The 53,000-nt window shown below is 44.3% G+C and overlaps 3 protein-coding genes across 9 annotated transcripts; all 3 read left to right on the top strand.

Annotated features, from left to right (window-relative positions):
- The first annotated feature begins 29,629 nt into the window (after window positions 1-29,629).
- On the top strand, window positions 29,630-33,406 carry LOC311078509 (uncharacterized protein). 3 transcript variants are annotated; one of them, XM_084139127.1, is made up of 7 exons: window positions 29,630-29,768; window positions 30,013-30,191; window positions 30,285-30,357; window positions 31,930-31,969; window positions 32,111-32,192; window positions 32,720-32,789; window positions 33,290-33,406. In XM_084139127.1, exons 2-7 carry the CDS (start codon window positions 30,022-30,024, stop codon window positions 33,377-33,379), a joined length of 525 nt encoding a protein of 174 aa, XP_083995253.1. In that variant the 5' UTR covers window positions 29,630-29,768; window positions 30,013-30,021; the 3' UTR covers window positions 33,380-33,406. The 3 variants fall into 3 exon arrangements, with proteins under 3 accessions (XP_083995253.1, XP_083995252.1, XP_083995254.1); XM_084139126.1 differs by having other exon boundaries at window positions 31,930-31,984; XM_084139128.1 differs by lacking the exons at window positions 29,630-29,768; window positions 30,013-30,191; window positions 30,285-30,357; window positions 31,930-31,969 and adding an exon at window positions 31,303-31,552.
- Window positions 33,407-37,530: 4,124 nt separating this feature from the next.
- Window positions 37,531-41,307, top strand: LOC311078510 (uncharacterized protein). Of its 3 annotated transcripts, none has more exons than XM_084139130.1 (7): window positions 37,531-37,669; window positions 37,914-38,092; window positions 38,186-38,258; window positions 39,831-39,870; window positions 40,012-40,093; window positions 40,621-40,690; window positions 41,191-41,307. In XM_084139130.1, the coding sequence occupies exons 2-7, from the start codon at window positions 37,923-37,925 to the stop codon at window positions 41,278-41,280; spliced, it is 525 nt and encodes a 174-aa protein (XP_083995256.1). In that variant the 5' UTR covers window positions 37,531-37,669; window positions 37,914-37,922; the 3' UTR covers window positions 41,281-41,307. The 3 variants fall into 3 exon arrangements, with proteins under 3 accessions (XP_083995256.1, XP_083995255.1, XP_083995257.1); XM_084139129.1 differs by having other exon boundaries at window positions 39,831-39,885; XM_084139131.1 differs by lacking the exons at window positions 37,531-37,669; window positions 37,914-38,092; window positions 38,186-38,258; window positions 39,831-39,870 and adding an exon at window positions 39,204-39,453.
- Window positions 41,308-45,431: 4,124 nt separating this feature from the next.
- LOC311078512 (uncharacterized protein) lies at window positions 45,432-49,208 on the top strand. 3 transcript variants are annotated; one of them, XM_084139133.1, is made up of 7 exons: window positions 45,432-45,570; window positions 45,815-45,993; window positions 46,087-46,159; window positions 47,732-47,771; window positions 47,913-47,994; window positions 48,522-48,591; window positions 49,092-49,208. In XM_084139133.1, the coding sequence occupies exons 2-7, from the start codon at window positions 45,824-45,826 to the stop codon at window positions 49,179-49,181; spliced, it is 525 nt and encodes a 174-aa protein (XP_083995259.1). In that variant the 5' UTR covers window positions 45,432-45,570; window positions 45,815-45,823; the 3' UTR covers window positions 49,182-49,208. The 3 variants fall into 3 exon arrangements, with proteins under 3 accessions (XP_083995259.1, XP_083995258.1, XP_083995260.1); XM_084139132.1 differs by having other exon boundaries at window positions 47,732-47,786; XM_084139134.1 differs by lacking the exons at window positions 45,432-45,570; window positions 45,815-45,993; window positions 46,087-46,159; window positions 47,732-47,771 and adding an exon at window positions 47,105-47,354.
- The last annotated feature ends 3,792 nt before the right edge of the window (window positions 49,209-53,000 follow it).

The following is a 53,000-nucleotide window of genomic DNA, read 5'->3' as shown; positions in this document are numbered from 1 at the left end:
CTAAAATCGCCAGGGTTCAAATCAAACGGGCTATATTGCCGTGGTTTATACCAACAAGGGTTGAATTTAATAAAAAAACTCATGGTAGGTTTTAGTTAGATGTGGTGAGGGGCATATAACTCACGTCTGTATGGACATGAGGAGACGCTCGACGTCACAGTGGACGGAGAAAAAATTATGTGGCTCTGCAACATCACCCACAACAATGATGGCGGCCATTTTAACCAACTCGACGCCTGTATGGGCGAAGAGAAAATTTTCCAAAGCTCTGCTACATCACCCACCTTCAAAATGATGGCAGCTGTACTCATTTTTACGGTTTTGTGTCATTCAGGCACTCTCGCGACGCGTTTCGAACTTTCCCAAGGTTCTCATCAGGCGAATTGAAATGACAACTGTCTCTGTTCCCTCTGCAACTACAGAGTGCTTGAGGGCGTGGTCCCTCTGGACTTTATAGTGGTAGAGGGCGGGGTGCCCCTCCCACTACTAAATACCTTTCAGCACTGTATGGTGCTTCATAAATAGTTTTTTCACTATCAATAAATTTGTTTTTAATTTTAATATTCAATAATCATACACATACACTCACAGACATCACACACAATCCAATCCAGACGAAGGGCAATCCAAAAGCTCAGAGGCGGTGGCACGGGCTTGGTTAGGGGAATGAAAAATCCAAGATCTAGGGCCCGAAGGCCCCAGAAATGGCTGTGCACTGGCCTACTTTCTACTGACCACTAAAGGACACCACAGGCCCAGAAAGGAGAATGGTCACACCCTAGAGAGATACATATATAATTATTAAATAAAAAAATAGAGGGCTAAAATCGCCAGGGTTCAAATCAAACGGGCTATATTGCCGTGGTTTATACCAACAAGGGTTGAATTTAATAAAAAAACTCATGGTAGGTTTTAGTTAGATGTGGTGAGGGGCATATAACTCACGTCTGTATGGACATGAGGAGACGCTCGACGTCACAGTGGACGGAGAAAAAATTATGTGGCTCTGCAACATCACCCACAACAATGATGGCGGCCATTTTAACCAACTCGACGCCTGTATGGGCGAAGAGAAAATTTTCCAAAGCTCTGCTACATCACCCACCTTCAAAATGATGGCAGCTGTACTCATTTTTACGGTTTTGTGTCATTCAGGCACTCTCGCGACGCGTTTCGAACTTTCCCAAGGTTCTCATCAGGCGAATTGAAATGACAACTGTCTCTGTTCCCTCTGCAACTACAGAGTGCTTGAGGGCGTGGTCCCTCTGGACTTTATAGTGGTAGAGGGCGGGGTGCCCCTCCCACTACTAAATACCTTTCAGCACTGTATGGTGCTTCATAAATAGTTTTTTCACTATCAATAAATTTGTTTTTAATTTTAATATTCAATAATCATACACATACACTCACAGACATCACACACAATCCAATCCAGACGAAGGGCAATCCAAAAGCTCAGAGGCGGTGGCACGGGCTTGGTTAGGGGAATGAAAAATCCAAGATCTAGGGCCCGAAGGCCCCAGAAATGGCTGTGCACTGGCCTACTTTCTACTGACCACTAAAGGACACCACAGGCCCAGAAAGGAGAATGGTCACACCCTAGAGAGATACATATATAATTATTAAATAAAAAAATAGAGGGCTAAAATCGCCAGGGTTCAAATCAAACGGGCTATATTGCCGTGGTTTATACCAACAAGGGTTGAATTTAATAAAAAAACTCATGGTAGGTTTTAGTTAGATGTGGTGAGGGGCATATAACTCACGTCTGTATGGACATGAGGAGACGCTCGACGTCACAGTGGACGGAGAAAAAATTATGTGGCTCTGCAACATCACCCACAACAATGATGGCGGCCATTTTAACCAACTCGACGCCTGTATGGGCGAAGAGAAAATTTTCCAAAGCTCTGCTACATCACCCACCTTCAAAATGATGGCAGCTGTACTCATTTTTACGGTTTTGTGTCATTCAGGCACTCTCGCGACGCGTTTCGAACTTTCCCAAGGTTCTCATCAGGCGAATTGAAATGACAACTGTCTCTGTTCCCTCTGCAACTACAGAGTGCTTGAGGGCGTGGTCCCTCTGGACTTTATAGTGGTAGAGGGCGGGGTGCCCCTCCCACTACTAAATACCTTTCAGCACTGTATGGTGCTTCATAAATAGTTTTTTCACTATCAATAAATTTGTTTTTAATTTTAATATTCAATAATCATACACATACACTCACAGACATCACACACAATCCAATCCAGACGAAGGGCAATCCAAAAGCTCAGAGGCGGTGGCACGGGCTTGGTTAGGGGAATGAAAAATCCAAGATCTAGGGCCCGAAGGCCCCAGAAATGGCTGTGCACTGGCCTACTTTCTACTGACCACTAAAGGACACCACAGGCCCAGAAAGGAGAATGGTCACACCCTAGAGAGATACATATATAATTATTAAATAAAAAAATAGAGGGCTAAAATCGCCAGGGTTCAAATCAAACGGGCTATATTGCCGTGGTTTATACCAACAAGGGTTGAATTTAATAAAAAAACTCATGGTAGGTTTTAGTTAGATGTGGTGAGGGGCATATAACTCACGTCTGTATGGACATGAGGAGACGCTCGACGTCACAGTGGACGGAGAAAAAATTATGTGGCTCTGCAACATCACCCACAACAATGATGGCGGCCATTTTAACCAACTCGACGCCTGTATGGGCGAAGAGAAAATTTTCCAAAGCTCTGCTACATCACCCACCTTCAAAATGATGGCAGCTGTACTCATTTTTACGGTTTTGTGTCATTCAGGCACTCTCGCGACGCGTTTCGAACTTTCCCAAGGTTCTCATCAGGCGAATTGAAATGACAACTGTCTCTGTTCCCTCTGCAACTACAGAGTGCTTGAGGGCGTGGTCCCTCTGGACTTTATAGTGGTAGAGGGCGGGGTGCCCCTCCCACTACTAAATACCTTTCAGCACTGTATGGTGCTTCATAAATAGTTTTTTCACTATCAATAAATTTGTTTTTAATTTTAATATTCAATAATCATACACATACACTCACAGACATCACACACAATCCAATCCAGACGAAGGGCAATCCAAAAGCTCAGAGGCGGTGGCACGGGCTTGGTTAGGGGAATGAAAAATCCAAGATCTAGGGCCCGAAGGCCCCAGAAATGGCTGTGCACTGGCCTACTTTCTACTGACCACTAAAGGACACCACAGGCCCAGAAAGGAGAATGGTCACACCCTAGAGAGATACATATATAATTATTAAATAAAAAAATAGAGGGCTAAAATCGCCAGGGTTCAAATCAAACGGGCTATATTGCCGTGGTTTATACCAACAAGGGTTGAATTTAATAAAAAAACTCATGGTAGGTTTTAGTTAGATGTGGTGAGGGGCATATAACTCACGTCTGTATGGACATGAGGAGACGCTCGACGTCACAGTGGACGGAGAAAAAATTATGTGGCTCTGCAACATCACCCACAACAATGATGGCGGCCATTTTAACCAACTCGACGCCTGTATGGGCGAAGAGAAAATTTTCCAAAGCTCTGCTACATCACCCACCTTCAAAATGATGGCAGCTGTACTCATTTTTACGGTTTTGTGTCATTCAGGCACTCTCGCGACGCGTTTCGAACTTTCCCAAGGTTCTCATCAGGCGAATTGAAATGACAACTGTCTCTGTTCCCTCTGCAACTACAGAGTGCTTGAGGGCGTGGTCCCTCTGGACTTTATAGTGGTAGAGGGCGGGGTGCCCCTCCCACTACTAAATACCTTTCAGCACTGTATGGTGCTTCATAAATAGTTTTTTCACTATCAATAAATTTGTTTTTAATTTTAATATTCAATAATCATACACATACACTCACAGACATCACACACAATCCAATCCAGACGAAGGGCAATCCAAAAGCTCAGAGGCGGTGGCACGGGCTTGGTTAGGGGAATGAAAAATCCAAGATCTAGGGCCCGAAGGCCCCAGAAATGGCTGTGCACTGGCCTACTTTCTACTGACCACTAAAGGACACCACAGGCCCAGAAAGGAGAATGGTCACACCCTAGAGAGATACATATATAATTATTAAATAAAAAAATAGAGGGCTAAAATCGCCAGGGTTCAAATCAAACGGGCTATATTGCCGTGGTTTATACCAACAAGGGTTGAATTTAATAAAAAAACTCATGGTAGGTTTTAGTTAGATGTGGTGAGGGGCATATAACTCACGTCTGTATGGACATGAGGAGACGCTCGACGTCACAGTGGACGGAGAAAAAATTATGTGGCTCTGCAACATCACCCACAACAATGATGGCGGCCATTTTAACCAACTCGACGCCTGTATGGGCGAAGAGAAAATTTTCCAAAGCTCTGCTACATCACCCACCTTCAAAATGATGGCAGCTGTACTCATTTTTACGGTTTTGTGTCATTCAGGCACTCTCGCGACGCGTTTCGAACTTTCCCAAGGTTCTCATCAGGCGAATTGAAATGACAACTGTCTCTGTTCCCTCTGCAACTACAGAGTGCTTGAGGGCGTGGTCCCTCTGGACTTTATAGTGGTAGAGGGCGGGGTGCCCCTCCCACTACTAAATACCTTTCAGCACTGTATGGTGCTTCATAAATAGTTTTTTCACTATCAATAAATTTGTTTTTAATTTTAATATTCAATAATCATACACATACACTCACAGACATCACACACAATCCAATCCAGACGAAGGGCAATCCAAAAGCTCAGAGGCGGTGGCACGGGCTTGGTTAGGGGAATGAAAAATCCAAGATCTAGGGCCCGAAGGCCCCAGAAATGGCTGTGCACTGGCCTACTTTCTACTGACCACTAAAGGACACCACAGGCCCAGAAAGGAGAATGGTCACACCCTAGAGAGATACATATATAATTATTAAATAAAAAAATAGAGGGCTAAAATCGCCAGGGTTCAAATCAAACGGGCTATATTGCCGTGGTTTATACCAACAAGGGTTGAATTTAATAAAAAAACTCATGGTAGGTTTTAGTTAGATGTGGTGAGGGGCATATAACTCACGTCTGTATGGACATGAGGAGACGCTCGACGTCACAGTGGACGGAGAAAAAATTATGTGGCTCTGCAACATCACCCACAACAATGATGGCGGCCATTTTAACCAACTCGACGCCTGTATGGGCGAAGAGAAAATTTTCCAAAGCTCTGCTACATCACCCACCTTCAAAATGATGGCAGCTGTACTCATTTTTACGGTTTTGTGTCATTCAGGCACTCTCGCGACGCGTTTCGAACTTTCCCAAGGTTCTCATCAGGCGAATTGAAATGACAACTGTCTCTGTTCCCTCTGCAACTACAGAGTGCTTGAGGGCGTGGTCCCTCTGGACTTTATAGTGGTAGAGGGCGGGGTGCCCCTCCCACTACTAAATACCTTTCAGCACTGTATGGTGCTTCATAAATAGTTTTTTCACTATCAATAAATTTGTTTTTAATTTTAATATTCAATAATCATACACATACACTCACAGACATCACACACAATCCAATCCAGACGAAGGGCAATCCAAAAGCTCAGAGGCGGTGGCACGGGCTTGGTTAGGGGAATGAAAAATCCAAGATCTAGGGCCCGAAGGCCCCAGAAATGGCTGTGCACTGGCCTACTTTCTACTGACCACTAAAGGACACCACAGGCCCAGAAAGGAGAATGGTCACACCCTAGAGAGATACATATATAATTATTAAATAAAAAAATAGAGGGCTAAAATCGCCAGGGTTCAAATCAAACGGGCTATATTGCCGTGGTTTATACCAACAAGGGTTGAATTTAATAAAAAAACTCATGGTAGGTTTTAGTTAGATGTGGTGAGGGGCATATAACTCACGTCTGTATGGACATGAGGAGACGCTCGACGTCACAGTGGACGGAGAAAAAATTATGTGGCTCTGCAACATCACCCACAACAATGATGGCGGCCATTTTAACCAACTCGACGCCTGTATGGGCGAAGAGAAAATTTTCCAAAGCTCTGCTACATCACCCACCTTCAAAATGATGGCAGCTGTACTCATTTTTACGGTTTTGTGTCATTCAGGCACTCTCGCGACGCGTTTCGAACTTTCCCAAGGTTCTCATCAGGCGAATTGAAATGACAACTGTCTCTGTTCCCTCTGCAACTACAGAGTGCTTGAGGGCGTGGTCCCTCTGGACTTTATAGTGGTAGAGGGCGGGGTGCCCCTCCCACTACTAAATACCTTTCAGCACTGTATGGTGCTTCATAAATAGTTTTTTCACTATCAATAAATTTGTTTTTAATTTTAATATTCAATAATCATACACATACACTCACAGACATCACACACAATCCAATCCAGACGAAGGGCAATCCAAAAGCTCAGAGGCGGTGGCACGGGCTTGGTTAGGGGAATGAAAAATCCAAGATCTAGGGCCCGAAGGCCCCAGAAATGGCTGTGCACTGGCCTACTTTCTACTGACCACTAAAGGACACCACAGGCCCAGAAAGGAGAATGGTCACACCCTAGAGAGATACATATATAATTATTAAATAAAAAAATAGAGGGCTAAAATCGCCAGGGTTCAAATCAAACGGGCTATATTGCCGTGGTTTATACCAACAAGGGTTGAATTTAATAAAAAAACTCATGGTAGGTTTTAGTTAGATGTGGTGAGGGGCATATAACTCACGTCTGTATGGACATGAGGAGACGCTCGACGTCACAGTGGACGGAGAAAAAATTATGTGGCTCTGCAACATCACCCACAACAATGATGGCGGCCATTTTAACCAACTCGACGCCTGTATGGGCGAAGAGAAAATTTTCCAAAGCTCTGCTACATCACCCACCTTCAAAATGATGGCAGCTGTACTCATTTTTACGGTTTTGTGTCATTCAGGCACTCTCGCGACGCGTTTCGAACTTTCCCAAGGTTCTCATCAGGCGAATTGAAATGACAACTGTCTCTGTTCCCTCTGCAACTACAGAGTGCTTGAGGGCGTGGTCCCTCTGGACTTTATAGTGGTAGAGGGCGGGGTGCCCCTCCCACTACTAAATACCTTTCAGCACTGTATGGTGCTTCATAAATAGTTTTTTCACTATCAATAAATTTGTTTTTAATTTTAATATTCAATAATCATACACATACACTCACAGACATCACACACAATCCAATCCAGACGAAGGGCAATCCAAAAGCTCAGAGGCGGTGGCACGGGCTTGGTTAGGGGAATGAAAAATCCAAGATCTAGGGCCCGAAGGCCCCAGAAATGGCTGTGCACTGGCCTACTTTCTACTGACCACTAAAGGACACCACAGGCCCAGAAAGGAGAATGGTCACACCCTAGAGAGATACATATATAATTATTAAATAAAAAAATAGAGGGCTAAAATCGCCAGGGTTCAAATCAAACGGGCTATATTGCCGTGGTTTATACCAACAAGGGTTGAATTTAATAAAAAAACTCATGGTAGGTTTTAGTTAGATGTGGTGAGGGGCATATAACTCACGTCTGTATGGACATGAGGAGACGCTCGACGTCACAGTGGACGGAGAAAAAATTATGTGGCTCTGCAACATCACCCACAACAATGATGGCGGCCATTTTAACCAACTCGACGCCTGTATGGGCGAAGAGAAAATTTTCCAAAGCTCTGCTACATCACCCACCTTCAAAATGATGGCAGCTGTACTCATTTTTACGGTTTTGTGTCATTCAGGCACTCTCGCGACGCGTTTCGAACTTTCCCAAGGTTCTCATCAGGCGAATTGAAATGACAACTGTCTCTGTTCCCTCTGCAACTACAGAGTGCTTGAGGGCGTGGTCCCTCTGGACTTTATAGTGGTAGAGGGCGGGGTGCCCCTCCCACTACTAAATACCTTTCAGCACTGTATGGTGCTTCATAAATAGTTTTTTCACTATCAATAAATTTGTTTTTAATTTTAATATTCAATAATCATACACATACACTCACAGACATCACACACAATCCAATCCAGACGAAGGGCAATCCAAAAGCTCAGAGGCGGTGGCACGGGCTTGGTTAGGGGAATGAAAAATCCAAGATCTAGGGCCCGAAGGCCCCAGAAATGGCTGTGCACTGGCCTACTTTCTACTGACCACTAAAGGACACCACAGGCCCAGAAAGGAGAATGGTCACACCCTAGAGAGATACATATATAATTATTAAATAAAAAAATAGAGGGCTAAAATCGCCAGGGTTCAAATCAAACGGGCTATATTGCCGTGGTTTATACCAACAAGGGTTGAATTTAATAAAAAAACTCATGGTAGGTTTTAGTTAGATGTGGTGAGGGGCATATAACTCACGTCTGTATGGACATGAGGAGACGCTCGACGTCACAGTGGACGGAGAAAAAATTATGTGGCTCTGCAACATCACCCACAACAATGATGGCGGCCATTTTAACCAACTCGACGCCTGTATGGGCGAAGAGAAAATTTTCCAAAGCTCTGCTACATCACCCACCTTCAAAATGATGGCAGCTGTACTCATTTTTACGGTTTTGTGTCATTCAGGCACTCTCGCGACGCGTTTCGAACTTTCCCAAGGTTCTCATCAGGCGAATTGAAATGACAACTGTCTCTGTTCCCTCTGCAACTACAGAGTGCTTGAGGGCGTGGTCCCTCTGGACTTTATAGTGGTAGAGGGCGGGGTGCCCCTCCCACTACTAAATACCTTTCAGCACTGTATGGTGCTTCATAAATAGTTTTTTCACTATCAATAAATTTGTTTTTAATTTTAATATTCAATAATCATACACATACACTCACAGACATCACACACAATCCAATCCAGACGAAGGGCAATCCAAAAGCTCAGAGGCGGTGGCACGGGCTTGGTTAGGGGAATGAAAAATCCAAGATCTAGGGCCCGAAGGCCCCAGAAATGGCTGTGCACTGGCCTACTTTCTACTGACCACTAAAGGACACCACAGGCCCAGAAAGGAGAATGGTCACACCCTAGAGAGATACATATATAATTATTAAATAAAAAAATAGAGGGCTAAAATCGCCAGGGTTCAAATCAAACGGGCTATATTGCCGTGGTTTATACCAACAAGGGTTGAATTTAATAAAAAAACTCATGGTAGGTTTTAGTTAGATGTGGTGAGGGGCATATAACTCACGTCTGTATGGACATGAGGAGACGCTCGACGTCACAGTGGACGGAGAAAAAATTATGTGGCTCTGCAACATCACCCACAACAATGATGGCGGCCATTTTAACCAACTCGACGCCTGTATGGGCGAAGAGAAAATTTTCCAAAGCTCTGCTACATCACCCACCTTCAAAATGATGGCAGCTGTACTCATTTTTACGGTTTTGTGTCATTCAGGCACTCTCGCGACGCGTTTCGAACTTTCCCAAGGTTCTCATCAGGCGAATTGAAATGACAACTGTCTCTGTTCCCTCTGCAACTACAGAGTGCTTGAGGGCGTGGTCCCTCTGGACTTTATAGTGGTAGAGGGCGGGGTGCCCCTCCCACTACTAAATACCTTTCAGCACTGTATGGTGCTTCATAAATAGTTTTTTCACTATCAATAAATTTGTTTTTAATTTTAATATTCAATAATCATACACATACACTCACAGACATCACACACAATCCAATCCAGACGAAGGGCAATCCAAAAGCTCAGAGGCGGTGGCACGGGCTTGGTTAGGGGAATGAAAAATCCAAGATCTAGGGCCCGAAGGCCCCAGAAATGGCTGTGCACTGGCCTACTTTCTACTGACCACTAAAGGACACCACAGGCCCAGAAAGGAGAATGGTCACACCCTAGAGAGATACATATATAATTATTAAATAAAAAAATAGAGGGCTAAAATCGCCAGGGTTCAAATCAAACGGGCTATATTGCCGTGGTTTATACCAACAAGGGTTGAATTTAATAAAAAAACTCATGGTAGGTTTTAGTTAGATGTGGTGAGGGGCATATAACTCACGTCTGTATGGACATGAGGAGACGCTCGACGTCACAGTGGACGGAGAAAAAATTATGTGGCTCTGCAACATCACCCACAACAATGATGGCGGCCATTTTAACCAACTCGACGCCTGTATGGGCGAAGAGAAAATTTTCCAAAGCTCTGCTACATCACCCACCTTCAAAATGATGGCAGCTGTACTCATTTTTACGGTTTTGTGTCATTCAGGCACTCTCGCGACGCGTTTCGAACTTTCCCAAGGTTCTCATCAGGCGAATTGAAATGACAACTGTCTCTGTTCCCTCTGCAACTACAGAGTGCTTGAGGGCGTGGTCCCTCTGGACTTTATAGTGGTAGAGGGCGGGGTGCCCCTCCCACTACTAAATACCTTTCAGCACTGTATGGTGCTTCATAAATAGTTTTTTCACTATCAATAAATTTGTTTTTAATTTTAATATTCAATAATCATACACATACACTCACAGACATCACACACAATCCAATCCAGACGAAGGGCAATCCAAAAGCTCAGAGGCGGTGGCACGGGCTTGGTTAGGGGAATGAAAAATCCAAGATCTAGGGCCCGAAGGCCCCAGAAATGGCTGTGCACTGGCCTACTTTCTACTGACCACTAAAGGACACCACAGGCCCAGAAAGGAGAATGGTCACACCCTAGAGAGATACATATATAATTATTAAATAAAAAAATAGAGGGCTAAAATCGCCAGGGTTCAAATCAAACGGGCTATATTGCCGTGGTTTATACCAACAAGGGTTGAATTTAATAAAAAAACTCATGGTAGGTTTTAGTTAGATGTGGTGAGGGGCATATAACTCACGTCTGTATGGACATGAGGAGACGCTCGACGTCACAGTGGACGGAGAAAAAATTATGTGGCTCTGCAACATCACCCACAACAATGATGGCGGCCATTTTAACCAACTCGACGCCTGTATGGGCGAAGAGAAAATTTTCCAAAGCTCTGCTACATCACCCACCTTCAAAATGATGGCAGCTGTACTCATTTTTACGGTTTTGTGTCATTCAGGCACTCTCGCGACGCGTTTCGAACTTTCCCAAGGTTCTCATCAGGCGAATTGAAATGACAACTGTCTCTGTTCCCTCTGCAACTACAGAGTGCTTGAGGGCGTGGTCCCTCTGGACTTTATAGTGGTAGAGGGCGGGGTGCCCCTCCCACTACTAAATACCTTTCAGCACTGTATGGTGCTTCATAAATAGTTTTTTCACTATCAATAAATTTGTTTTTAATTTTAATATTCAATAATCATACACATACACTCACAGACATCACACACAATCCAATCCAGACGAAGGGCAATCCAAAAGCTCAGAGGCGGTGGCACGGGCTTGGTTAGGGGAATGAAAAATCCAAGATCTAGGGCCCGAAGGCCCCAGAAATGGCTGTGCACTGGCCTACTTTCTACTGACCACTAAAGGACACCACAGGCCCAGAAAGGAGAATGGTCACACCCTAGAGAGATACATATATAATTATTAAATAAAAAAATAGAGGGCTAAAATCGCCAGGGTTCAAATCAAACGGGCTATATTGCCGTGGTTTATACCAACAAGGGTTGAATTTAATAAAAAAACTCATGGTAGGTTTTAGTTAGATGTGGTGAGGGGCATATAACTCACGTCTGTATGGACATGAGGAGACGCTCGACGTCACAGTGGACGGAGAAAAAATTATGTGGCTCTGCAACATCACCCACAACAATGATGGCGGCCATTTTAACCAACTCGACGCCTGTATGGGCGAAGAGAAAATTTTCCAAAGCTCTGCTACATCACCCACCTTCAAAATGATGGCAGCTGTACTCATTTTTACGGTTTTGTGTCATTCAGGCACTCTCGCGACGCGTTTCGAACTTTCCCAAGGTTCTCATCAGGCGAATTGAAATGACAACTGTCTCTGTTCCCTCTGCAACTACAGAGTGCTTGAGGGCGTGGTCCCTCTGGACTTTATAGTGGTAGAGGGCGGGGTGCCCCTCCCACTACTAAATACCTTTCAGCACTGTATGGTGCTTCATAAATAGTTTTTTCACTATCAATAAATTTGTTTTTAATTTTAATATTCAATAATCATACACATACACTCACAGACATCACACACAATCCAATCCAGACGAAGGGCAATCCAAAAGCTCAGAGGCGGTGGCACGGGCTTGGTTAGGGGAATGAAAAATCCAAGATCTAGGGCCCGAAGGCCCCAGAAATGGCTGTGCACTGGCCTACTTTCTACTGACCACTAAAGGACACCACAGGCCCAGAAAGGAGAATGGTCACACCCTAGAGAGATACATATATAATTATTAAATAAAAAAATAGAGGGCTAAAATCGCCAGGGTTCAAATCAAACGGGCTATATTGCCGTGGTTTATACCAACAAGGGTTGAATTTAATAAAAAAACTCATGGTAGGTTTTAGTTAGATGTGGTGAGGGGCATATAACTCACGTCTGTATGGACATGAGGAGACGCTCGACGTCACAGTGGACGGAGAAAAAATTATGTGGCTCTGCAACATCACCCACAACAATGATGGCGGCCATTTTAACCAACTCGACGCCTGTATGGGCGAAGAGAAAATTTTCCAAAGCTCTGCTACATCACCCACCTTCAAAATGATGGCAGCTGTACTCATTTTTACGGTTTTGTGTCATTCAGGCACTCTCGCGACGCGTTTCGAACTTTCCCAAGGTTCTCATCAGGCGAATTGAAATGACAACTGTCTCTGTTCCCTCTGCAACTACAGAGTGCTTGAGGGCGTGGTCCCTCTGGACTTTATAGTGGTAGAGGGCGGGGTGCCCCTCCCACTACTAAATACCTTTCAGCACTGTATGGTGCTTCATAAATAGTTTTTTCACTATCAATAAATTTGTTTTTAATTTTAATATTCAATAATCATACACATACACTCACAGACATCACACACAATCCAATCCAGACGAAGGGCAATCCAAAAGCTCAGAGGCGGTGGCACGGGCTTGGTTAGGGGAATGAAAAATCCAAGATCTAGGGCCCGAAGGCCCCAGAAATGGCTGTGCACTGGCCTACTTTCTACTGACCACTAAAGGACACCACAGGCCCAGAAAGGAGAATGGTCACACCCTAGAGAGATACATATATAATTATTAAATAAAAAAATAGAGGGCTAAAATCGCCAGGGTTCAAATCAAACGGGCTATATTGCCGTGGTTTATACCAACAAGGGTTGAATTTAATAAAAAAACTCATGGTAGGTTTTAGTTAGATGTGGTGAGGGGCATATAACTCACGTCTGTATGGACATGAGGAGACGCTCGACGTCACAGTGGACGGAGAAAAAATTATGTGGCTCTGCAACATCACCCACAACAATGATGGCGGCCATTTTAACCAACTCGACGCCTGTATGGGCGAAGAGAAAATTTTCCAAAGCTCTGCTACATCACCCACCTTCAAAATGATGGCAGCTGTACTCATTTTTACGGTTTTGTGTCATTCAGGCACTCTCGCGACGCGTTTCGAACTTTCCCAAGGTTCTCATCAGGCGAATTGAAATGACAACTGTCTCTGTTCCCTCTGCAACTACAGAGTGCTTGAGGGCGTGGTCCCTCTGGACTTTATAGTGGTAGAGGGCGGGGTGCCCCTCCCACTACTAAATACCTTTCAGCACTGTATGGTGCTTCATAAATAGTTTTTTCACTATCAATAAATTTGTTTTTAATTTTAATATTCAATAATCATACACATACACTCACAGACATCACACACAATCCAATCCAGACGAAGGGCAATCCAAAAGCTCAGAGGCGGTGGCACGGGCTTGGTTAGGGGAATGAAAAATCCAAGATCTAGGGCCCGAAGGCCCCAGAAATGGCTGTGCACTGGCCTACTTTCTACTGACCACTAAAGGACACCACAGGCCCAGAAAGGAGAATGGTCACACCCTAGAGAGATACATATATAATTATTAAATAAAAAAATAGAGGGCTAAAATCGCCAGGGTTCAAATCAAACGGGCTATATTGCCGTGGTTTATACCAACAAGGGTTGAATTTAATAAAAAAACTCATGGTAGGTTTTAGTTAGATGTGGTGAGGGGCATATAACTCACGTCTGTATGGACATGAGGAGACGCTCGACGTCACAGTGGACGGAGAAAAAATTATGTGGCTCTGCAACATCACCCACAACAATGATGGCGGCCATTTTAACCAACTCGACGCCTGTATGGGCGAAGAGAAAATTTTCCAAAGCTCTGCTACATCACCCACCTTCAAAATGATGGCAGCTGTACTCATTTTTACGGTTTTGTGTCATTCAGGCACTCTCGCGACGCGTTTCGAACTTTCCCAAGGTTCTCATCAGGCGAATTGAAATGACAACTGTCTCTGTTCCCTCTGCAACTACAGAGTGCTTGAGGGCGTGGTCCCTCTGGACTTTATAGTGGTAGAGGGCGGGGTGCCCCTCCCACTACTAAATACCTTTCAGCACTGTATGGTGCTTCATAAATAGTTTTTTCACTATCAATAAATTTGTTTTTAATTTTAATATTCAATAATCATACACATACACTCACAGACATCACACACAATCCAATCCAGACGAAGGGCAATCCAAAAGCTCAGAGGCGGTGGCACGGGCTTGGTTAGGGGAATGAAAAATCCAAGATCTAGGGCCCGAAGGCCCCAGAAATGGCTGTGCACTGGCCTACTTTCTACTGACCACTAAAGGACACCACAGGCCCAGAAAGGAGAATGGTCACACCCTAGAGAGATACATATATAATTATTAAATAAAAAAATAGAGGGCTAAAATCGCCAGGGTTCAAATCAAACGGGCTATATTGCCGTGGTTTATACCAACAAGGGTTGAATTTAATAAAAAAACTCATGGTAGGTTTTAGTTAGATGTGGTGAGGGGCATATAACTCACGTCTGTATGGACATGAGGAGACGCTCGACGTCACAGTGGACGGAGAAAAAATTATGTGGCTCTGCAACATCACCCACAACAATGATGGCGGCCATTTTAACCAACTCGACGCCTGTATGGGCGAAGAGAAAATTTTCCAAAGCTCTGCTACATCACCCACCTTCAAAATGATGGCAGCTGTACTCATTTTTACGGTTTTGTGTCATTCAGGCACTCTCGCGACGCGTTTCGAACTTTCCCAAGGTTCTCATCAGGCGAATTGAAATGACAACTGTCTCTGTTCCCTCTGCAACTACAGAGTGCTTGAGGGCGTGGTCCCTCTGGACTTTATAGTGGTAGAGGGCGGGGTGCCCCTCCCACTACTAAATACCTTTCAGCACTGTATGGTGCTTCATAAATAGTTTTTTCACTATCAATAAATTTGTTTTTAATTTTAATATTCAATAATCATACACATACACTCACAGACATCACACACAATCCAATCCAGACGAAGGGCAATCCAAAAGCTCAGAGGCGGTGGCACGGGCTTGGTTAGGGGAATGAAAAATCCAAGATCTAGGGCCCGAAGGCCCCAGAAATGGCTGTGCACTGGCCTACTTTCTACTGACCACTAAAGGACACCACAGGCCCAGAAAGGAGAATGGTCACACCCTAGAGAGATACATATATAATTATTAAATAAAAAAATAGAGGGCTAAAATCGCCAGGGTTCAAATCAAACGGGCTATATTGCCGTGGTTTATACCAACAAGGGTTGAATTTAATAAAAAAACTCATGGTAGGTTTTAGTTAGATGTGGTGAGGGGCATATAACTCACGTCTGTATGGACATGAGGAGACGCTCGACGTCACAGTGGACGGAGAAAAAATTATGTGGCTCTGCAACATCACCCACAACAATGATGGCGGCCATTTTAACCAACTCGACGCCTGTATGGGCGAAGAGAAAATTTTCCAAAGCTCTGCTACATCACCCACCTTCAAAATGATGGCAGCTGTACTCATTTTTACGGTTTTGTGTCATTCAGGCACTCTCGCGACGCGTTTCGAACTTTCCCAAGGTTCTCATCAGGCGAATTGAAATGACAACTGTCTCTGTTCCCTCTGCAACTACAGAGTGCTTGAGGGCGTGGTCCCTCTGGACTTTATAGTGGTAGAGGGCGGGGTGCCCCTCCCACTACTAAATACCTTTCAGCACTGTATGGTGCTTCATAAATAGTTTTTTCACTATCAATAAATTTGTTTTTAATTTTAATATTCAATAATCATACACATACACTCACAGACATCACACACAATCCAATCCAGACGAAGGGCAATCCAAAAGCTCAGAGGCGGTGGCACGGGCTTGGTTAGGGGAATGAAAAATCCAAGATCTAGGGCCCGAAGGCCCCAGAAATGGCTGTGCACTGGCCTACTTTCTACTGACCACTAAAGGACACCACAGGCCCAGAAAGGAGAATGGTCACACCCTAGAGAGATACATATATAATTATTAAATAAAAAAATAGAGGGCTAAAATCGCCAGGGTTCAAATCAAACGGGCTATATTGCCGTGGTTTATACCAACAAGGGTTGAATTTAATAAAAAAACTCATGGTAGGTTTTAGTTAGATGTGGTGAGGGGCATATAACTCACGTCTGTATGGACATGAGGAGACGCTCGACGTCACAGTGGACGGAGAAAAAATTATGTGGCTCTGCAACATCACCCACAACAATGATGGCGGCCATTTTAACCAACTCGACGCCTGTATGGGCGAAGAGAAAATTTTCCAAAGCTCTGCTACATCACCCACCTTCAAAATGATGGCAGCTGTACTCATTTTTACGGTTTTGTGTCATTCAGGCACTCTCGCGACGCGTTTCGAACTTTCCCAAGGTTCTCATCAGGCGAATTGAAATGACAACTGTCTCTGTTCCCTCTGCAACTACAGAGTGCTTGAGGGCGTGGTCCCTCTGGACTTTATAGTGGTAGAGGGCGGGGTGCCCCTCCCACTACTAAATACCTTTCAGCACTGTATGGTGCTTCATAAATAGTTTTTTCACTATCAATAAATTTGTTTTTAATTTTAATATTCAATAATCATACACATACACTCACAGACATCACACACAATCCAATCCAGACGAAGGGCAATCCAAAAGCTCAGAGGCGGTGGCACGGGCTTGGTTAGGGGAATGAAAAATCCAAGATCTAGGGCCCGAAGGCCCCAGAAATGGCTGTGCACTGGCCTACTTTCTACTGACCACTAAAGGACACCACAGGCCCAGAAAGGAGAATGGTCACACCCTAGAGAGATACATATATAATTATTAAATAAAAAAATAGAGGGCTAAAATCGCCAGGGTTCAAATCAAACGGGCTATATTGCCGTGGTTTATACCAACAAGGGTTGAATTTAATAAAAAAACTCATGGTAGGTTTTAGTTAGATGTGGTGAGGGGCATATAACTCACGTCTGTATGGACATGAGGAGACGCTCGACGTCACAGTGGACGGAGAAAAAATTATGTGGCTCTGCAACATCACCCACAACAATGATGGCGGCCATTTTAACCAACTCGACGCCTGTATGGGCGAAGAGAAAATTTTCCAAAGCTCTGCTACATCACCCACCTTCAAAATGATGGCAGCTGTACTCATTTTTACGGTTTTGTGTCATTCAGGCACTCTCGCGACGCGTTTCGAACTTTCCCAAGGTTCTCATCAGGCGAATTGAAATGACAACTGTCTCTGTTCCCTCTGCAACTACAGAGTGCTTGAGGGCGTGGTCCCTCTGGACTTTATAGTGGTAGAGGGCGGGGTGCCCCTCCCACTACTAAATACCTTTCAGCACTGTATGGTGCTTCATAAATAGTTTTTTCACTATCAATAAATTTGTTTTTAATTTTAATATTCAATAATCATACACATACACTCACAGACATCACACACAATCCAATCCAGACGAAGGGCAATCCAAAAGCTCAGAGGCGGTGGCACGGGCTTGGTTAGGGGAATGAAAAATCCAAGATCTAGGGCCCGAAGGCCCCAGAAATGGCTGTGCACTGGCCTACTTTCTACTGACCACTAAAGGACACCACAGGCCCAGAAAGGAGAATGGTCACACCCTAGAGAGATACATATATAATTATTAAATAAAAAAATAGAGGGCTAAAATCGCCAGGGTTCAAATCAAACGGGCTATATTGCCGTGGTTTATACCAACAAGGGTTGAATTTAATAAAAAAACTCATGGTAGGTTTTAGTTAGATGTGGTGAGGGGCATATAACTCACGTCTGTATGGACATGAGGAGACGCTCGACGTCACAGTGGACGGAGAAAAAATTATGTGGCTCTGCAACATCACCCACAACAATGATGGCGGCCATTTTAACCAACTCGACGCCTGTATGGGCGAAGAGAAAATTTTCCAAAGCTCTGCTACATCACCCACCTTCAAAATGATGGCAGCTGTACTCATTTTTACGGTTTTGTGTCATTCAGGCACTCTCGCGACGCGTTTCGAACTTTCCCAAGGTTCTCATCAGGCGAATTGAAATGACAACTGTCTCTGTTCCCTCTGCAACTACAGAGTGCTTGAGGGCGTGGTCCCTCTGGACTTTATAGTGGTAGAGGGCGGGGTGCCCCTCCCACTACTAAATACCTTTCAGCACTGTATGGTGCTTCATAAATAGTTTTTTCACTATCAATAAATTTGTTTTTAATTTTAATATTCAATAATCATACACATACACTCACAGACATCACACACAATCCAATCCAGACGAAGGGCAATCCAAAAGCTCAGAGGCGGTGGCACGGGCTTGGTTAGGGGAATGAAAAATCCAAGATCTAGGGCCCGAAGGCCCCAGAAATGGCTGTGCACTGGCCTACTTTCTACTGACCACTAAAGGACACCACAGGCCCAGAAAGGAGAATGGTCACACCCTAGAGAGATACATATATAATTATTAAATAAAAAAATAGAGGGCTAAAATCGCCAGGGTTCAAATCAAACGGGCTATATTGCCGTGGTTTATACCAACAAGGGTTGAATTTAATAAAAAAACTCATGGTAGGTTTTAGTTAGATGTGGTGAGGGGCATATAACTCACGTCTGTATGGACATGAGGAGACGCTCGACGTCACAGTGGACGGAGAAAAAATTATGTGGCTCTGCAACATCACCCACAACAATGATGGCGGCCATTTTAACCAACTCGACGCCTGTATGGGCGAAGAGAAAATTTTCCAAAGCTCTGCTACATCACCCACCTTCAAAATGATGGCAGCTGTACTCATTTTTACGGTTTTGTGTCATTCAGGCACTCTCGCGACGCGTTTCGAACTTTCCCAAGGTTCTCATCAGGCGAATTGAAATGACAACTGTCTCTGTTCCCTCTGCAACTACAGAGTGCTTGAGGGCGTGGTCCCTCTGGACTTTATAGTGGTAGAGGGCGGGGTGCCCCTCCCACTACTAAATACCTTTCAGCACTGTATGGTGCTTCATAAATAGTTTTTTCACTATCAATAAATTTGTTTTTAATTTTAATATTCAATAATCATACACATACACTCACAGACATCACACACAATCCAATCCAGACGAAGGGCAATCCAAAAGCTCAGAGGCGGTGGCACGGGCTTGGTTAGGGGAATGAAAAATCCAAGATCTAGGGCCCGAAGGCCCCAGAAATGGCTGTGCACTGGCCTACTTTCTACTGACCACTAAAGGACACCACAGGCCCAGAAAGGAGAATGGTCACACCCTAGAGAGATACATATATAATTATTAAATAAAAAAATAGAGGGCTAAAATCGCCAGGGTTCAAATCAAACGGGCTATATTGCCGTGGTTTATACCAACAAGGGTTGAATTTAATAAAAAAACTCATGGTAGGTTTTAGTTAGATGTGGTGAGGGGCATATAACTCACGTCTGTATGGACATGAGGAGACGCTCGACGTCACAGTGGACGGAGAAAAAATTATGTGGCTCTGCAACATCACCCACAACAATGATGGCGGCCATTTTAACCAACTCGACGCCTGTATGGGCGAAGAGAAAATTTTCCAAAGCTCTGCTACATCACCCACCTTCAAAATGATGGCAGCTGTACTCATTTTTACGGTTTTGTGTCATTCAGGCACTCTCGCGACGCGTTTCGAACTTTCCCAAGGTTCTCATCAGGCGAATTGAAATGACAACTGTCTCTGTTCCCTCTGCAACTACAGAGTGCTTGAGGGCGTGGTCCCTCTGGACTTTATAGTGGTAGAGGGCGGGGTGCCCCTCCCACTACTAAATACCTTTCAGCACTGTATGGTGCTTCATAAATAGTTTTTTCACTATCAATAAATTTGTTTTTAATTTTAATATTCAATAATCATACACATACACTCACAGACATCACACACAATCCAATCCAGACGAAGGGCAATCCAAAAGCTCAGAGGCGGTGGCACGGGCTTGGTTAGGGGAATGAAAAATCCAAGATCTAGGGCCCGAAGGCCCCAGAAATGGCTGTGCACTGGCCTACTTTCTACTGACCACTAAAGGACACCACAGGCCCAGAAAGGAGAATGGTCACACCCTAGAGAGATACATATATAATTATTAAATAAAAAAATAGAGGGCTAAAATCGCCAGGGTTCAAATCAAACGGGCTATATTGCCGTGGTTTATACCAACAAGGGTTGAATTTAATAAAAAAACTCATGGTAGGTTTTAGTTAGATGTGGTGAGGGGCATATAACTCACGTCTGTATGGACATGAGGAGACGCTCGACGTCACAGTGGACGGAGAAAAAATTATGTGGCTCTGCAACATCACCCACAACAATGATGGCGGCCATTTTAACCAACTCGACGCCTGTATGGGCGAAGAGAAAATTTTCCAAAGCTCTGCTACATCACCCACCTTCAAAATGATGGCAGCTGTACTCATTTTTACGGTTTTGTGTCATTCAGGCACTCTCGCGACGCGTTTCGAACTTTCCCAAGGTTCTCATCAGGCGAATTGAAATGACAACTGTCTCTGTTCCCTCTGCAACTACAGAGTGCTTGAGGGCGTGGTCCCTCTGGACTTTATAGTGGTAGAGGGCGGGGTGCCCCTCCCACTACTAAATACCTTTCAGCACTGTATGGTGCTTCATAAATAGTTTTTTCACTATCAATAAATTTGTTTTTAATTTTAATATTCAATAATCATACACATACACTCACAGACATCACACACAATCCAATCCAGACGAAGGGCAATCCAAAAGCTCAGAGGCGGTGGCACGGGCTTGGTTAGGGGAATGAAAAATCCAAGATCTAGGGCCCGAAGGCCCCAGAAATGGCTGTGCACTGGCCTACTTTCTACTGACCACTAAAGGACACCACAGGCCCAGAAAGGAGAATGGTCACACCCTAGAGAGATACATATATAATTATTAAATAAAAAAATAGAGGGCTAAAATCGCCAGGGTTCAAATCAAACGGGCTATATTGCCGTGGTTTATACCAACAAGGGTTGAATTTAATAAAAAAACTCATGGTAGGTTTTAGTTAGATGTGGTGAGGGGCATATAACTCACGTCTGTATGGACATGAGGAGACGCTCGACGTCACAGTGGACGGAGAAAAAATTATGTGGCTCTGCAACATCACCCACAACAATGATGGCGGCCATTTTAACCAACTCGACGCCTGTATGGGCGAAGAGAAAATTTTCCAAAGCTCTGCTACATCACCCACCTTCAAAATGATGGCAGCTGTACTCATTTTTACGGTTTTGTGTCATTCAGGCACTCTCGCGACGCGTTTCGAACTTTCCCAAGGTTCTCATCAGGCGAATTGAAATGACAACTGTCTCTGTTCCCTCTGCAACTACAGAGTGCTTGAGGGCGTGGTCCCTCTGGACTTTATAGTGGTAGAGGGCGGGGTGCCCCTCCCACTACTAAATACCTTTCAGCACTGTATGGTGCTTCATAAATAGTTTTTTCACTATCAATAAATTTGTTTTTAATTTTAATATTCAATAATCATACACATACACTCACAGACATCACACACAATCCAATCCAGACGAAGGGCAATCCAAAAGCTCAGAGGCGGTGGCACGGGCTTGGTTAGGGGAATGAAAAATCCAAGATCTAGGGCCCGAAGGCCCCAGAAATGGCTGTGCACTGGCCTACTTTCTACTGACCACTAAAGGACACCACAGGCCCAGAAAGGAGAATGGTCACACCCTAGAGAGATACATATATAATTATTAAATAAAAAAATAGAGGGCTAAAATCGCCAGGGTTCAAATCAAACGGGCTATATTGCCGTGGTTTATACCAACAAGGGTTGAATTTAATAAAAAAACTCATGGTAGGTTTTAGTTAGATGTGGTGAGGGGCATATAACTCACGTCTGTATGGACATGAGGAGACGCTCGACGTCACAGTGGACGGAGAAAAAATTATGTGGCTCTGCAACATCACCCACAACAATGATGGCGGCCATTTTAACCAACTCGACGCCTGTATGGGCGAAGAGAAAATTTTCCAAAGCTCTGCTACATCACCCACCTTCAAAATGATGGCAGCTGTACTCATTTTTACGGTTTTGTGTCATTCAGGCACTCTCGCGACGCGTTTCGAACTTTCCCAAGGTTCTCATCAGGCGAATTGAAATGACAACTGTCTCTGTTCCCTCTGCAACTACAGAGTGCTTGAGGGCGTGGTCCCTCTGGACTTTATAGTGGTAGAGGGCGGGGTGCCCCTCCCACTACTAAATACCTTTCAGCACTGTATGGTGCTTCATAAATAGTTTTTTCACTATCAATAAATTTGTTTTTAATTTTAATATTCAATAATCATACACATACACTCACAGACATCACACACAATCCAATCCAGACGAAGGGCAATCCAAAAGCTCAGAGGCGGTGGCACGGGCTTGGTTAGGGGAATGAAAAATCCAAGATCTAGGGCCCGAAGGCCCCAGAAATGGCTGTGCACTGGCCTACTTTCTACTGACCACTAAAGGACACCACAGGCCCAGAAAGGAGAATGGTCACACCCTAGAGAGATACATATATAATTATTAAATAAAAAAATAGAGGGCTAAAATCGCCAGGGTTCAAATCAAACGGGCTATATTGCCGTGGTTTATACCAACAAGGGTTGAATTTAATAAAAAAACTCATGGTAGGTTTTAGTTAGATGTGGTGAGGGGCATATAACTCACGTCTGTATGGACATGAGGAGACGCTCGACGTCACAGTGGACGGAGAAAAAATTATGTGGCTCTGCAACATCACCCACAACAATGATGGCGGCCATTTTAACCAACTCGACGCCTGTATGGGCGAAGAGAAAATTTTCCAAAGCTCTGCTACATCACCCACCTTCAAAATGATGGCAGCTGTACTCATTTTTACGGTTTTGTGTCATTCAGGCACTCTCGCGACGCGTTTCGAACTTTCCCAAGGTTCTCATCAGGCGAATTGAAATGACAACTGTCTCTGTTCCCTCTGCAACTACAGAGTGCTTGAGGGCGTGGTCCCTCTGGACTTTATAGTGGTAGAGGGCGGGGTGCCCCTCCCACTACTAAATACCTTTCAGCACTGTATGGTGCTTCATAAATAGTTTTTTCACTATCAATAAATTTGTTTTTAATTTTAATATTCAATAATCATACACATACACTCACAGACATCACACACAATCCAATCCAGACGAAGGGCAATCCAAAAGCTCAGAGGCGGTGGCACGGGCTTGGTTAGGGGAATGAAAAATCCAAGATCTAGGGCCCGAAGGCCCCAGAAATGGCTGTGCACTGGCCTACTTTCTACTGACCACTAAAGGACACCACAGGCCCAGAAAGGAGAATGGTCACACCCTAGAGAGATACATATATAATTATTAAATAAAAAAATAGAGGGCTAAAATCGCCAGGGTTCAAATCAAACGGGCTATATTGCCGTGGTTTATACCAACAAGGGTTGAATTTAATAAAAAAACTCATGGTAGGTTTTAGTTAGATGTGGTGAGGGGCATATAACTCACGTCTGTATGGACATGAGGAGACGCTCGACGTCACAGTGGACGGAGAAAAAATTATGTGGCTCTGCAACATCACCCACAACAATGATGGCGGCCATTTTAACCAACTCGACGCCTGTATGGGCGAAGAGAAAATTTTCCAAAGCTCTGCTACATCACCCACCTTCAAAATGATGGCAGCTGTACTCATTTTTACGGTTTTGTGTCATTCAGGCACTCTCGCGACGCGTTTCGAACTTTCCCAAGGTTCTCATCAGGCGAATTGAAATGACAACTGTCTCTGTTCCCTCTGCAACTACAGAGTGCTTGAGGGCGTGGTCCCTCTGGACTTTATAGTGGTAGAGGGCGGGGTGCCCCTCCCACTACTAAATACCTTTCAGCACTGTATGGTGCTTCATAAATAGTTTTTTCACTATCAATAAATTTGTTTTTAATTTTAATATTCAATAATCATACACATACACTCACAGACATCACACACAATCCAATCCAGACGAAGGGCAATCCAAAAGCTCAGAGGCGGTGGCACGGGCTTGGTTAGGGGAATGAAAAATCCAAGATCTAGGGCCCGAAGGCCCCAGAAATGGCTGTGCACTGGCCTACTTTCTACTGACCACTAAAGGACACCACAGGCCCAGAAAGGAGAATGGTCACACCCTAGAGAGATACATATATAATTATTAAATAAAAAAATAGAGGGCTAAAATCGCCAGGGTTCAAATCAAACGGGCTATATTGCCGTGGTTTATACCAACAAGGGTTGAATTTAATAAAAAAACTCATGGTAGGTTTTAGTTAGATGTGGTGAGGGGCATATAACTCACGTCTGTATGGACATGAGGAGACGCTCGACGTCACAGTGGACGGAGAAAAAATTATGTGGCTCTGCAACATCACCCACAACAATGATGGCGGCCATTTTAACCAACTCGACGCCTGTATGGGCGAAGAGAAAATTTTCCAAAGCTCTGCTACATCACCCACCTTCAAAATGATGGCAGCTGTACTCATTTTTACGGTTTTGTGTCATTCAGGCACTCTCGCGACGCGTTTCGAACTTTCCCAAGGTTCTCATCAGGCGAATTGAAATGACAACTGTCTCTGTTCCCTCTGCAACTACAGAGTGCTTGAGGGCGTGGTCCCTCTGGACTTTATAGTGGTAGAGGGCGGGGTGCCCCTCCCACTACTAAATACCTTTCAGCACTGTATGGTGCTTCATAAATAGTTTTTTCACTATCAATAAATTTGTTTTTAATTTTAATATTCAATAATCATACACATACACTCACAGACATCACACACAATCCAATCCAGACGAAGGGCAATCCAAAAGCTCAGAGGCGGTGGCACGGGCTTGGTTAGGGGAATGAAAAATCCAAGATCTAGGGCCCGAAGGCCCCAGAAATGGCTGTGCACTGGCCTACTTTCTACTGACCACTAAAGGACACCACAGGCCCAGAAAGGAGAATGGTCACACCCTAGAGAGATACATATATAATTATTAAATAAAAAAATAGAGGGCTAAAATCGCCAGGGTTCAAATCAAACGGGCTATATTGCCGTGGTTTATACCAACAAGGGTTGAATTTAATAAAAAAACTCATGGTAGGTTTTAGTTAGATGTGGTGAGGGGCATATAACTCACGTCTGTATGGACATGAGGAGACGCTCGACGTCACAGTGGACGGAGAAAAAATTATGTGGCTCTGCAACATCACCCACAACAATGATGGCGGCCATTTTAACCAACTCGACGCCTGTATGGGCGAAGAGAAAATTTTCCAAAGCTCTGCTACATCACCCACCTTCAAAATGATGGCAGCTGTACTCATTTTTACGGTTTTGTGTCATTCAGGCACTCTCGCGACGCGTTTCGAACTTTCCCAAGGTTCTCATCAGGCGAATTGAAATGACAACTGTCTCTGTTCCCTCTGCAACTACAGAGTGCTTGAGGGCGTGGTCCCTCTGGACTTTATAGTGGTAGAGGGCGGGGTGCCCCTCCCACTACTAAATACCTTTCAGCACTGTATGGTGCTTCATAAATAGTTTTTTCACTATCAATAAATTTGTTTTTAATTTTAATATTCAATAATCATACACATACACTCACAGACATCACACACAATCCAATCCAGACGAAGGGCAATCCAAAAGCTCAGAGGCGGTGGCACGGGCTTGGTTAGGGGAATGAAAAATCCAAGATCTAGGGCCCGAAGGCCCCAGAAATGGCTGTGCACTGGCCTACTTTCTACTGACCACTAAAGGACACCACAGGCCCAGAAAGGAGAATGGTCACACCCTAGAGAGATACATATATAATTATTAAATAAAAAAATAGAGGGCTAAAATCGCCAGGGTTCAAATCAAACGGGCTATATTGCCGTGGTTTATACCAACAAGGGTTGAATTTAATAAAAAAACTCATGGTAGGTTTTAGTTAGATGTGGTGAGGGGCATATAACTCACGTCTGTATGGACATGAGGAGACGCTCGACGTCACAGTGGACGGAGAAAAAATTATGTGGCTCTGCAACATCACCCACAACAATGATGGCGGCCATTTTAACCAACTCGACGCCTGTATGGGCGAAGAGAAAATTTTCCAAAGCTCTGCTACATCACCCACCTTCAAAATGATGGCAGCTGTACTCATTTTTACGGTTTTGTGTCATTCAGGCACTCTCGCGACGCGTTTCGAACTTTCCCAAGGTTCTCATCAGGCGAATTGAAATGACAACTGTCTCTGTTCCCTCTGCAACTACAGAGTGCTTGAGGGCGTGGTCCCTCTGGACTTTATAGTGGTAGAGGGCGGGGTGCCCCTCCCACTACTAAATACCTTTCAGCACTGTATGGTGCTTCATAAATAGTTTTTTCACTATCAATAAATTTGTTTTTAATTTTAATATTCAATAATCATACACATACACTCACAGACATCACACACAATCCAATCCAGACGAAGGGCAATCCAAAAGCTCAGAGGCGGTGGCACGGGCTTGGTTAGGGGAATGAAAAATCCAAGATCTAGGGCCCGAAGGCCCCAGAAATGGCTGTGCACTGGCCTACTTTCTACTGACCACTAAAGGACACCACAGGCCCAGAAAGGAGAATGGTCACACCCTAGAGAGATACATATATAATTAGGGTTAGGGTTAGGGGAATGAAAAATCCAAGATCTGGGACCCTAAGGTCCCAGAAATGGCTGTGCACTGGCCCACTTTCTGCTGACCACTAAAGGTTACCCAAGGCAAAGAAAGGGAACGATGCCGTGCTCCAACGTCCCACTACAATGTCCACTTGACAAATACGTAAATCTGTGTATAATATTAGTGGCAAATATAACAATAATAATAATAATAATAATAATTATTATAATAATAATTATTAAAATGCTAACACCTATAACCCGTCTCATAATATCTGTTTTATATGTCCGCCCACACACGTGTGTATATTTATATTTTATTATCCATATGGTTGTGTTGTGCCATAATGAGTGTAAAAAATGATGAGATGACCCCTATTTTGTTTGTTTGTTTTTAATATTTTTCCAGGGGTCGACCAGAGAGGGCCAACAACAGTCGGGGTAGGCGACGGAGGGCCGTCCAGACCGCATCAACAGGTAAGTGGGGGTAGATTTTAGTATAGAAAATGGAGTAATTGATATTTTTGTTTGTTTGTTTTTAAACCTTCTTGCAGGGGTCGACCAGAGAGGGCTAACAACAGTCGGGGTAGGCGACGGAGGGCCGTCCAGACCGCATCAACAGGTAAGTGGGGGTAGAATTTAGTGTAGAAAATGGAGTAATTGATATTTTTGTTTGCTTGTTTTTAAACCTTCTTGCAGGGGTCGACCAGAGAGGGCTAACAACAGTCGGGGTAGGCGACGGAGGGCCGTCCAGACCGCATCAACAGGTAAGTGGGGGTAGATTTTAGTGTAGATAATGGAGTAATTGATATTTTTGTTTGCTTGTTTTTAAACCTTCTTGCAGGGGTCGACCAGAGAGGGCTAACAACAGTCGGGGTAGGCGACGGAGGGCCGTCCAGACCGCATCAACAGGTAAGTGGGGGTAGATTTTAGTGTAGATAATGGAGTAATTGATATTTTTGTTTGCTTGTTTTTAAACCTTCTTGCAGGGGTCGACCAGAGAGGGCTAACAACAGTCGGGGTAGGCGACAGAGGGCCGTCCAGACCGCATCAACAGGTAGTGGGGGTAGATTTTAGTGTAGATAATGGAGTAATTGATATTTTTGTTTGTTTGTTTTTAAACCTTCTTGCAGGGGTCGACCAGAGAGGGCTAACAACAGTCGGGGTAGGCGACAGAGGGCCGTCCAGACCGCATCAACAGGTAAGTGGGGGTAGATTTTAGTGTAGAAAATGGAGTAATTGATATTTTTGTTTGTATGTTTTTAACCTTCTGGCCGGGGTCGACCAGAGAGGGCTGAAAACGGTCGGGGTAGGCGACAGAGGGCCGTCCAAACCCGATTAACAGGTGAGCGGGGTAGGTTTTAGTGTGGTAGGTTATATAAGGGTCCTGAAAAATAGGGCTTTTTGTGTCCGGTGTAGTTTATGAGGGGTTATTGACGGGTAGGTGTTAGTAATGAGATGTGGGTGGCCATTCAAAGAGGAGTTTTTGGTCTACACCACTGTCCCAAAAATAACGGAAGAGCGTTGGGGAGAGAGAAAAATTTAAACCTCATTGAGGCCTCTCGGGTAGACTGTGTCCAATCTTTTGATCCAAATGCTCTCGGCCTTGAGTCTTTCTTTTAGAGACCACGCTGGATTTGATTGGAGACAGGTGACTTTGAATGCAGACAGACCGTGGGTCAGGAAGTGTTGCACTAGGTGTCGTCGCTTCTCAACTTTATGCATAATATTGTGTGCATGTTGATAGGCTCTGACCCTCAGTTCATTTTTCGTCTGACCCACGTATTGTCTGCGGCATCTTGTGCAAAAGGCCAAATAAATGCAGTTCACAGCTTCGTGGGTCAGAGGTCGGGGGATTTTAAATATCTTTTTGTTAAATCTGCTCATTACCCACTTTTTTTGAACAAAATACTTGCAGCGGCCGATCCGGCCAATGGGGGCCGGTGTGCGTATCTTGCTGTAGACCAAAGTGTCGTGTAAGTTTTCGTTACGCTTATATGCTGCAATGGGCCTGTGATGTTTGAGAAAGCTAGTAGGTTCAAGGAACTTCAAAAAGTTTTCTTTGATGGCCGAATTAAGGGATACGCATTGTTTGGAGTAGAGGGCAGTGAGCGGGATGATTTTATCTCTAATCTGCCCTTCTGCTCTGAGTGGGCTTTTTGGCTTGTCAAATGTTTTCAGAATCTTTCTCAGGAATGCTCTGCTGTAACCACGCCCACGGAGAGCCCGGAAGAGGATGCGCGTGGCCTCCACAAAGGACGATGGCTGTGAGCAGATTCTTTTGAATCTGAGGAGCTGTGACTTAATGATTCCTTTGAAGGTGTGTCTTGGGTGAAAACTGTCTCTATGAAGTAAAGAATGCGTATCTGTGTCCTTGAAGTAAACCCTGAAATCTAGCTGTCTTGTTTGTTCAAACTTGGGTCCCTTGTATGAGACCACGTCCAAAAAATTGACCTCTGACCTGTCCATGTTATATTTGACCTTTATAGATGCCTGGTGTGAATTAAGGTGAGCGATGAAAGTGAGGAAATCGTCCTCAGAGTGGGTCCAGACACCCCAGATGTCATCCAAGAACCTATAGTACGCGAAGGGTTTTTTGGCAGAGCCTGCGAGAGCCGTTTGCTCCCAGTCTGCCATAAAAATGTTCGCGTACGAGGGGGCGAACTTCTTCCCCATGGCTGTTCCCTTTACTTGTAAGTAAAATTTAGTGTCAAACTCAAAGTCGTTTTTAGTCAGATTTATCTCCAAAAGTTGAAGGAGATGCTCGTCCGGTCTAAGGGGATCAGGATATTTGGACATAAATTTTCTAACTGCTTTTAAGCCAGTCGGGGTATCAATATTGGTGTATAAACTATCTATGTCAATTGTAAATAACAATGCGTTTTGTGGGATTTTGAGTTGACTAATTTTTGCAATGAAATCGTACGTGTCTTTTAGGTAGCTTGGATGTCTGGTGGAGAGAGGATTGAGGAAGTGTTCCAAGTACTCGGCCGTGAAGTATGTCTCGCTGTTGCAGTCGGAGACGATGGGTCTACCTGGTGGGACCTCAAACGGAACGCTCCACTTTTCTGGCTCTTTGTGGATCTTCGGCAACAAGTAAAACCTTCTGGCTCGAGGTGGGCCTTCACCCACGAGATACTCTTTTTGTTTCGCGCTGATAATCTTTTTTGAACACATGTCATCTAAAATTTCCTCCACCTCTTTTATAGTGTCTGTGTAGATGGGCCCCTCAAGAGGACGATAGTGCTCTGCGACAGACAGTTGTCTCAGTCCCTCACCGAGGTATTGTGCTCTGTCTAAAATGACTGTGGCGTTACCCTTGTCGGCTGGCTTAATTACTATGTCCGTATTGTTATACAATTCTTTCAGAGCTTTTCTTTCGCTCGGTGTTAGATTGGGCTTCACCCCCAGGCCCCAGTGTAGCTTTTTGAACGCAAAATTGTCAGCTCTTATGACCTTCTCTATTTCTTTCGGCAGGCTGGACAAAGCGGGCTCCCAGTCAGAGGGATGAGTGAACGGTACCTTCGCTTTTTGGCTTTTCTTGCCCTCAAAAAATGTCTCGAGTTTGAGCCTGCGGTGGTACGCTTGCATGTCCGCTAAAAGTTCTTTCTTTCTACAGCTCGATGGGGTGGGGATGTAAGAAAGGCCCCTTTTGAGGACTGAGGTCTGTTCTTTTGATAAAACAAAGGACTTTGACAGATTTATGATGAGTTTACGGGAACCGCATTTTGGGTTGTCGGGGTCTACAAGTTTAAATGAGAAGCCCAATGCGTGAGGAGTGCTTTGGCCGTTGTCGGTCTCCAGTGGAGCCCATCCTTCTCCACGTGGAAGTGTGTGGCTGCCAGCAGAGGGATGAAGGACAGATTCTTTTTGATAAAGCTGTTGATATGCTCTAGCATATCCTGCTCTGCTTGCGGTAGCACTCTCGAAAAATTGATAAGGGGCACAATGATTTCTGTCTGTGGCAGAATCCTCTTTGCTATTTTGTATGTTTTCTGTATTTCTGTTATGGCCGTCATTCTATATCTCTGTTTTCGGTTGTTAAGGCCAAATGACAGAACGATCTTTTCCGGTACTCTGGCCACTGTGGCTTTTTCCAACAGATTACATGCATGCTGGAATTTAGCACCGGGGAAGCTGTCCACTTGGAGATCGGGTTCCTCGTAATGAGGGAGTCTGGACAGATTTGAGTCCCCAATGATGACTACTCTCTTTTTTAACGTAAGGCTCCAATCTACGTGTTTCCTTGTGGTGTTAATGTGGCGTAAAGGGCGGTTAAGAGAGCCAGAAGATGGGCTGTCAATCATTAGGGGTTCATTTACGTTTGTGTCTTCCCCAGGTGCGAGAACGCCGAGAGATGGTGCGGTTTTAGGGACGCTCGGTTCACCCTTTTCTACCCCCATGTCTCCCGCTGGCTGTATCGGGTCAAACTCCCGAAGGAACTCAGAGAGCGGTGAAGGTGGTTTTACCGGAGTGGGTGAGTCGTCAGAAAAAAGAAAGCTGCTATGATCTGAGTAAGCGATTGGAGTCGACATTGGGGGAAATGGGAACAATCTGTGTTCCGTCTCTGACACAGGAGAGCTGTTTGGGGCACCAATAGGCTCTGGTGTTGCCACTGCCACCTGTGGGGTGGGTACCCTGTCATTGACCTGTGGCGCTTCCTCCTGAGGAGGAGGAACTAAAACAGAGATTTCCGGCACTGGTGTCACAGGGCGGCTCTGAGCTACAGGGGCCGCGACAGAGATTTCCGGCCTCGGTGTCTCCGGGCGGCTCTGGGGTGGAGGGACCGTTAAAGAGGGTTCCGCTCCTGGATTTATATGGCGGCTCTTATGTGTTCTCTTTCTCTGTTCGCAGGGCTGCGGCGCTTCCGCCTGTATGGGCAGAAGGGACTCTGGTAGGTCCTGTGGAGGTACTTCCTCCTCAAAGGACCAATCTCCTCTATGTGGAGGAGAACTAGTGCCTGCTTTTTCTGGTAAACAGAGTGTTGGAGAAGTTTGTATCTCTATGTGTTTTTGACTGACTGTTTGTCTTACAGGAGCGGTGTTGGCAGGAGGTTCGGTCGGCCGAGGTGCAGGGGCCTGTGTGGCGGTTCGGCTGGTGGAGGCGACGACAGTAGCGTAAGTTCGAGGGAGTGCGGTCCCCCTTGTCTCTGTGGGGGCTTTCTGTGTCGTCGTGCTCACACCAATCGGGATCTCTGCCGTAATCAGGGCCTCTGCCTGTGCAATGGCCTCTGCACTAATTCTACTTCTATAATTTCTGTCCGCCCAGTGTGACGCCACCTCAAATGCTTCAGGCCAATCGGCTTGATTGGTCTGGGCACGTATGCTCTGTATGGTTGCATCAATCATTGATTCGTAATGTCGCTCGAGAAGCAGTTGTGTAGTGTAGGACCAGTTTTTTGCGTTGTCCTGTAGCAACTGTGTAACTCGGTCATTCGGAAAGGCTGGTCTCACCGTCTCTATCAGGAGGTCAGTGAGTCTTTTAAACGTGACCGGCTGGTTATTCTGAACCTGCGTGGTAACTCTTTCTAGATGGTGTACCTGGCGGATCAGATCATAGAATAATTTGATTGTCGTTTTGAGTTGAGGCGGTGCCGGTGTGAAATCTGGATTTTGTCTAAAACGGTTTTCGTTTTCTCTTGCAGGTCTCGCCCTTGTACTGTTTATAGGAGGAGGGCGACGTTGCTGGTAACCGCCCCAGTTCGTGAAGTGCGGGTAAGTGTTGCCTATAGAAGGATTCACGTCCCTCTGTCCTCCTCCATTAAAGTTGAAAGAAACCGTTCTGGGTCTCTGATTGGAGGGGATGTGTGTGTAGTTGTTACGAAAGGATGGTATGGTGCGTCGGTACTCCAGGTGTTGTGGGAGAGGAAAGCCATCCTCGTCCTCAATGTCTGCACCTTCATATAAATATTCACGCCGAGCGCGTTTGTGTACCACCCTATCGTCCTGACGGGGACGTGTTTCTCTGATTGCTCTCTTTTGGCTTTTTTTACCCTTTGTGTTTTTACCAGGAGGCCTGTATGGGCCTGCGACTGGCCCAAAATGACTCTTATGATAGGGAGATCTGTATGGATCTGCTACCTTCTCATAACGGTCATTTTGTGGTGCAGGGAAACGTTGGGAGGGTCCAGGCCTGGACACCTCCCTGTGAGTGGATCTGTTAAATTCCCTGTTTTGACGTTTCTGAATGTTTGTGTTATTCCTGTTTTTTGCAGGGCGGGACTGTGGAGCTGTATTTCTTTGTCTCCTGTATGGGAAACTCTGCTCCTTGGCACGGTGGCGTGCTGAAGTGTTACTTGGTGTGAAATTAAAATATTTATAATCTGGTGTAACACTCGTGTGTCTAATTTTTGGACGTGGTGTGGTTCTCTGTCTTGGTCTACCACGGAAATTGTCCATAATGTCAGAACTGTGTGTGTATATTTTTTTGAAACTTTTTTGGTATTTTTATGATTTTTTTGTTGGATTTTTATAGATTTTTATTGAACAAGAATAGAACAAAAAACAACAATAAACATGAAAAAATCAAAAATCAAAAAATCAAAAAATCAAAAATAAATGCGTTCAAGTCTTTCGCGACGTTTCGGTAAATAAATATTACCTTCTTCAGGCTGACTTGAACTTTGAGAAAAAAAACTTTCATGAAAAATGTAAGAAATATATATACAGTATATATGATATATAATATATATTTATAAACTATAATATGTATAGAATACAATATATATATATATTTTTATATATACCGATATATCTTCTACAATGAAATTAACAAGGTGATGAACTCTTTGTTAAGGCGTGGAGGAGCGAAAAGGCTGCGACCAGTTGCTGTCTATTGAGAGCATGAAATGAGAGCGCGCTCGAATGCGTGCCCCCTTATATAGACTAGCTCTAGAAAAAAATAGTTATCCATATGTGGATTTATAGTCCTTCTAATTGAAATAGCTTCCAAACTGGACCGCGAAAGGTAAGTAAAACTTCATATAGTAAAGTGTATAATTGTGTTGGTGGATTTATTTCCTGATTATAGTAAGAAAATAGTTAGTTTCGTTCAAGGGTGTGCGTCGATACTGGATGACGTCATACCCACTGAAAATGGTAAGGAACTATAAATAGTCAAACATAGTCATTAATATGAGTAAAAAATTCCTAAATAAAGGTTTTATGATTAAAATATAAAGTAAACAACTTTCATAAAAAGAGTTGGGGCAGAAAAGGTTGTAAAGTGTGTGTTTTGGATCTCGTTTCCATGACGACATCGTTTTGATCTGGGACGACATCGTTTTATCCACAAGACGTTTTTAAGGTAAAATTATGAGTTTTAATTTTATCCATATGTAGATATGGGCCTAATACATTTCAAAGGATGTAGGAAATATATAAGTTGGGACAGAAAATGCTGTTTGATGTATGTTTGTGAATTATTTCCACGACGACATCGTTTTGATCTGGGACGACATCGTTTCGGTCCGGGACGACATCGTTTCGGTCCGTGACGACATCGTTTTGCAAGGGACGACACAGCTTTATGTTTTTGAGGGAAAAAGAATGATTTGTAATTTTGTCCATATGTATATATGGTCCTATTATATCCTGAAGGGTATAAGAAAAATATATAAAGCTGAGCTATATGTTTGTCAATTATGAAATAGGTGTATAAACACATATACCTATGTATATATCTCTATTATTTATGTTTTTAGCTGTCCCATGTGTGTTTCTAAAATCTAAACGCTCTTCCAATAGGATAAAATATCCATAAGTGAGTGTATAATGTGAATATATAATGTTTGGTGTATTATTTCATTAAGTTGATCAAATAGAGACCTGAGAGACAATAGATACACAGAACGAACCCCGTCTCAACCCAGGGCTCTCCAAAAGCTCAGAGGCAGTGGCGCGGGCTTGGTTAGGGGAATGAAAAATCCAAGATCTGGGACCCTAAGGTCCCAGAAATGGCTGTGCACTGGCCCACTTTCTGCTGACCACTAAAGGTTACCCAAGGCAAAGAAAGGGAACGATGCCGTGCTCCAACGTCCCACTACAATGTCCACTTGACAAATACGTAAATCTGTGTATAATATTAGTGGCAAATATAACAATAATAATAATAATAATAATAATTATTATAATAATAATTATTAAAATGCTAACACCTATAACCCGTCTCATAATATCTGTTTTATATGTCCGCCCACACACGTGTGTATATTTATATTTTATTATCCATATGGTTGTGTTGTGCCATAATGAGTGTAAAAAATGATGAGATGACCCCTATTTTGTTTGTTTGTTTTTAATATTTTTCCAGGGGTCGACCAGAGAGGGCCAACAACAGTCGGGGTAGGCGACGGAGGGCCGTCCAGACCGCATCAACAGGTAAGTGGGGGTAGATTTTAGTATAGAAAATGGAGTAATTGATATTTTTGTTTGTTTGTTTTTAAACCTTCTTGCAGGGGTCGACCAGAGAGGGCTAACAACAGTCGGGGTAGGCGACGGAGGGCCGTCCAGACCGCATCAACAGGTAAGTGGGGGTAGAATTTAGTGTAGAAAATGGAGTAATTGATATTTTTGTTTGCTTGTTTTTAAACCTTCTTGCAGGGGTCGACCAGAGAGGGCTAACAACAGTCGGGGTAGGCGACGGAGGGCCGTCCAGACCGCATCAACAGGTAAGTGGGGGTAGATTTTAGTGTAGATAATGGAGTAATTGATATTTTTGTTTGCTTGTTTTTAAACCTTCTTGCAGGGGTCGACCAGAGAGGGCTAACAACAGTCGGGGTAGGCGACGGAGGGCCGTCCAGACCGCATCAACAGGTAAGTGGGGGTAGATTTTAGTGTAGATAATGGAGTAATTGATATTTTTGTTTGCTTGTTTTTAAACCTTCTTGCAGGGGTCGACCAGAGAGGGCTAACAACAGTCGGGGTAGGCGACAGAGGGCCGTCCAGACCGCATCAACAGGTAGTGGGGGTAGATTTTAGTGTAGATAATGGAGTAATTGATATTTTTGTTTGTTTGTTTTTAAACCTTCTTGCAGGGGTCGACCAGAGAGGGCTAACAACAGTCGGGGTAGGCGACAGAGGGCCGTCCAGACCGCATCAACAGGTAAGTGGGGGTAGATTTTAGTGTAGAAAATGGAGTAATTGATATTTTTGTTTGTATGTTTTTAACCTTCTGGCCGGGGTCGACCAGAGAGGGCTGAAAACGGTCGGGGTAGGCGACAGAGGGCCGTCCAAACCCGATTAACAGGTGAGCGGGGTAGGTTTTAGTGTGGTAGGTTATATAAGGGTCCTGAAAAATAGGGCTTTTTGTGTCCGGTGTAGTTTATGAGGGGTTATTGACGGGTAGGTGTTAGTAATGAGATGTGGGTGGCCATTCAAAGAGGAGTTTTTGGTCTACACCACTGTCCCAAAAATAACGGAAGAGCGTTGGGGAGAGAGAAAAATTTAAACCTCATTGAGGCCTCTCGGGTAGACTGTGTCCAATCTTTTGATCCAAATGCTCTCGGCCTTGAGTCTTTCTTTTAGAGACCACGCTGGATTTGATTGGAGACAGGTGACTTTGAATGCAGACAGACCGTGGGTCAGGAAGTGTTGCACTAGGTGTCGTCGCTTCTCAACTTTATGCATAATATTGTGTGCATGTTGATAGGCTCTGACCCTCAGTTCATTTTTCGTCTGACCCACGTATTGTCTGCGGCATCTTGTGCAAAAGGCCAAATAAATGCAGTTCACAGCTTCGTGGGTCAGAGGTCGGGGGATTTTAAATATCTTTTTGTTAAATCTGCTCATTACCCACTTTTTTTGAACAAAATACTTGCAGCGGCCGATCCGGCCAATGGGGGCCGGTGTGCGTATCTTGCTGTAGACCAAAGTGTCGTGTAAGTTTTCGTTACGCTTATATGCTGCAATGGGCCTGTGATGTTTGAGAAAGCTAGTAGGTTCAAGGAACTTCAAAAAGTTTTCTTTGATGGCCGAATTAAGGGATACGCATTGTTTGGAGTAGAGGGCAGTGAGCGGGATGATTTTATCTCTAATCTGCCCTTCTGCTCTGAGTGGGCTTTTTGGCTTGTCAAATGTTTTCAGAATCTTTCTCAGGAATGCTCTGCTGTAACCACGCCCACGGAGAGCCCGGAAGAGGATGCGCGTGGCCTCCACAAAGGACGATGGCTGTGAGCAGATTCTTTTGAATCTGAGGAGCTGTGACTTAATGATTCCTTTGAAGGTGTGTCTTGGGTGAAAACTGTCTCTATGAAGTAAAGAATGCGTATCTGTGTCCTTGAAGTAAACCCTGAAATCTAGCTGTCTTGTTTGTTCAAACTTGGGTCCCTTGTATGAGACCACGTCCAAAAAATTGACCTCTGACCTGTCCATGTTATATTTGACCTTTATAGATGCCTGGTGTGAATTAAGGTGAGCGATGAAAGTGAGGAAATCGTCCTCAGAGTGGGTCCAGACACCCCAGATGTCATCCAAGAACCTATAGTACGCGAAGGGTTTTTTGGCAGAGCCTGCGAGAGCCGTTTGCTCCCAGTCTGCCATAAAAATGTTCGCGTACGAGGGGGCGAACTTCTTCCCCATGGCTGTTCCCTTTACTTGTAAGTAAAATTTAGTGTCAAACTCAAAGTCGTTTTTAGTCAGATTTATCTCCAAAAGTTGAAGGAGATGCTCGTCCGGTCTAAGGGGATCAGGATATTTGGACATAAATTTTCTAACTGCTTTTAAGCCAGTCGGGGTATCAATATTGGTGTATAAACTATCTATGTCAATTGTAAATAACAATGCGTTTTGTGGGATTTTGAGTTGACTAATTTTTGCAATGAAATCGTACGTGTCTTTTAGGTAGCTTGGATGTCTGGTGGAGAGAGGATTGAGGAAGTGTTCCAAGTACTCGGCCGTGAAGTATGTCTCGCTGTTGCAGTCGGAGACGATGGGTCTACCTGGTGGGACCTCAAACGGAACGCTCCACTTTTCTGGCTCTTTGTGGATCTTCGGCAACAAGTAAAACCTTCTGGCTCGAGGTGGGCCTTCACCCACGAGATACTCTTTTTGTTTCGCGCTGATAATCTTTTTTGAACACATGTCATCTAAAATTTCCTCCACCTCTTTTATAGTGTCTGTGTAGATGGGCCCCTCAAGAGGACGATAGTGCTCTGCGACAGACAGTTGTCTCAGTCCCTCACCGAGGTATTGTGCTCTGTCTAAAATGACTGTGGCGTTACCCTTGTCGGCTGGCTTAATTACTATGTCCGTATTGTTATACAATTCTTTCAGAGCTTTTCTTTCGCTCGGTGTTAGATTGGGCTTCACCCCCAGGCCCCAGTGTAGCTTTTTGAACGCAAAATTGTCAGCTCTTATGACCTTCTCTATTTCTTTCGGCAGGCTGGACAAAGCGGGCTCCCAGTCAGAGGGATGAGTGAACGGTACCTTCGCTTTTTGGCTTTTCTTGCCCTCAAAAAATGTCTCGAGTTTGAGCCTGCGGTGGTACGCTTGCATGTCCGCTAAAAGTTCTTTCTTTCTACAGCTCGATGGGGTGGGGATGTAAGAAAGGCCCCTTTTGAGGACTGAGGTCTGTTCTTTTGATAAAACAAAGGACTTTGACAGATTTATGATGAGTTTACGGGAACCGCATTTTGGGTTGTCGGGGTCTACAAGTTTAAATGAGAAGCCCAATGCGTGAGGAGTGCTTTGGCCGTTGTCGGTCTCCAGTGGAGCCCATCCTTCTCCACGTGGAAGTGTGTGGCTGCCAGCAGAGGGATGAAGGACAGATTCTTTTTGATAAAGCTGTTGATATGCTCTAGCATATCCTGCTCTGCTTGCGGTAGCACTCTCGAAAAATTGATAAGGGGCACAATGATTTCTGTCTGTGGCAGAATCCTCTTTGCTATTTTGTATGTTTTCTGTATTTCTGTTATGGCCGTCATTCTATATCTCTGTTTTCGGTTGTTAAGGCCAAATGACAGAACGATCTTTTCCGGTACTCTGGCCACTGTGGCTTTTTCCAACAGATTACATGCATGCTGGAATTTAGCACCGGGGAAGCTGTCCACTTGGAGATCGGGTTCCTCGTAATGAGGGAGTCTGGACAGATTTGAGTCCCCAATGATGACTACTCTCTTTTTTAACGTAAGGCTCCAATCTACGTGTTTCCTTGTGGTGTTAATGTGGCGTAAAGGGCGGTTAAGAGAGCCAGAAGATGGGCTGTCAATCATTAGGGGTTCATTTACGTTTGTGTCTTCCCCAGGTGCGAGAACGCCGAGAGATGGTGCGGTTTTAGGGACGCTCGGTTCACCCTTTTCTACCCCCATGTCTCCCGCTGGCTGTATCGGGTCAAACTCCCGAAGGAACTCAGAGAGCGGTGAAGGTGGTTTTACCGGAGTGGGTGAGTCGTCAGAAAAAAGAAAGCTGCTATGATCTGAGTAAGCGATTGGAGTCGACATTGGGGGAAATGGGAACAATCTGTGTTCCGTCTCTGACACAGGAGAGCTGTTTGGGGCACCAATAGGCTCTGGTGTTGCCACTGCCACCTGTGGGGTGGGTACCCTGTCATTGACCTGTGGCGCTTCCTCCTGAGGAGGAGGAACTAAAACAGAGATTTCCGGCACTGGTGTCACAGGGCGGCTCTGAGCTACAGGGGCCGCGACAGAGATTTCCGGCCTCGGTGTCTCCGGGCGGCTCTGGGGTGGAGGGACCGTTAAAGAGGGTTCCGCTCCTGGATTTATATGGCGGCTCTTATGTGTTCTCTTTCTCTGTTCGCAGGGCTGCGGCGCTTCCGCCTGTATGGGCAGAAGGGACTCTGGTAGGTCCTGTGGAGGTACTTCCTCCTCAAAGGACCAATCTCCTCTATGTGGAGGAGAACTAGTGCCTGCTTTTTCTGGTAAACAGAGTGTTGGAGAAGTTTGTATCTCTATGTGTTTTTGACTGACTGTTTGTCTTACAGGAGCGGTGTTGGCAGGAGGTTCGGTCGGCCGAGGTGCAGGGGCCTGTGTGGCGGTTCGGCTGGTGGAGGCGACGACAGTAGCGTAAGTTCGAGGGAGTGCGGTCCCCCTTGTCTCTGTGGGGGCTTTCTGTGTCGTCGTGCTCACACCAATCGGGATCTCTGCCGTAATCAGGGCCTCTGCCTGTGCAATGGCCTCTGCACTAATTCTACTTCTATAATTTCTGTCCGCCCAGTGTGACGCCACCTCAAATGCTTCAGGCCAATCGGCTTGATTGGTCTGGGCACGTATGCTCTGTATGGTTGCATCAATCATTGATTCGTAATGTCGCTCGAGAAGCAGTTGTGTAGTGTAGGACCAGTTTTTTGCGTTGTCCTGTAGCAACTGTGTAACTCGGTCATTCGGAAAGGCTGGTCTCACCGTCTCTATCAGGAGGTCAGTGAGTCTTTTAAACGTGACCGGCTGGTTATTCTGAACCTGCGTGGTAACTCTTTCTAGATGGTGTACCTGGCGGATCAGATCATAGAATAATTTGATTGTCGTTTTGAGTTGAGGCGGTGCCGGTGTGAAATCTGGATTTTGTCTAAAACGGTTTTCGTTTTCTCTTGCAGGTCTCGCCCTTGTACTGTTTATAGGAGGAGGGCGACGTTGCTGGTAACCGCCCCAGTTCGTGAAGTGCGGGTAAGTGTTGCCTATAGAAGGATTCACGTCCCTCTGTCCTCCTCCATTAAAGTTGAAAGAAACCGTTCTGGGTCTCTGATTGGAGGGGATGTGTGTGTAGTTGTTACGAAAGGATGGTATGGTGCGTCGGTACTCCAGGTGTTGTGGGAGAGGAAAGCCATCCTCGTCCTCAATGTCTGCACCTTCATATAAATATTCACGCCGAGCGCGTTTGTGTACCACCCTATCGTCCTGACGGGGACGTGTTTCTCTGATTGCTCTCTTTTGGCTTTTTTTACCCTTTGTGTTTTTACCAGGAGGCCTGTATGGGCCTGCGACTGGCCCAAAATGACTCTTATGATAGGGAGATCTGTATGGATCTGCTACCTTCTCATAACGGTCATTTTGTGGTGCAGGGAAACGTTGGGAGGGTCCAGGCCTGGACACCTCCCTGTGAGTGGATCTGTTAAATTCCCTGTTTTGACGTTTCTGAATGTTTGTGTTATTCCTGTTTTTTGCAGGGCGGGACTGTGGAGCTGTATTTCTTTGTCTCCTGTATGGGAAACTCTGCTCCTTGGCACGGTGGCGTGCTGAAGTGTTACTTGGTGTGAAATTAAAATATTTATAATCTGGTGTAACACTCGTGTGTCTAATTTTTGGACGTGGTGTGGTTCTCTGTCTTGGTCTACCACGGAAATTGTCCATAATGTCAGAACTGTGTGTGTATATTTTTTTGAAACTTTTTTGGTATTTTTATGATTTTTTTGTTGGATTTTTATAGATTTTTATTGAACAAGAATAGAACAAAAAACAACAATAAACATGAAAAAATCAAAAATCAAAAAATCAAAAAATCAAAAATAAATGCGTTCAAGTCTTTCGCGACGTTTCGGTAAATAAATATTACCTTCTTCAGGCTGACTTGAACTTTGAGAAAAAAAACTTTCATGAAAAATGTAAGAAATATATATACAGTATATATGATATATAATATATATTTATAAACTATAATATGTATAGAATACAATATATATATATATTTTTATATATACCGATATATCTTCTACAATGAAATTAACAAGGTGATGAACTCTTTGTTAAGGCGTGGAGGAGCGAAAAGGCTGCGACCAGTTGCTGTCTATTGAGAGCATGAAATGAGAGCGCGCTCGAATGCGTGCCCCCTTATATAGACTAGCTCTAGAAAAAAATAGTTATCCATATGTGGATTTATAGTCCTTCTAATTGAAATAGCTTCCAAACTGGACCGCGAAAGGTAAGTAAAACTTCATATAGTAAAGTGTATAATTGTGTTGGTGGATTTATTTCCTGATTATAGTAAGAAAATAGTTAGTTTCGTTCAAGGGTGTGCGTCGATACTGGATGACGTCATACCCACTGAAAATGGTAAGGAACTATAAATAGTCAAACATAGTCATTAATATGAGTAAAAAATTCCTAAATAAAGGTTTTATGATTAAAATATAAAGTAAACAACTTTCATAAAAAGAGTTGGGGCAGAAAAGGTTGTAAAGTGTGTGTTTTGGATCTCGTTTCCATGACGACATCGTTTTGATCTGGGACGACATCGTTTTATCCACAAGACGTTTTTAAGGTAAAATTATGAGTTTTAATTTTATCCATATGTAGATATGGGCCTAATACATTTCAAAGGATGTAGGAAATATATAAGTTGGGACAGAAAATGCTGTTTGATGTATGTTTGTGAATTATTTCCACGACGACATCGTTTTGATCTGGGACGACATCGTTTCGGTCCGGGACGACATCGTTTCGGTCCGTGACGACATCGTTTTGCAAGGGACGACACAGCTTTATGTTTTTGAGGGAAAAAGAATGATTTGTAATTTTGTCCATATGTATATATGGTCCTATTATATCCTGAAGGGTATAAGAAAAATATATAAAGCTGAGCTATATGTTTGTCAATTATGAAATAGGTGTATAAACACATATACCTATGTATATATCTCTATTATTTATGTTTTTAGCTGTCCCATGTGTGTTTCTAAAATCTAAACGCTCTTCCAATAGGATAAAATATCCATAAGTGAGTGTATAATGTGAATATATAATGTTTGGTGTATTATTTCATTAAGTTGATCAAATAGAGACCTGAGAGACAATAGATACACAGAACGAACCCCGTCTCAACCCAGGGCTCTCCAAAAGCTCAGAGGCAGTGGCGCGGGCTTGGTTAGGGGAATGAAAAATCCAAGATCTGGGACCCTAAGGTCCCAGAAATGGCTGTGCACTGGCCCACTTTCTGCTGACCACTAAAGGTTACCCAAGGCAAAGAAAGGGAACGATGCCGTGCTCCAACGTCCCACTACAATGTCCACTTGACAAATACGTAAATCTGTGTATAATATTAGTGGCAAATATAACAATAATAATAATAATAATAATAATTATTATAATAATAATTATTAAAATGCTAACACCTATAACCCGTCTCATAATATCTGTTTTATATGTCCGCCCACACACGTGTGTATATTTATATTTTATTATCCATATGGTTGTGTTGTGCCATAATGAGTGTAAAAAATGATGAGATGACCCCTATTTTGTTTGTTTGTTTTTAATATTTTTCCAGGGGTCGACCAGAGAGGGCCAACAACAGTCGGGGTAGGCGACGGAGGGCCGTCCAGACCGCATCAACAGGTAAGTGGGGGTAGATTTTAGTATAGAAAATGGAGTAATTGATATTTTTGTTTGTTTGTTTTTAAACCTTCTTGCAGGGGTCGACCAGAGAGGGCTAACAACAGTCGGGGTAGGCGACGGAGGGCCGTCCAGACCGCATCAACAGGTAAGTGGGGGTAGAATTTAGTGTAGAAAATGGAGTAATTGATATTTTTGTTTGCTTGTTTTTAAACCTTCTTGCAGGGGTCGACCAGAGAGGGCTAACAACAGTCGGGGTAGGCGACGGAGGGCCGTCCAGACCGCATCAACAGGTAAGTGGGGGTAGATTTTAGTGTAGATAATGGAGTAATTGATATTTTTGTTTGCTTGTTTTTAAACCTTCTTGCAGGGGTCGACCAGAGAGGGCTAACAACAGTCGGGGTAGGCGACGGAGGGCCGTCCAGACCGCATCAACAGGTAAGTGGGGGTAGATTTTAGTGTAGATAATGGAGTAATTGATATTTTTGTTTGCTTGTTTTTAAACCTTCTTGCAGGGGTCGACCAGAGAGGGCTAACAACAGTCGGGGTAGGCGACAGAGGGCCGTCCAGACCGCATCAACAGGTAGTGGGGGTAGATTTTAGTGTAGATAATGGAGTAATTGATATTTTTGTTTGTTTGTTTTTAAACCTTCTTGCAGGGGTCGACCAGAGAGGGCTAACAACAGTCGGGGTAGGCGACAGAGGGCCGTCCAGACCGCATCAACAGGTAAGTGGGGGTAGATTTTAGTGTAGAAAATGGAGTAATTGATATTTTTGTTTGTATGTTTTTAACCTTCTGGCCGGGGTCGACCAGAGAGGGCTGAAAACGGTCGGGGTAGGCGACAGAGGGCCGTCCAAACCCGATTAACAGGTGAGCGGGGTAGGTTTTAGTGTGGTAGGTTATATAAGGGTCCTGAAAAATAGGGCTTTTTGTGTCCGGTGTAGTTTATGAGGGGTTATTGACGGGTAGGTGTTAGTAATGAGATGTGGGTGGCCATTCAAAGAGGAGTTTTTGGTCTACACCACTGTCCCAAAAATAACGGAAGAGCGTTGGGGAGAGAGAAAAATTTAAACCTCATTGAGGCCTCTCGGGTAGACTGTGTCCAATCTTTTGATCCAAATGCTCTCGGCCTTGAGTCTTTCTTTTAGAGACCACGCTGGATTTGATTGGAGACAGGTGACTTTGAATGCAGACAGACCGTGGGTCAGGAAGTGTTGCACTAGGTGTCGTCGCTTCTCAACTTTATGCATAATATTGTGTGCATGTTGATAGGCTCTGACCCTCAGTTCATTTTTCGTCTGACCCACGTATTGTCTGCGGCATCTTGTGCAAAAGGCCAAATAAATGCAGTTCACAGCTTCGTGGGTCAGAGGTCGGGGGATTTTAAATATCTTTTTGTTAAATCTGCTCATTACCCACTTTTTTTGAACAAAATACTTGCAGCGGCCGATCCGGCCAATGGGGGCCGGTGTGCGTATCTTGCTGTAGACCAAAGTGTCGTGTAAGTTTTCGTTACGCTTATATGCTGCAATGGGCCTGTGATGTTTGAGAAAGCTAGTAGGTTCAAGGAACTTCAAAAAGTTTTCTTTGATGGCCGAATTAAGGGATACGCATTGTTTGGAGTAGAGGGCAGTGAGCGGGATGATTTTATCTCTAATCTGCCCTTCTGCTCTGAGTGGGCTTTTTGGCTTGTCAAATGTTTTCAGAATCTTTCTCAGGAATGCTCTGCTGTAACCACGCCCACGGAGAGCCCGGAAGAGGATGCGCGTGGCCTCCACAAAGGACGATGGCTGTGAGCAGATTCTTTTGAATCTGAGGAGCTGTGACTTAATGATTCCTTTGAAGGTGTGTCTTGGGTGAAAACTGTCTCTATGAAGTAAAGAATGCGTATCTGTGTCCTTGAAGTAAACCCTGAAATCTAGCTGTCTTGTTTGTTCAAACTTGGGTCCCTTGTATGAGACCACGTCCAAAAAATTGACCTCTGACCTGTCCATGTTATATTTGACCTTTATAGATGCCTGGTGTGAATTAAGGTGAGCGATGAAAGTGAGGAAATCGTCCTCAGAGTGGGTCCAGACACCCCAGATGTCATCCAAGAACCTATAGTACGCGAAGGGTTTTTTGGCAGAGCCTGCGAGAGCCGTTTGCTCCCAGTCTGCCATAAAAATGTTCGCGTACGAGGGGGCGAACTTCTTCCCCATGGCTGTTCCCTTTACTTGTAAGTAAAATTTAGTGTCAAACTCAAAGTCGTTTTTAGTCAGATTTATCTCCAAAAGTTGAAGGAGATGCTCGTCCGGTCTAAGGGGATCAGGATATTTGGACATAAATTTTCTAACTGCTTTTAAGCCAGTCGGGGTATCAATATTGGTGTATAAACTATCTATGTCAATTGTAAATAACAATGCGTTTTGTGGGATTTTGAGTTGACTAATTTTTGCAATGAAATCGTACGTGTCTTTTAGGTAGCTTGGATGTCTGGTGGAGAGAGGATTGAGGAAGTGTTCCAAGTACTCGGCCGTGAAGTATGTCTCGCTGTTGCAGTCGGAGACGATGGGTCTACCTGGTGGGACCTCAAACGGAACGCTCCACTTTTCTGGCTCTTTGTGGATCTTCGGCAACAAGTAAAACCTTCTGGCTCGAGGTGGGCCTTCACCCACGAGATACTCTTTTTGTTTCGCGCTGATAATCTTTTTTGAACACATGTCATCTAAAATTTCCTCCACCTCTTTTATAGTGTCTGTGTAGATGGGCCCCTCAAGAGGACGATAGTGCTCTGCGACAGACAGTTGTCTCAGTCCCTCACCGAGGTATTGTGCTCTGTCTAAAATGACTGTGGCGTTACCCTTGTCGGCTGGCTTAATTACTATGTCCGTATTGTTATACAATTCTTTCAGAGCTTTTCTTTCGCTCGGTGTTAGATTGGGCTTCACCCCCAGGCCCCAGTGTAGCTTTTTGAACGCAAAATTGTCAGCTCTTATGACCTTCTCTATTTCTTTCGGCAGGCTGGACAAAGCGGGCTCCCAGTCAGAGGGATGAGTGAACGGTACCTTCGCTTTTTGGCTTTTCTTGCCCTCAAAAAATGTCTCGAGTTTGAGCCTGCGGTGGTACGCTTGCATGTCCGCTAAAAGTTCTTTCTTTCTACAGCTCGATGGGGTGGGGATGTAAGAAAGGCCCCTTTTGAGGACTGAGGTCTGTTCTTTTGATAAAACAAAGGACTTTGACAGATTTATGATGAGTTTACGGGAACCGCATTTTGGGTTGTCGGGGTCTACAAGTTTAAATGAGAAGCCCAATGCGTGAGGAGTGCTTTGGCCGTTGTCGGTCTCCAGTGGAGCCCATCCTTCTCCACGTGGAAGTGTGTGGCTGCCAGCAGAGGGATGAAGGACAGATTCTTTTTGATAAAGCTGTTGATATGCTCTAGCATATCCTGCTCTGCTTGCGGTAGCACTCTCGAAAAATTGATAAGGGGCACAATGATTTCTGTCTGTGGCAGAATCCTCTTTGCTATTTTGTATGTTTTCTGTATTTCTGTTATGGCCGTCATTCTATATCTCTGTTTTCGGTTGTTAAGGCCAAATGACAGAACGATCTTTTCCGGTACTCTGGCCACTGTGGCTTTTTCCAACAGATTACATGCATGCTGGAATTTAGCACCGGGGAAGCTGTCCACTTGGAGATCGGGTTCCTCGTAATGAGGGAGTCTGGACAGATTTGAGTCCCCAATGATGACTACTCTCTTTTTTAACGTAAGGCTCCAATCTACGTGTTTCCTTGTGGTGTTAATGTGGCGTAAAGGGCGGTTAAGAGAGCCAGAAGATGGGCTGTCAATCATTAGGGGTTCATTTACGTTTGTGTCTTCCCCAGGTGCGAGAACGCCGAGAGATGGTGCGGTTTTAGGGACGCTCGGTTCACCCTTTTCTACCCCCATGTCTCCCGCTGGCTGTATCGGGTCAAACTCCCGAAGGAACTCAGAGAGCGGTGAAGGTGGTTTTACCGGAGTGGGTGAGTCGTCAGAAAAAAGAAAGCTGCTATGATCTGAGTAAGCGATTGGAGTCGACATTGGGGGAAATGGGAACAATCTGTGTTCCGTCTCTGACACAGGAGAGCTGTTTGGGGCACCAATAGGCTCTGGTGTTGCCACTGCCACCTGTGGGGTGGGTACCCTGTCATTGACCTGTGGCGCTTCCTCCTGAGGAGGAGGAACTAAAACAGAGATTTCCGGCACTGGTGTCACAGGGCGGCTCTGAGCTACAGGGGCCGCGACAGAGATTTCCGGCCTCGGTGTCTCCGGGCGGCTCTGGGGTGGAGGGACCGTTAAAGAGGGTTCCGCTCCTGGATTTATATGGCGGCTCTTATGTGTTCTCTTTCTCTGTTCGCAGGGCTGCGGCGCTTCCGCCTGTATGGGCAGAAGGGACTCTGGTAGGTCCTGTGGAGGTACTTCCTCCTCAAAGGACCAATCTCCTCTATGTGGAGGAGAACTAGTGCCTGCTTTTTCTGGTAAACAGAGTGTTGGAGAAGTTTGTATCTCTATGTGTTTTTGACTGACTGTTTGTCTTACAGGAGCGGTGTTGGCAGGAGGTTCGGTCGGCCGAGGTGCAGGGGCCTGTGTGGCGGTTCGGCTGGTGGAGGCGACGACAGTAGCGTAAGTTCGAGGGAGTGCGGTCCCCCTTGTCTCTGTGGGGGCTTTCTGTGTCGTCGTGCTCACACCAATCGGGATCTCTGCCGTAATCAGGGCCTCTGCCTGTGCAATGGCCTCTGCACTAATTCTACTTCTATAATTTCTGTCCGCCCAGTGTGACGCCACCTCAAATGCTTCAGGCCAATCGGCTTGATTGGTCTGGGCACGTATGCTCTGTATGGTTGCATCAATCATTGATTCGTAATGTCGCTCGAGAAGCAGTTGTGTAGTGTAGGACCAGTTTTTTGCGTTGTCCTGTAGCAACTGTGTAACTCGGTCATTCGGAAAGGCTGGTCTCACCGTCTCTATCAGGAGGTCAGTGAGTCTTTTAAACGTGACCGGCTGGTTATTCTGAACCTGCGTGGTAACTCTTTCTAGATGGTGTACCTGGCGGATCAGATCATAGAATAATTTGATTGTCGTTTTGAGTTGAGGCGGTGCCGGTGTGAAATCTGGATTTTGTCTAAAACGGTTTTCGTTTTCTCTTGCAGGTCTCGCCCTTGTACTGTTTATAGGAGGAGGGCGACGTTGCTGGTAACCGCCCCAGTTCGTGAAGTGCGGGTAAGTGTTGCCTATAGAAGGATTCACGTCCCTCTGTCCTCCTCCATTAAAGTTGAAAGAAACCGTTCTGGGTCTCTGATTGGAGGGGATGTGTGTGTAGTTGTTACGAAAGGATGGTATGGTGCGTCGGTACTCCAGGTGTTGTGGGAGAGGAAAGCCATCCTCGTCCTCAATGTCTGCACCTTCATATAAATATTCACGCCGAGCGCGTTTGTGTACCACCCTATCGTCCTGACGGGGACGTGTTTCTCTGATTGCTCTCTTTTGGCTTTTTTTACCCTTTGTGTTTTTACCAGGAGGCCTGTATGGGCCTGCGACTGGCCCAAAATGACTCTTATGATAGGGAGATCTGTATGGATCTGCTACCTTCTCATAACGGTCATTTTGTGGTGCAGGGAAACGTTGGGAGGGTCCAGGCCTGGACACCTCCCTGTGAGTGGATCTGTTAAATTCCCTGTTTTGACGTTTCTGAATGTTTGTGTTATTCCTGTTTTTTGCAGGGCGGGACTGTGGAGCTGTATTTCTTTGTCTCCTGTATGGGAAACTCTGCTCCTTGGCACGGTGGCGTGCTGAAGTGTTACTTGGTGTGAAATTAAAATATTTATAATCTGGTGTAACACTCGTGTGTCTAATTTTTGGACGTGGTGTGGTTCTCTGTCTTGGTCTACCACGGAAATTGTCCATAATGTCAGAACTGTGTGTGTATATTTTTTTGAAACTTTTTTGGTATTTTTATGATTTTTTTGTTGGATTTTTATAGATTTTTATTGAACAAGAATAGAACAAAAAACAACAATAAACATGAAAAAATCAAAAATCAAAAAATCAAAAAATCAAAAATAAATGCGTTCAAGTCTTTCGCGACGTTTCGGTAAATAAATATTACCTTCTTCAGGCTGACTTGAACTTTGAGAAAAAAAACTTTCATGAAAAATGTAAGAAATATATATACAGTATATATGATATATAATATATATTTATAAACTATAATATGTATAGAATACAATATATATATATATTTTTATATATACCGATATATCTTCTACAATGAAATTAACAAGGTGATGAACTCTTTGTTAAGGCGTGGAGGAGCGAAAAGGCTGCGACCAGTTGCTGTCTATTGAGAGCATGAAATGAGAGCGCGCTCGAATGCGTGCCCCCTTATATAGACTAGCTCTAGAAAAAAATAGTTATCCATATGTGGATTTATAGTCCTTCTAATTGAAATAGCTTCCAAACTGGACCGCGAAAGGTAAGTAAAACTTCATATAGTAAAGTGTATAATTGTGTTGGTGGATTTATTTCCTGATTATAGTAAGAAAATAGTTAGTTTCGTTCAAGGGTGTGCGTCGATACTGGATGACGTCATACCCACTGAAAATGGTAAGGAACTATAAATAGTCAAACATAGTCATTAATATGAGTAAAAAATTCCTAAATAAAGGTTTTATGATTAAAATATAAAGTAAACAACTTTCATAAAAAGAGTTGGGGCAGAAAAGGTTGTAAAGTGTGTGTTTTGGATCTCGTTTCCATGACGACATCGTTTTGATCTGGGACGACATCGTTTTATCCACAAGACGTTTTTAAGGTAAAATTATGAGTTTTAATTTTATCCATATGTAGATATGGGCCTAATACATTTCAAAGGATGTAGGAAATATATAAGTTGGGACAGAAAATGCTGTTTGATGTATGTTTGTGAATTATTTCCACGACGACATCGTTTTGATCTGGGACGACATCGTTTCGGTCCGGGACGACATCGTTTCGGTCCGTGACGACATCGTTTTGCAAGGGACGACACAGCTTTATGTTTTTGAGGGAAAAAGAATGATTTGTAATTTTGTCCATATGTATATATGGTCCTATTATATCCTGAAGGGTATAAGAAAAATATATAAAGCTGAGCTATATGTTTGTCAATTATGAAATAGGTGTATAAACACATATACCTATGTATATATCTCTATTATTTATGTTTTTAGCTGTCCCATGTGTGTTTCTAAAATCTAAACGCTCTTCCAATAGGATAAAATATCCATAAGTGAGTGTATAATGTGAATATATAATGTTTGGTGTATTATTTCATTAAGTTGATCAAATAGAGACCTGAGAGACAATAGATACACAGAACGAACCCCGTCTCAACCCAGGGCTCTCCAAAAGCTCAGAGGCAGTGGCGCGGGCTTGGTTAGGGGAATGAAAAATCCAAGATCTGGGACCCTAAGGTCCCAGAAATGGCTGTGCACTGGCCCACTTTCTGCTGACCACTAAAGGTTACCCAAGGCAAAGAAAGGGAACGATGCCGTGCTCCAACGTCCCACTACAATGTCCACTTGACAAATACGTAAATCTGTGTATAATATTAGTGGCAAATATAACAATAATAATAATAATAATAATAATTATTATAATAATAATTATTAAAATGCTAACACCTATAACCCGTCTCATAATATCTGTTTTATATGTCCGCCCACACACGTGTGTATATTTATATTTTATTATCCATATGGTTGTGTTGTGCCATAATGAGTGTAAAAAATGATGAGATGACCCCTATTTTGTTTGTTTGTTTTTAATATTTTTCCAGGGGTCGACCAGAGAGGGCCAACAACAGTCGGGGTAGGCGACGGAGGGCCGTCCAGACCGCATCAACAGGTAAGTGGGGGTAGATTTTAGTATAGAAAATGGAGTAATTGATATTTTTGTTTGTTTGTTTTTAAACCTTCTTGCAGGGGTCGACCAGAGAGGGCTAACAACAGTCGGGGTAGGCGACGGAGGGCCGTCCAGACCGCATCAACAGGTAAGTGGGGGTAGAATTTAGTGTAGAAAATGGAGTAATTGATATTTTTGTTTGCTTGTTTTTAAACCTTCTTGCAGGGGTCGACCAGAGAGGGCTAACAACAGTCGGGGTAGGCGACGGAGGGCCGTCCAGACCGCATCAACAGGTAAGTGGGGGTAGATTTTAGTGTAGATAATGGAGTAATTGATATTTTTGTTTGCTTGTTTTTAAACCTTCTTGCAGGGGTCGACCAGAGAGGGCTAACAACAGTCGGGGTAGGCGACGGAGGGCCGTCCAGACCGCATCAACAGGTAAGTGGGGGTAGATTTTAGTGTAGATAATGGAGTAATTGATATTTTTGTTTGCTTGTTTTTAAACCTTCTTGCAGGGGTCGACCAGAGAGGGCTAACAACAGTCGGGGTAGGCGACAGAGGGCCGTCCAGACCGCATCAACAGGTAGTGGGGGTAGATTTTAGTGTAGATAATGGAGTAATTGATATTTTTGTTTGTTTGTTTTTAAACCTTCTTGCAGGGGTCGACCAGAGAGGGCTAACAACAGTCGGGGTAGGCGACAGAGGGCCGTCCAGACCGCATCAACAGGTAAGTGGGGGTAGATTTTAGTGTAGAAAATGGAGTAATTGATATTTTTGTTTGTATGTTTTTAACCTTCTGGCCGGGGTCGACCAGAGAGGGCTGAAAACGGTCGGGGTAGGCGACAGAGGGCCGTCCAAACCCGATTAACAGGTGAGCGGGGTAGGTTTTAGTGTGGTAGGTTATATAAGGGTCCTGAAAAATAGGGCTTTTTGTGTCCGGTGTAGTTTATGAGGGGTTATTGACGGGTAGGTGTTAGTAATGAGATGTGGGTGGCCATTCAAAGAGGAGTTTTTGGTCTACACCACTGTCCCAAAAATAACGGAAGAGCGTTGGGGAGAGAGAAAAATTTAAACCTCATTGAGGCCTCTCGGGTAGACTGTGTCCAATCTTTTGATCCAAATGCTCTCGGCCTTGAGTCTTTCTTTTAGAGACCACGCTGGATTTGATTGGAGACAGGTGACTTTGAATGCAGACAGACCGTGGGTCAGGAAGTGTTGCACTAGGTGTCGTCGCTTCTCAACTTTATGCATAATATTGTGTGCATGTTGATAGGCTCTGACCCTCAGTTCATTTTTCGTCTGACCCACGTATTGTCTGCGGCATCTTGTGCAAAAGGCCAAATAAATGCAGTTCACAGCTTCGTGGGTCAGAGGTCGGGGGATTTTAAATATCTTTTTGTTAAATCTGCTCATTACCCACTTTTTTTGAACAAAATACTTGCAGCGGCCGATCCGGCCAATGGGGGCCGGTGTGCGTATCTTGCTGTAGACCAAAGTGTCGTGTAAGTTTTCGTTACGCTTATATGCTGCAATGGGCCTGTGATGTTTGAGAAAGCTAGTAGGTTCAAGGAACTTCAAAAAGTTTTCTTTGATGGCCGAATTAAGGGATACGCATTGTTTGGAGTAGAGGGCAGTGAGCGGGATGATTTTATCTCTAATCTGCCCTTCTGCTCTGAGTGGGCTTTTTGGCTTGTCAAATGTTTTCAGAATCTTTCTCAGGAATGCTCTGCTGTAACCACGCCCACGGA

The sequence above is a fragment of the Abramis brama genome, assembly GCF_963993115.1.
Source record: "Abramis brama genome assembly, contig: SCAFFOLD_122, whole genome shotgun sequence".
In the NCBI taxonomy this organism is placed as follows: domain Eukaryota; kingdom Metazoa; phylum Chordata; class Actinopteri; order Cypriniformes; family Leuciscidae; genus Abramis; species Abramis brama.
The sequence above is the reverse complement of the archived record's forward strand: the minus strand, read 5'-3'. Positions and strand labels throughout refer to the sequence as shown.

What these genes read in the sequence shown, in the direction of transcription:
- LOC311078509 (XM_084139126.1), top strand. Translation starts at nt 30,022, where the DNA reads ATGTCTGGTGGAGAGAGGATTGAGGAAGTGTTCCAAGTACTCGGCCGT. An exon ending in GTAAAACCTTCTGGCTCGAG is followed by an intron (nt 30,192 to 30,284) that starts GTGGGCCTTCAC and finishes CCTCTTTTATAG; the next exon opens with TGTCTGTGTAGATGGGCCCC. An exon ending in TGTCTCAGTCCCTCACCGAG is followed by an intron (nt 30,358 to 31,929) that starts GTATTGTGCTCT and finishes CTCTGTTCGCAG; the next exon opens with GGCTGCGGCGCTTCCGCCTG.
- LOC311078512 (XM_084139132.1), top strand. Translation starts at nt 45,824, where the DNA reads ATGTCTGGTGGAGAGAGGATTGAGGAAGTGTTCCAAGTACTCGGCCGT. An exon ending in GTAAAACCTTCTGGCTCGAG is followed by an intron (nt 45,994 to 46,086) that starts GTGGGCCTTCAC and finishes CCTCTTTTATAG; the next exon opens with TGTCTGTGTAGATGGGCCCC. An exon ending in CCCCAGTTCGTGAAGTGCGG is followed by an intron (nt 48,592 to 49,091) that starts GTAAGTGTTGCC and finishes TGTTTTTTGCAG; the next exon opens with GGCGGGACTGTGGAGCTGTA.
- LOC311078510 (XM_084139129.1), top strand. Translation starts at nt 37,923, where the DNA reads ATGTCTGGTGGAGAGAGGATTGAGGAAGTGTTCCAAGTACTCGGCCGT. An exon ending in TGTCTCAGTCCCTCACCGAG is followed by an intron (nt 38,259 to 39,830) that starts GTATTGTGCTCT and finishes CTCTGTTCGCAG; the next exon opens with GGCTGCGGCGCTTCCGCCTG. An exon ending in GTGGAGGCGACGACAGTAGC is followed by an intron (nt 40,094 to 40,620) that starts GTAAGTTCGAGG and finishes TTTCTCTTGCAG; the next exon opens with GTCTCGCCCTTGTACTGTTT.